This window comes from Lepidochelys kempii, chromosome 24, assembly GCF_965140285.1.
Source record: "Lepidochelys kempii isolate rLepKem1 chromosome 24, rLepKem1.hap1, whole genome shotgun sequence".
Classification (NCBI taxonomy): Eukaryota; Metazoa; Chordata; order Testudines; family Cheloniidae; genus Lepidochelys; species Lepidochelys kempii.
In genome coordinates this window covers 12,969,563-13,036,716 of record NC_136403.1, presented here as the reverse complement: position 1 = coordinate 13,036,716, position 67,154 = coordinate 12,969,563, and the positions used below count along the sequence as shown (strand labels likewise).

The 67,154-nt window shown below is 58.7% G+C and overlaps 5 protein-coding genes across 12 annotated transcripts in view; 4 read left to right on the top strand and 1 right to left on the bottom strand.

Annotated features, from left to right (window-relative positions):
• Positions 1-22,047: 22,047 nt before the first annotated feature.
• Positions 22,048-25,480, top strand: PSENEN (presenilin enhancer, gamma-secretase subunit). 2 transcript variants are annotated; one of them, XM_073322831.2, is made up of 4 exons: positions 22,048-22,133; positions 23,029-23,112; positions 24,632-24,736; positions 25,137-25,480. In XM_073322831.2, the coding sequence occupies exons 2-4, from the start codon at positions 23,052-23,054 to the stop codon at positions 25,274-25,276; spliced, it is 306 nt and encodes a 101-aa protein (XP_073178932.1). In that variant the 5' UTR covers positions 22,048-22,133; positions 23,029-23,051; the 3' UTR covers positions 25,277-25,480. The 2 variants fall into 2 exon arrangements, with proteins under 2 accessions (XP_073178932.1, XP_073178933.1); XM_073322832.1 differs by having other exon boundaries at positions 22,130-22,145.
• A 96-nt stretch (positions 25,481-25,576) lies between these two features.
• On the top strand, positions 25,577-36,615 carry HSPB6 (heat shock protein family B (small) member 6). Of its 3 annotated transcripts, none has more exons than XM_073322828.2 (3): positions 25,577-26,873; positions 35,932-36,054; positions 36,133-36,615. In XM_073322828.2, the coding sequence occupies exons 1-3, from the start codon at positions 26,751-26,753 to the stop codon at positions 36,328-36,330; spliced, it is 444 nt and encodes a 147-aa protein (XP_073178929.1). In that variant the 5' UTR covers positions 25,577-26,750; the 3' UTR covers positions 36,331-36,615. The 3 variants fall into 3 exon arrangements, with proteins under 3 accessions (XP_073178929.1, XP_073178931.1, XP_073178928.1); XM_073322830.2 differs by having other exon boundaries at positions 25,577-31,235; XM_073322827.2 differs by lacking the exon at positions 25,577-26,873 and adding an exon at positions 33,709-34,432.
• A 967-nt stretch (positions 36,616-37,582) lies between these two features.
• LIN37 (lin-37 DREAM MuvB core complex component) lies at positions 37,583-49,266 on the bottom strand. 4 transcript variants are annotated; one of them, XM_078850516.1, is made up of 10 exons: positions 48,998-49,258; positions 45,160-45,214; positions 41,196-41,271; positions 40,761-40,811; positions 40,342-40,371; positions 39,586-39,671; positions 39,175-39,341; positions 38,844-38,990; positions 38,142-38,215; positions 37,583-38,005 (listed from the first exon to the last, which is right to left on the bottom strand). In XM_078850516.1, the coding sequence occupies exons 1-10, from the start codon at positions 49,076-49,078 to the stop codon at positions 37,924-37,926; spliced, it is 849 nt and encodes a 282-aa protein (XP_078706642.1). In that variant the 5' UTR covers positions 49,079-49,258; the 3' UTR covers positions 37,583-37,923. The 4 variants fall into 4 exon arrangements, with proteins under 4 accessions (XP_078706642.1, XP_078706643.1, XP_078706644.1 ...); XM_078850517.1 differs by lacking the exon at positions 48,998-49,258 and adding an exon at positions 45,935-46,447; XM_078850518.1 differs by lacking the exon at positions 48,998-49,258 and adding an exon at positions 44,419-44,482.
• Positions 49,267-49,661: 395 nt separating this feature from the next.
• Positions 49,662-62,536, top strand: PROSER3 (proline and serine rich 3). 2 transcript variants are annotated; one of them, XM_078850513.1, is made up of 12 exons: positions 49,662-49,739; positions 51,668-51,791; positions 52,146-52,423; positions 52,716-52,858; positions 53,027-53,070; positions 53,504-53,592; positions 53,834-53,964; positions 54,243-54,424; positions 60,476-61,123; positions 61,338-61,515; positions 61,848-61,929; positions 62,076-62,232. In XM_078850513.1, exons 1-12 carry the CDS (start codon positions 49,729-49,731, stop codon positions 62,143-62,145), a joined length of 1,980 nt encoding a protein of 659 aa, XP_078706639.1. In that variant the 5' UTR covers positions 49,662-49,728; the 3' UTR covers positions 62,146-62,232. The 2 variants fall into 2 exon arrangements, with proteins under 2 accessions (XP_078706639.1, XP_078706640.1); XM_078850514.1 differs by lacking the exon at positions 61,338-61,515 and having other exon boundaries at positions 62,076-62,536.
• Positions 62,537-64,643: 2,107 nt separating this feature from the next.
• The window catches only part of ARHGAP33 (Rho GTPase activating protein 33), a 58,038-nt gene continuing 55,527 nt past the window's right edge, over positions 64,644-67,154 (top strand). Inside the window, exon 1 of the mRNA XM_078850391.1 lies at positions 64,644-64,776. Coding sequence (XP_078706517.1) covers positions 64,651-64,776 — 126 coding nt within the window. The 5' untranslated portion in view covers positions 64,644-64,650. The remainder of the gene's footprint in view (positions 64,777-67,154) is intronic.

The following is a 67,154-nucleotide window of genomic DNA, read 5'->3' as shown; positions in this document are numbered from 1 at the left end:
TCTTACCTGAAGCTCTGAACAATGGACTGAATGACCCATCCCAGCTGAGACTTGATTTGAAGCTGCAGTTAATTCCATTGTTGGGCTGTGACTGCCCTGCGCTAAGCAATTTGTTCTATATTGGTACTCTTAGTAGTGTCCCCCCAGAGGCAGCATCATTACACCTATGGTTCCCCCTGTCCTGGTGCCAGGCTGACTGTGACCCACAGCTCCCACCCCATACTGGTGCGGGGCTGACCCATGGATTTCCCCCCCCCCCATCCTGGTGCACGGCTGGGTGTGACCCACAGCTCCCCCTGTCCTCATGCAGGGCTGACTGTCACTCACAGCTACCCCCACCCCCATCTTCGTGCTGGGCTGGCTGTGACCCACAGCTCCCTCTGCCCAGGTGTGGGGCTAGCTGTGACCCATGGCTCCCCCCATCCTTCCTGCTGCTATTTGGCTGTGACCACTGGCTCCACCTCCCCAGTTCTGGTGCTGGCGTGGCTGTGACCCATACCTCCCCCTCGTCCTGGTATGGGGCTGGCTGTGACCCATGGCCTCCCCACTTCCTCCCCTCATCCTGGTGCGGGGCTGGCTGTGACCCATGGCTATACCCCACTCCGTCCCAGTGCTAAGCTGTCTGTGACTCACAGCTACCCCTGTCCTGGTGCGGGGCTGGTTATGACCCACTGCTACCCCCATGTATCATGGACTCACAGGTCATGCCCACTCTTGGCCCTGTATGGTCCCTGGGGGGAACCCCCTTCAGTGAGACAGCCCTTCTCGGGGGTCCACTCTCTCTCGGGGTTAAGACCTCTACCTCCTAGAACTACACCTCTGTGAGCCTTAGCACACCTGTCTCTCATTATGGGCCCCCCTCAGGGAGTCCACTTGCTCTGAACCCCTGGGGCCTCCACTTCCAGAGGGAAGAATGCACCCCTGTTCTCTAGACCGGAGCAATTCTCAGCCAGCATAAAACAGGAGAGTTTATTGAGCATCTGAACCTGGCATAGGAAACTCTCAAGACCCTCAGGCCTGGCCTCCCTCAGCACCGTACATCTAAGCCTCCCCTGCATCCATGTGGGCTCGGCCTGCTCTCCCTCTCTAGGCCAGAGACCCTGCGCTTCCCAGCTGGGCATCTGATATCACCGGCCCCAATAGCTCCTCCCCTGTCCTTTGTCTTCGTACCAGGTAAACAAGTCACCATAGTTTGCCCACCTCTGAGCTATAACATTTGCGCTCCTCTTAATATGGACCACCCCCATAAGAAAGAAGATCAGACTCCACACTAAGAATTTGGTATTGGCCCCTTTCATCTGGTGCAGCCATGTCAGGGCAAGTGGTCAGTGTACACCATAAAGCGCCCTACAAATAGATACGGCTGCAGCTTTTTAAGAGCCCATCCCTGGGCCAGGTATTCCTTCCCTCTGGCCACGTAGTTCTACTCCCGGAGGAGCAGCTTCTTGCTCAGGTACACAATGGGGTGTCTCTTCCCCTTCGGCTTGGCCTGCGTCAGCACCGCACCCAGCCCTGCATCTGAGGTGTGCTGGTGAACACCCTAAAGGGTTTGTCCAAGTCTGGGTTTTACCAGCCCCTGGGTTAGAGCCTCCTTCAGCACAAAGAGCGCTCCCCTGGCACTGCTCACTCCAGACCCCCTTGTCTGGCTTGTCCAATTTAGCAATCTTTGTAATGGGGCTAAGGTGGGGTACAAACCTTCAGTGGTACCCGGCCATCCCATTAGAGGCCTGAGCTTGCGTCTTGGTTTGAGGAATGGGCCAATCTCTGGGTACCTTCACCTTGGCTGGCTCTGGCTTTAGGCAGCCGCTTCCCACCTTGTGGCCCAGGTACGACACCTCTGCCATCCTCATCTTACCCTTTCCAGCCTCTATCATCTGTCCTGCATCCTGGAGGCGTACCAGCCCCCTCTTTACTAAGACACACGGTTCTCCCAGGTCGGGCTGTAGCCACGGATATCATGAATCTATGCCAGACACAGTCCTCCACCCTCCTCGGTAACTGATCCCCTGGCACTGGGGGCTGTCAGGCGCCCCTTTGAGGCTGAAAGGAAGGACCAGGAACTCAGAGCCCTATAGGGGTGATGGGAACAGATTTCAACTGGCAACTGGGTCCAAAGGCACCTGCCAGTATCCCCTGGTTAGATTCACAATAGTGAGGTATCATAGAATATCAGGGTTGGAAGGGACCTCAGGAGGTCATCTAGTCCAACCCCCTGCTCAAAGCAGGACCAATCCCCAATTTTTGCCCCAGATCCCTAAATGGCCCCCTCAAGGATTGAACTCACAACCCTGGGTTTAGCAGGCCAATGCTCAAACCACTGAGCTATCCCTCCCCCCCCACGGAATCACCGGAATCACTGGGTGATGCTCTGGAACTACTCCCTATAAAGCCAGTCAGGACTCTGGGGGAGCCTCCTCTCTGTGCCCTACACTGTCTCCAGGGCAAGAAGCTTACACAGCTTTGACCTTCCTGGATCTGACCTCGGAGCATTCAGCATCCCCTTCCACACGGTGCGCTTTTCCCAAAGTGAGTCCGCTCAGGCAGGGCTCCTGGGGAAGCCAGAGGGCCCTGCACCCCAGCTCCGCAGTCAGATATGACTCTCAGCCAGTCGGTAAAACAGAATGTTTGTTAGTCGACAGAAACACAGCGTAGAACAGAACTTGTTAGCACAGAAATCAGTGACTTTCAGCCAAGTCCATCTTGGGGGGAGGGGAGCCCAGAGCCAGGGTTCTGGTTGTCCCCCTGAGCCCCAAGCCAGCTGAGACTGACTTGCTTCCAGCTGCCTGGCCCCTGCCCTGCCCATTGCTCCTCCTCCAACCTTTGTCTTGCTTCCTGGGCCAGAGTCACCTGGTCGCATCCCCCTCCTGGCTCTCAGGTTACGAAGGGGCAGCCATAGCATCCATGCAGGCAGCTGGAGCAGCTTCCGCAAAAGTCACACACAGCATCCATACAGAACAGCAGGACACACACAACATAGCAAGTGAAAATCCCCACTTCGTCACATGAGGTAACGCCACCCCCCCCCCCCCCGCCCCCGTCTAGGATTTTGTTAGTCCTGGGCATGGGGCAGGCATCAAACACGGTGACGGCATTGAGCTTCCAATAGTGCACACTGGATCTGATTGACCCGTCTTACTTGGGGTCCAGCCCCAAGGGTGAGTCCCAGGGGCTGGAGGGTGGCTAGATCACCCTAACACCAGCATATCACTGCCCTCTCATTCCAGATCCCATGCTGTTTTCCTGATGCCTGTGAATGGAGAACACCTCCTCTCCCCCTAGGGACAGCTAGATTAGTGAGCCCAGGCCAGCTGGCGCCAGGCTGCGGGTACAAACCCCCTCTGAACTCAGCCAGTGGGGAGGGGTTAGCTGGTCAGAGGGGGAAGTTATTCCAGCAGGAGGTCAGCTCCTGAGTTAAGAGAGAGATTCCCTTTCCCCTTCTATTTTCCCTGTCCACACACACAGCCACTCCAACAGTCTCCGTGTCAAAGTACAGCTTCATTACGGTGACATGGTACAACTGCCCAATTGGGCATCTTCAGCACATGCATCACCTCCCTCAGCTGGTTGCTGATTTCACAGGGCTCTCCCAAGGCGCTCTCCACACTGAGCTGAGACCCCTCTTCTGGTCCCCGATCAGGCACATTGTCGTACCAGCCCTGTCAGGGTTCCCCCGCCCCACACACACTCTGAACTCTGAGGTACAGATGTGGGGACCCGCATGAAAAAACCCCTAAACTTATATTCTACCAGCTTAAGAACATAAAAATGGCTATACTGGGTCAGACCAAAGGTCCATCTAGCCCAGTATCCTGCCTGCCGACAGTGGCCAGCTTAGGTTAAAAACTTCCCCAAGGTACAAATTCCTTTCCTAGTCCTTGGACGGTATTGCTGCCACCACCAAGTGATTTACACAAAATTTCAGGGAAGGGTCACTTGGAATCCCTATCCCCCCAAAACCTCCCCCCAAGCCCCTTCATCCTCTTTCCTGTGAAGCTGAGCCAGAGGGGAATCCTCTGTATTTTAAATCATTTTATTTACCCTGTAAAGTAATCTTCCATCCTGATTTTGCAGGTGTGATTCTTTTAATTTTTCTTTATAAATAAAGTTCTTCTTTTAAGAACCTGATTGACTTTCAGTGTCCTGAAGACAAAGGGTCTGGTCTGTGCTCACATTACTAACCAATTGGTTGGTATATTATTCTCTATATTTAGGACAAGCCCTTTTGCAATTCCTGGGCCCTAGCTAGGTTCTTCCTGGCCAAACTCCTGAGCTCAGTGAGCTTTCCCCAGAACGATAGTTCAGAATCCACCACCGATTCCCCATTTGTTTCTCATCAAGTCCAGGAGTCCCCTCCTTCTCCTTCCACACCCCAACTCAAAAGGGTGGACCCCTGTGAATTTCCAGAGCAGTAAACATTCTGCAGCAGCTCTTGCCAGGTGCACTGAACCTCCTGATGTTTAGAAGACAGGACATCCCCCCGGTGGTACTTCTGGGGGACCACCAGACACCCTCTGATCCCCCAAGTTCAGTTTTCCCTCAGGGAGCCCTTTCTTGGTACCAGATTGCTTCTCTCACCTGGATCCTTCCCCAGGATCTCGCAACACCAGGGTCCACAAGGCCCCTGCTTCTTCCAGGAAGGATCCTTCTGCAGCTAGGTCTAGAATTCAGCTGCTGGGTTTGGGGTCCAGCCCTCATTGCTGTGCCTTAGTTTTTCCATCTCGGGACAAGGCCTTGGTCTCAGCCCTGTTAAGCCCTGTCCCTGGCAACTCACTTCCCCGCACTGGAGGTTCCACGCCCCCCTGCAGGGTGGATTGCTGGTGCCAAGCCAAGTGGCTCTCCCTGACCTCAGCCACAGGCAAGGACCAGGGCACTGTCTGGCCAGTTCTTCAGTCCATCCCCCACCTACACCTCTGCAGGTATCTGATCATGCACCCCAACCTCTTTGGGGCCCCCATTCAGATGTGTCCTCGCTACAGGATCTTAACTGGGGGTCCGACCACCCCCAGCACCCGTGTCCCAGTGAGGGTAGGGAGCAAGCCCACTGCTTTGGTTGCCGCATCAGAGCCAGTGTGAGCCACCTCTCCCCTGTGCAGGGCTGTTGTCCCACTCAGCTCCAGGGCCTGGCTACAGACAGGCAGGAAACCAGAGCTTCTCAGTTCTTCCCTTGTACTACTTGCCAGGGGGAAAAGTACCCCCGACCCTGCCAGCGGGCCATTTATGGGCCATTCACATGCTCACTGGCTCCTGCCCTCTGCACCTTCCGATCTCTGGGTTCAGCTCTTTGGCCATTCTTGGCACGGGGTCCAGATCCTGTCTTAAAGAGACGCAGTCACTTCCCAAGAGTACATCTTTCAGGAAGGGATAGCTCAGTGGTTTGAGCATTGGCTTGCTAAACCCAGGGTTGTGAGTTCAATCCTTGAGGGGGCCATTTAGGGATCTGGGGCAAAAATTGGGGATTGGTCCTGCTTTGAGCAGGGGGTTGGACTAGATGACCTCCTGAGGTCCCTTCCAACCCTGATAGTCTATGATTCTATGACAGGTTTCAGAGTAACAGCCGTGTTAGTCTGTATTCGCAAAAAGAAAAGGAGTACTTGTGGCACCTTAGAGACTAACCAATTTATTTGAGCATAAGCTTTTGTGAGCTACAGCTCACTTCATTGGATGCAACTATGAGTACATCAAAGCTGATGTGCTGAAGGACCCTAGCTAACAGCCCTGCACCCCGATCCTTCCTGTGTCTGCACACGAACCCTGGATGAATGGCTGCCATCTGAGAGCCTTTCCCCAAGTTATACAGCCCCATAGCAGCTGGTGAGGTTGCATCACACCCACAAGAGTCTCATCCCAGAATCGCTTCCCTCCGTGAATGTTTCCCCACTGACTTGGGGCCTGAGCCCAGGGGTCACAAGCAGACATATCTGCTGGGCTTGGAGGAGAAGCCTGTCTGCCTTCCCCCTTCCTCTGGCCAGCTCTGCCCCAGGGGCCGGCTGGGTGACAGGTTCCCACTCTCTCAGCCTCTGTTACAGGCTGTCTCCCCTTCGCCCGTTAACCCTTTGAGGGTTCTCTTGGGCAAAAATTTCCTGTGTCTTTGGGCATGACACCACCTTGGGTCCTTTTCAGCCACAGTAATTACATTTCAGGTCCCTCAAGTCCCATGATGGGGGTCGGCCCACCCCAGCCTTCATGGGCACCCCTGAGTTGGGCTTCCTGGAGTCCCACCTTTAAGAGGTCTCTGGGTGACTCCCCTTCTGAGTCCCCAATGTGGGTCTCCCTCCTGCCCCCAGTCTGCTGTCCACAACTCATCTTCCAGTGCCCCCGCACAGTGCAGATCTTTAGGCTTCCAGTCCACTAACCACATCTTAAGGTCTGGAGGGCAGATGTCATACAGCTGCTCCAACCCTACCAGGTTATACATGTCTTTGACGGTAGTGGCTCCTGTGCCCTTTCCCCACTTGCAGAGAGATGTTCCCCCAGCAGGTTGGCGACCTAATTGTAGGTGATGCCTGAGGTCTTGCGTACACCCCGGAATCGTTTCCTGTACGCCTCGGGGGTCAGTTAGAACTTCAGCACCAAAGCCTGTTTGAATACCCTCCATTTGGCTGACGGCATCTGTGGCCTTGGGATCCAGCAGGGGGGTCAGACAGTGGAACCTGTCTGCGGGGTCAGTCTGGTTCAGATCACAAGTCTTCTCAAAGGATGTGAGGTAGACATCAAAATCCCCCCCCTTAAATGCGGGTAGCAGTTTGATGTCTAGATTCCCTGCAGAACTGGTGTCTCGGGGCCCTTCCCCACTTACCCCCCGGCAGGTCCTCTTGGTCCGCCGCTCCTAAAACTCCAGCTCATGTTGTCTCTGCTCCGAGCGGCCAGCTAGCCTCTGCTCCTCCAGCTCCTTCACTTCCAACTCCAGTTCCCATCTCTTCACACGCACTGGTGGGAAGCCCCGATCCTGGCTGGAGAACTCGGTCCAGTGGACCCCCTGCCACTACCCCAACTGCCCCCCTGCTACTCCCAGGCTTTCCAGGCATCCCGGAAGCCCTGCTGGGATCTGGAAGTTGGCCCTTGGACTGGTCAATCTCTACCAGCCAGGCAATCACTGCTCCTGGGTGAGCCTCCCAATGCTCAGCCCTCTCTCCCTGCACAGACGTGCCAGATCCCTCTTACAGAGCTGGTTATAGGCCATTTCCGCGCTGGTTCCTTTAATCCCCTCGTTTTATTGCGGGCAGCCACTCACTGCAGAGCGCCTCCACTCGCAGTCAAAGTGTCTACAGGGTGCATCCACAAACCATCCTCTGCTACCACGTTGTCACGGACTCCCAGGTCATGCCCACTCCTGGCCCCATAGGGTCTCTGGGGGGAACCCCATTCAGTGAGACAGCCCTTCTCAGGGGTCCACTCTCCTCCTGGAACTGCACCTCTCTGAGCCTCAGCACACCTGTCTCCCGCTGTGGGCCCCCTCAGGGAGTCCACTCGCTCTGGATCCCCGGGGCCTCCACTCCCAGAGGGAATAATATCCCCTGTTCTCTAGACCGGAGCGACTCTCAGCTAGCCTAAAACAGGAGAGTTTATTGAGTGTCTGAACCCAGCATAGGAAGCTCTCAAGACCCTCAGGCCTGGCCTCCCACAGCACCGTACATCTAAGCCTCCCTTGCATCTGGGTGGGCTCTGCCTGCTCTCCCTCTCCAATCCAAAGACCCTGCACTTCCCAGCTGAGTGTCTGATATCACCAGCCCCAACAGCTCCTCCCCTGTCTTTTGTCTTCGTACCAGGTAAACAGGTTGCTGGGGTCCTCTCTCCTCAGCCCTTTGTCCTCCCACTGGCCAGAACAAGTTGACAGCCAAGCTGGGGTGGGCCTCTTAGTCAGCAGGTCACCAGTTGTTAGGGTTCCCCATCTCCAGCTTGTTGTCCGGGGGTCCCAGCTGCTAGGCGAGGTCATACCTGGTCCTCTGCAACAACAAACCCTCTCCCACCACCTTGTTAAACATGCAGCACACAGGGAAACTGAGGCGCGCACATGCTATTTATGTAAAACACTACAAAAATCCTCAGCTTCGTCACACCCCGTCCTGATGCTGGGCTGGAGGTGACCCATGGCTCCCCACCATCTCACTGTGGGGCTTACTGTGACCCATGGATTCCTCCTACACACACACATCCTGGTGCTGAGCTGGCTGTGACCCATGGCTATCCCTGTCCTGGTGTGGGGCTGGCTGTGACCCACAGCATCCCCCATCCTGGTGCAGGGCTTGCTGTGACCCACATCTCACCCCTATCCTGGTGCGGGGCTGGCTGTGACCCACGGCTCCCCCCTGTCCTGGTGTGGGGGTGGCTGTGACCCACGGCTCCCCCCTATCCTGGTGCGGGGGTGGCTGTGACCCACGGCTCCCCCCTATCCTGGTGCGGGGGTGGCTGTGACCCATGGCATCCCCCATCCTGGTGCGGGGCTGGCTGTGACCCACGTCTGGTCCCATAGCCCACCCCCACCCCCCCCGACTGACTCAGCCCCAGTGGCTGGGCGGTTTAGGGACCGTCCCGAGGGCAGGAGCCGGGTGAGTCACCTGCAGGGCCCAGCAGACATTGCCGCCCATCTTCCCCCCTCCCCGCCGCCCGCGGTACCCATCAAGGAGGAGGGGGAGCCCCAGGGCCTCACAGCTGGGGGAGGGGGGACTGCTGCATCCCCCCTGGTGGATTCTCTCTGGGGCAGGCCACTAACCCCCTCGCAGGCCTGGGGTTCCCAGCCAAGGGGCTGAACAGCATCAGGCTCGGCTGTGGGCAGAGGGGAGGAATGGGATGATATGGGGTCTTTCCCCTCCGGGGGGAGCCAGCTCTCATCTGGCCCCAGGGTGGGGACAGGGAGTAGGGAATGGGGCTGGGTGGCTGGGCAATTGAACCTGTCTGCCTTAGATGTCAAGACAATTTCAGACCGGGTTTGGCCTGGGGCTACGACCCCCCACCCCCAAGTCTCCTCAACCAGCCCCTCCGGGAACACCCTCAGCACCCCCTGGAGTACCCCTTCCTGCCCCGCCAGCAAGGGGGTTTCTAGCCACAGCTGCTTCAAGGGAGGTGGCTGCAGAGCCATCGCTATGGTGATGACAACCCCCCTGCTCCTGCACGGCCCCCATCCCACCCTGCTGTCATGGGACTAGGGGCCATCAAAGGGCCCTGGGCAGCCACACACAGGAGGGGTCAGGAGCTGGATGGGAGACTGAGCAGCAAACTCCAAACTGAGGGGCTCAGCAGGGGGTGCTGGGCCGCAGGGAGCGGGGCAGGGGCCCAGCGTGGGGTGGGGGGGGCTGGGATGCAGGGAGCAGGGCGGGGGCCCAGCAAGGGGTGGGGGGGGGCTGGGCTGCAGGGAGCGGGGCGGGCTGTGAATAGCGGTCGCTCTCCTCACACAGTCAGTGCCCATACTGCACTGCAGCACTAGGGGGCGCTTTGCTCCCACATCTGCACCCAAGACCCTTTTCCCCAGGGATCCCGCTGTCCCAGCTCAGGGGATTTCAACCTTTTTTTGTTTGCAGATCCCTAAAAATTCTGATCTGGTCCCGAGATTTGGGGGGGGTTACAGCTGGCTTAGGAGGACTGGGAATGGGCCACAGGGTCTTACCCCTCTAGGGGGCACCAGCCCCATCTTGCCGGGGTGGGGAAAAGCGGCTGGCACAAGCGGGGGAGGAGCTTGGTTACCAAGGGGGGCTGCGTGCTGCGCCCTCCAGCAGGGGGGGCTGAGATTCGAGTGGGGGCAGGTCAGCAAAATGGCTCTTGTGGGGTTTCGTTTCCTGGAAATGGGCCCTTCGCCTGGGCGATGATTCAGCCTGTCAGTGACGCCCGGGGGGGGGCCGAGCGCCGGGGCGGGGGCAGGAAATGCTGCCGGGGCCTTGGTGATGACGGTGCCTGGCCTCACCAGCTCCTGGAAATGCCCCGTCCGCCACCACTCACCTAACGGCACGGGCACCGAGCGCAGCACATCAGCCAAAGCATGGGGGCTGCGGGTCGGGAGTGAGGGGCACCGGCAGAGCTTGGGGGGCAGGGCTGGGCTAGCCAGGGGCTGCGGGTCGGGAGAGAGGGGCACCGGCAGAGCTTGGGGGCCAAGGCTGGGCTAGCCGGGGGCTGCGGGTCGGGAGTGAGGGGCACCGGCAGAGCTTGGGGGGCAGGGCTGGGCTAGCCAGGGGCTGCGGGTCGGGAGAGAGGGGCACCGGCAGAGCTTGGGGGCCAAGGCTGGGCTAGCCGGGGGCTGCGGGTCGGGAGAGAGGGGCACCGGCAGAGCTTGGGGGCCAAGGCTGGGCTAGCCGGGGGCTGCGGGTCGGGAGAGAGGGGCACTGGCCGCCCTGCGGGATGAAACACTCGCTCCCTTGGGACAGGGCTGAACCTGTGGCGCTGGAGCTCTGGCTTCCCCTTGTGGACAGTTTTGGGAACCACAACCGGCTCCAGCTGCCATGTTAAATCCACCCACCCAGGTGCGGACTCAGAGCCCAGCCAGGCCCAGCGCGCTCCCTTCCGGCCCTGCAGAGCCCCTGCCCAGCCCGAGCCCCATCCCCGGGGCCTGGCTGCAGCCTGTGCTCCTCCCGCCGACCAGCCGGGCTGGCCCCTCCAGCATGTTCCTGCCACCAACTAAAATGCCTGCCCGGTGCCTGTTTGTACCTGGCAGGCACCAGCCTGCGGTTTCTGGCCAGCTTTTCCCCCTGAGCCCTCATTGCCTGGTTCGTGACCCTCTTGGTTCCTTTGGAGGAGCGAAGCCAAGTTTGCTCGCGCTGCCGGGCACGGTTCTTCCATCCCCGGATCCCTTCTGGGCCTGGCCCTGCACCCGCCCCTGATCTTTTGCTTTAATCTCCTTCTGCAGCATGCTGGGGCTGGTGCCTTGTCCCCCAGGAATCCTGCTCCCAGGGTGGGGGGCCTCTGGGACAACTATCTCCCCTCCTCCCCTGCACCTGCCAAGTCTCTACCATGTCCAGGCCCGAGATCCATTTGCCCCCAGATGTGGGAGCTGCTCTTGACTTTGGTGTCACAGACTCACAGGACTCATGCTCTCTCTCGGCTCCGTACGGTCCCTGGGGGAAACCCCCTTCAGTGCGACAGCGCTTCTCGGGGGTCCACTCTTGGGCTTAAGGCGTAGGCCCCTTCGCCTCCTGGAATCACACCCCTCTGAGCCCTCAGCACGTCTCTCACTGCGGGCCCCCTCAGGGAGTCCACTCACTCTGGACCCCCTGGGCCTCCACTCCTAGAGGGAGCAAAGCAACCCTGGTCTCTAGCCTGCAGTGTCTCTCAGACAGTGTCACACAGGAGGTCTGCCTGCTCTCTCCTCCCAGCCCCTGCTTTCTCCTCTTCCCCTCCTTCCAGCTGGGCATCTGATATCACTGTCCCCCAAGTCCTGCCTCTGTCCTTTGTCTTCTCTCCCAGGTAAACAGGTCGCCTGGGCTTCCTCTCCTCTCAGCCTCTTCTCTCATCCGTCCTTTGTTTCCCCTCTGGCTGGAACCGGCTGGTCAGGTCACCGGGGTCCTCTCTCCGCAGCCCATTGTCCTCCCACTGGCCAGAACCAGCTGTGACTCCTGAGCTGGGCCTCCTGGTGACCAGTCTTTGGGGTGTCCATCCTCCAGGCCGTTTGCTGGTCCTCTGTAACCAGAAACTCCCTCCCCCACCACCTTGTTAAACCAGTAACACCCAGGGAAACTGAGTCCCACCCCCTCTGCATGCAAACCATTGAAAACAACAAAAAACCCACCTGCTTCATCACACTTGGCCAGCCCCTGCCAGGGGACCAGAAGCCATTCCCGGTGCTGCCCAGCAGTGCCAGCTGTGGCCAGTACATTTCCATGCCCCAGGCTGGCTGAGTGCCACCATTCCCTGTAGGGCTGCAGCTGTGAGACTGCCCTGTGGTTCCTGCTGCCAGCCCCTGGGTTTTTGTCTCTCTCAGGCTCTGGCAGCAGGGGCAGGGTCCATCTGGATCGTGACTGCGGACTGTCAATAACTCTCAGCGCAGTGGGCAAGGACAGGACGGAAGCGAATCTTGTGCCAATGTCTCAGAAGGGTAAATGGGACCCTGGGGTAATTCTAGACCAGCCAGTCTGACACTGATCCCAGCAAAGTAATAGGACGGCCAACAAAGGCCTGGGCTCTCCAGCGCTAAGGGGATGACGCAATGAATCTTGCCAAGCTTTCTGGATACCTTCTTTGCCAAGTTTGGCCGATAAAGACCCGAGTGCTGAGGTGCGGGAACTTTAACAGGCCTTCACCTTGGTGCCACGTGGCATTTTGATTGAGAAGCTGGAACGATGCACAATTAACGTGGTCTACAGTAAATGGGTTAGAAACAGGCAGACAGGCATCAAGGTAAAACTGTAACCAGAGAATAGTCACCGAGTGGGTGTGTTTCCAACAGGTCCTGTGGGGGGCGGTTCTGGGCCCTGCTAGGTCACATCTTTAGCAGTGACCTGGACAGTTTGCAGCTGACACAAATTTGGGGGAGTGGGAAATATTGAAGAGGGCAGCCAGACGCAGACTCACCGGCAGCGCCTCCTGCTGGTCGTCTTGGGGAATTAGCATTCCAGCCTCTGGAGCACCCTCTTCAGGCTGGTATCTCGCCTTGCTGCTGGCTCCTGTGTCCCCCCCCAGGACCCTGGTGCCCCTTTCACGGGGTGCTGTCCCCTGGCAGTACACCACAGTTCTGGGTCTCTCCCTTCCAGGGGAACCCCCCACCCACTATCCCTACCTTTGCCTCAGTCATAGGCTCCTGCCAGTCACCAGCTAGCCCCTGCGCCCTGGGGCAGACTGCAGTATGAGCCACTCATCACAGGCGAGGGGGTTTGGACCTGCTGCCTCTGCTTACCCATGGCTGCCCCTGCAACCCCCGTACCTAATAGGCCCTCAGCCTGGGGCTTTCCTAGGCTGGAGCTCCCAGGCTCCATTGGCCTTTCCCCAGCCCTGCTCCAAACTAGGTGTCCGGCTTGGCATCTTACAGCCAGGCCCTTCTCCCTCTACAGTCAGAAAGAGAGTCTCCCTGGGCTTCTGGCTCACAGCCTTTATAGAGCCAGCTGGACCCTGATTGGGGCGTGGCCCCAGCTGAGGCTGCTTCCCCAATCAGCCCCGCTGCTTTCTACAACAGCCCTCTCCCAGGGCTGTTCTAAACCCCTCTGAGCCCGAGCGGGTGTCCACCCTGCTACAGCAGGGCACTGACACAGAGCAATCCGGGCGCAAGCGAACGATACGTGTTTTAACATGGCTAAAGGTCAATGTATCCATCTAGGAATGTGGGACATCGGCCGGAGTTACGGAATTGGGGAGCCGAGCCCCTGGAAGAGATGTGGGGTAGTGGTGGAGAATCAGCTGCACATGAGCTCCAGTGCGATGCTGCAGCCCAAAAAGCTAGTACGGAGCAGAGGTGGTTTGACCTCTGGATTTGGCTCTGGTGCAACCACAACTGGGATCCTGGGTCCTGTTGTGGGGCCCAGCATCCAAGGAGGATGTGGGTAAATCAGAGCTGGGTCAGAGAAGAGCCATAAGAATGATTCAAAGCTTAGAAAATCTGCCCGAGAGGGACAGACCAAGGAGCTCACCCTCGCGTAACACAGAGATGGTTCGGGGTGGTCTGATCCCCAACTATCAGAACCTGGGGGACAGATCTTAAATAACAGGCTCTTCCAGCCAGCAGGGGACGGTCAAACACCATCTGGTGTTGTTGGAAATTGAAACTAGACAGATTCAGACGGGAAATAAGGTGCCACATGCAGCACATGGGGGAAACTGATGCACATACGATTCTCACCCAAAGCACTAGGAGAAATTCCCACTTCATCACAGCCCACAGCTTCCCCAAAGTGTGGCGCCCAGAACTGGACACAATACGCCAGCAGAGGCCTAATCAGCGAGGAGGAGAGCTTAAGAATTACTTCTCGTGTCTAGCATCAGAGGGGTAGCCGTATTAGTCTGGATCTGTAAAAGCGGCAAAGAGTCCTGGGGCACCTTATAGACTAACAGACGTATTGGAGCATAAGCTTTCATGGGAGAATACCCATTTCGTCGGATGCATGTAGTGGAAATTTCCAGAGGCAGGTATAAATATGCAAGCCAGAATCAGGCTAGGGATAACGAGGTTAGTTCAGTCAGGGAGGATGAGGCCCTCTCCTAGCAGATGAGGTGCGAGCACTAAGGGAGGAGAAACTGCTTTTGTCCTTGGCGAGCCATTCACAGTCTGTGTTTAATCCTGAGCTGATGGTGTCCAATTTGCAAATGAACTGAAGCTCAGCAGTTTCTCTTTGAAGTCTGGTCCTGACGTTTGTTTGCTGCAGGATGGCTACCTTTACATCTGCTATTGTGTGTCCAGTGAAGTGTTCTCCTACAGGTTTTTATATATTGCCATTCCTAATATCTGATTTGTGTCCATTTATCCTTTTACGTAGGGACTGTCCGGTTTGGCCAATGTACATGGCAGAGGGGCATTGCTGGCACATGATGGCATATATCACATTGGTGGATGTGCAGGTGAACGAGCCTCTGATAGTGTGACTGATCTGGTTAGGTCCTGTGATGGTGTGGCTGGTGTAAATATGTGGGCAGAGTTGGCATTGAGGTTTGTTGCATGGATTGGGTCCTGAGTTAGAGTTACTATGGTGCGGTGTGTCGTTGCTGGTGAGAATATGCTTCAGGTTGGCGGGTTGTCCATGGGCGAGGACTGGCCTGCCTCCCAAGGCCTGTGAAAGTGAGGGATTGTTGTCCAGGATGGGTTGTAGATCTCGTCTCTTGTCTTGCTCACAACACTCCTGCTAATACATCCCAGAATGGTGTTAGCTTTTTTTTGCAACAATGTAACACTGTTGACTCATATTTAGCTTGTGATCCACTATGACCCCCAGATCCCTTTCCCCAGTACTCCTTCCTAGTCTGGCCTCGCCCGGCTGGGATTTAATTGATTGCTCCTTCCTCAGTGTCATACTTTCCACTTCCCCTTCTTGAATTTCATCCTAGGTATTGCAGACCATTGCTCCGCTTTGTCCAGGTCATGCTGAATTTGAATCCAAAGTGCTTCCAACTCCTCATAGCTTGGCATCATCTGCAGACTTTATATGTGGGCTCTCTGTACCACTATCCAAATTTGTGAAGCTATTGAACAGAACCAGAACCAGAACCAGGACCGATCCCTGCGGGACCCCACTGGCTATGCCTTTCCAGCTTGACTGGGAACCACTGAGAACTACTCCCTGAGGAGCTTTTCCAACCAGTTATTCACCCACCTCACAGTAGCTCCATTTTAGGTTGTATTTCGCTAGTTTGTCTATGAGAAGGTCATGTGAGACACTATCAAAAGCTTTACTAAAGTCAAGTTATACCACATCTACTCTCACTGGTGCAAAGTTACGCCTTATTGCCAGTCCGTATTTGTCTAGCTTCAACTTCCAGCTACTGCATCATATTCAACCTTCCTCTGCTAGACTGACAAGCCTGTTACTAAATAGCTGTTCCCCAACTTATAGACCGAGATCAAGTCACCCCTGAATCTTCTTTTTGTTTAGCTAAATAGATGGAGCTCCTGGAGTCTCTCACTCTAAGGGAGGTTTTTAACTCATTAATCGTTCTTGGCTCTTCTCTGACCCAACTCCAATTTATCAACATCCTTCTTGAGTTGTGGCACCAGAGATGGACACAGGATCCCAGCCGCAGTTGCACCAGGGCCAAATCCAGAAGTCAAATAACCTCTCTGCTCCTATTCAAAATTCCTCCATGTCTACATCCCAGGATCACATTTGCTTCTTTGCCCACGGCGTCACACTGGGAGCTTGTGTTCAGCTGATTATCCACCATGACCCCAAATCTTTTTCAGAGTCACTGCTTCCCAGGAGAGCATCCCCCTTTCTTTAAGTCCGGCCAACGTCCCATATTGCGAGATGGCTACATTGACCTTTAGCCTTATTAAAACACATATCGTTTGCTTGCGACCCATTTACCAAGAGATCCAGATTGCTCTGTATCAGTGCCCTGCCCTCTGCAGTATTTCCCACTCCGCCAAACTGTATCAGGGATGATTTTATGTTTCCTTCCAGGTCATTGATAAAGATAGAAAGTAGTGCAGGGCCCAGAACTGCTCCCTGCGGGACCCACTGGATACACACCCACTCAGTGAGGATTCCCCAGTTACAGTTACATGAAAGAGCCTGTTTACGTGGATCTGATACCTGGAGCATCAGCACCATGAAACAAAAGTACAAGCTGATTAAACTCTTGGAAAGCTGAAACCACCTGTTTTAAAAATAAGTGAAAATACTGTCTTGACTGAACGTTAAGTAGAGAGACAAGGGGGGTGAGGTAAATATCTTTTATTGGACCAACTTCTGCTGATGAAGAAGACAAGCTTTTGAGCTGTGTGGAGCTCTTCTTCATGTCAATATCGCTTCTGCAGCTCCGTGTAGCTCGAAAGCAAGTTGGTCTAATAAAAGCTATTCCCTCACTCACCTTGTCTGTCTAATATCCTGGGACCAATATGGCTACAACAACCCTGCAATAAACACTTTCATGCATGCAAGTTAAGCGCACACTTTAATGCTGTACTATTTCAAGAAGCTTTGCTGGATGGGGCCGGTTGATTTTATTAGGTCCCCTATTATGACACGTTTCCTTATTTGCCATTCAGAGCTTGTTCCACAGAGTTTGAGCCAAGAACTCCACTTTCAGTCCAGGCATCTGCGACCCCTTAAGTGTGCTGTGCTGGCCGAGTAGGGTTGGAAACTCCATTGAGACGTGGAGGCCTGTGAATCACAGACTAAGCCACTCTCTGTGTTCTGGAGTAGCCCATCCTAGTTCTATCAGTTTACAGCCCATGGCCAGTATGGGTCAGACCAATGGTCCACCTAGCCCCATATCCTGTCTTCCAACAGTGGCCGGTGCCAGATGCTTTGGAGGGAACAGAACAGGCCAATCATCGAGTGATCCATCCCATTGTCCAGTCCCAGCTTCTGCATCCTCAACACTTAGAACCACCATCCACTGCACAAGCACTGAGGACCCATTTGCATCTCCTCGCAACAGAACCGAGGGTGTCTAGCTCATGGGAAGGGGCTTGAATGATTGGCAGGTCTCCAGTGGCAGCTGATTCTGGGCCCGTTCTCATGTGCGATTGGCTGAGATGTGTCCTTCCGCCTCATTCAGAGGTTTAGTGATAAAGGCTGTAGCAGAAGCTCCTACGGACTCAGAGCGCCATGCTTTGCAAACAGCTTTAGCTTTGCCATTGGCCAGCACAACAGTGTCGGCTGCCTCCAGGCATATACTGAGTGTGCTGTTGGATGGTGGCTTTAGGTCTTTCAGGACACGCCCCCCTTTGGCAAGCAGCGACCAGGGCTGCACGGACCGGGTCTCTGCCCTCCAGAGAAGCATCGTTGATGTCGATAGCATCGGCCGCATAGCAAACAAACTTCTGTCAAGGTTCCTTCCCCACTCTGAACTCTAGGGTACAGATCTGGGGACCTGCATGAAAGACCCCCTAAGCTTATTCTTACCAGCTTAGGTTAAAACTTCCCCAAGGTACAAACTATTTTAACTTTTGCCCTTGGACTTTTTTGCTGCCACCATCAAGCATCTAACAAATATATAACAGGAAAAGAGCCCACTTGGAAACATCTTTTCCCCCCCCCAAAATCCTCCCAAACCCTACACCCCCTTTCCTGGGGAAGGCTTGATAAAAATCCTCACCAATTTGCATAGGTGAACACAGACCCAAACCCTTGGATCTTAAGAACAATGAAAAAGCAATCAGGTTCTTAAAAGAAGAATTTTAATTAAAGAAAAAGTAAAAGAATCACCTCTGTAAAATCAGGATGGCAAATACCTTACAGGGTAATCAGATTCAAAACACAAAGAATCCCTCCAGGCAAAACCTTAAGTTACAAAAAGACACAAAAACAGGACTATACATTCCATCCAGCACAGCTTATTTTATCAGCCATTTAAACAAAACAGAATCTAATGCATATCTAACTAGATTGCCCTTTACAGGAGTTAACCTGCATTCCTGCTCTGGTCCTGGCAAAAACAACACACAGACCGAGAGACAGCCTTTGTTTCTCCCCCCCCTCCAGCTTTGAAAGTATCTTGTCTCCTCATTGGTCATTTTGGTCAGGTGCCAGCGAGGTTATCCTAGCTTCTTAGCCCTTTACAGGTGAAAGGGTTCTGCCTCTGGCCAGGAGGGATTTAAAGGTGGTTAGCTTTCCCTTTATATTTATGACAACTTCCATGCTGGGAAACAGGCTGGGAGGGGTGGCAGCACTGTGGCAGCAGCTTCCGAACTGTGCAGAGCTTCCTCTGCGAGGGCTGCACCCACCTTTGGGATTCCTTTGTCACAAGCACGTGGCCAGCCTGGCAAAGCTGAACACGTTGCTCTGACCTCATTGCCTGGCAGAGGGTGCGCCCAGAAGCAAAGGCTTTGGGTCCATTGCTTTCCACCACTCCCACACATGCCATGTCTTGAGCTACACATGGCACCTTGACTTTCACTGACTCTTGTTTCAGGTTCTCTTCACCAGCACCACCCTCCAGATGAGATTCTCGCCGCCAGCGGAGGAACATGTGCAGGCTCCCAACCGCCAGCAGTTCCAGTGTTCCCACTGACATTGAGACCGTTATGACAAAGTATCTCCTGGAATGTTCAATCCCACATGTCCCAGTGACAGAAATACGTCCTAACTGGGCTGGGGAACAGGGCTGGCCGTCTTGTCAGCTTGGCAAAAATCCCTCACACAAGCGATGGAAGGAACTGAACTGAAGCCCTGCTAGGAGCCTAGAATTTTCTCCTTGAGTGACGACCTACGACTGATGCAGGCACGTGGAACGGCAATGCCAGTTTCCTGCTGTAACTGTGCCAAGCCTCAGCTAGCTCCAAGCCTCACCCGTCAGTGGCTGCCTGCCTGAGTGCACTTGGAAGCCGAAGCACGGCTGTGTCAGGGATTTTTGGTGCCCTCCCTCTTTTTCTTCACAGGCCTCGCAAACGGGATGTAACAAGTCAGGTGGCTCTGCCCTTCAGCAGTTATGTGGTAATTCACACCAGCAAAACAAACACTTGTTCTGTGGTCAAAGGCGGCTGCCTTTGTTCTCTGTCGTTGATCTCAAAGGCAATTGCAGAGTCTCTGCTTAGGGAGCATTTCTGGACAAAACCACACAGCATCCCTAGGCCATCGGTGTCACAGAACCAGACTGTCTAGTAGGGCAGACACTGGTGTCTTTTACTGGGATCGCTGCACTCACCACACGTGTTCCATCAGTTGCAGACGCACTTGCTTTCTGTAACCAGTGGATTTTGCCTTTGTCAGCGGGTTGGGCACAACGATTTCTGTGCCACGCAACTGGTACTATCTGTTCTGAATGGAAGACGGACTCTGTTCTGTGAATGGTCTCACTGCATTTGACATCATGCAGTTTCTTTCTACTGGCTATTGCCTCCTTATTCTATGCAATCACACACGTCTTCTTTACTCAAGAAATAAAATAATGGTAAATAATGCAGTGACTGCAGGAAACTGGCATGGCTCTCTTGAGATTTACAACTGGTGCCATGGTTTACCTTCAACTGGACCCAATCTGAGTGGCATAAACCACCACCTCATCTAATTCCATCCCCATCACATCTATGTTAATTCTAGTCTAACTACAAAGCCTCGTGTACAATAAAACAAACACTAAGCATGTGAGAAAATGAGAAAATGATTTCACATATTACAGGAAAAAGAACTTTTTTCTGTGTCATGATTAACATAGTTCGAATGTTCCGAGAGGCAGATGACTAAACACTGTGAGAAGTTGCAATCAGGGTCCAATAGGTGTTAAGACCATGGTGCGTGTCATCTCATTTCTGGTCTGAATAGATTGAGCAGGAGTTATGCCAAACCCTTTGATTTTGCTGACAAGTTCCCGCACGCAGGGTTGACAAATCAGCCATTGCTGGTGAATGTTGGTGACCATATGTATATGCATGGGCCTAAACACCAAACATTTGTCTTGGTAACAGCCGGGTTTGAAACCAGGAGGGTCAAATGATGTTGGAAAAAGTTACCACCAAACTTTTAACAAAAACTACTTCTGGAGCCCTGGGACCCGTATTCCCACCCTACACACTACTGTAATAATCAAACCCCTTAGAGAGGTCAATTCTGAGGTTTCTGTCTAATCTATTCATAGTTAAAATTGTTCAGGGTGAAGTTTGACTCTCCTGCAAGGGTTGAGCCAAACTGATGAGCCAAAGAGGTTGACAGGCGCTTGGGGCTCTCTTGCAAACCAGCGGGGCTGCTATGTCCACAGTGGGGTGACTCAAGGTGACATGCTTTGGCCATTGAACTTGAACAGCACTCGCATGGCATGAGTTTGAGCCTGGCCCTGTGCAGTGTCCAGAGAACGTGTCTTGGGTGTAACCCTTGCATTCCGCAGGAGCGCCTTCAGGAAACTTTGCCCTTTGACCCGAGTTTCTGGAGTAAAAGGCGATATTTCAACGGCTCCAAAATCCACCTCGGACCCTGATTCTGCTTCACAAACACTGACTAAGAAAGCACCCAGGAGCCAGCAAAGAGAAGATGAAAGACTTGGGAAGCAGTCTGGTCACAGTTCCGGTCGCCCTGTCTCAACAAAGCTACAGAAGAATTGGAAACATTGCAGAGAAAGGCAATGAAAATGATGAGGGGGATGAAACAGCTTCCATAGGAGGCAAAATTAAAAAGACTGGGACTGTTTAGCTTAGAAAAGAGACAACTCAGGGGGGATATGATAGAGGTCTACTAAGCATAAGTGTGGAGAAAGTGACTAGGGAGGTGTTGTTTATCCCTTCACAGATCACAAGAACTAGGGGTCCCCTGATGAGATTGACAGGCAGCAGATTTAAAACAAACAAAAGAAAGTAGTTCACACAAAATACAGTCAACTTTTGGAACTCACTGCCAGGGGATGTTGTATGTACATGAAACAGCTATTAGGTAAAGAGGGTAAAGGCCTAAGTGCATTTAACGTGTTGTATATAAACAATTGACTTGTTGGCATAGTGGTTAGTGTGGTTGATAAGACCTTTGATGACCCTTTCAGGAGAGAGCGCAAAGGCAGCCTTCTTGGTGTGCTAAAGATCCTGCTACTGTGTTTTTGGGATGACCCTGACTTGAGGACAGGGCACTGAAAGCACAAGCAGGGCAAACTAGGGAAGCGCTTGTCCAGTGATAAGATTAGTAGCTTTGTTGTTGCTAATAGGCAGAGAGACATGTTCCCTGCTCCAGCGTGTAATGGGGAATTTGGTCATGACTATTGCTCTGTGACGAATCGGAGGAGGGGATGGGGATAAACACAGGACATCGCTCAAGGTAGGGAAAGAAAGACTCCAGGCTTGACGTAATACAGCCTTTGGCTTGCGAAGGTGTTGCCGCCCCGTGGGTCGGGCCCCACAACGAGGCCTGCCAACAGCCCCTTCTTACAAGGGACGTCCCTTGTTTCTTCCTCGCTGTACAAGAAGGTCGGAGCAGCCTGGAATCCCCCGGGCGAACGTGTTAATTAATAACAATGCTGATTTTGGGAGGGGGTGGGGGAAACAAGCCCCTGTTTTTAAATGCAATGTTGGCAGCCCCACGCCGATGGACAAGGCAGCCGGGACCTGGCCTGGGCCTGTGATTTGAAATTGGAATTAGCTGCGGATTTTGTTTCCTCCCAAACCGGGGATAGAATCCAGGAGTCCGGGCTCCCAGCCCCGCCCTGCTCTAACCACTAGACCCCCCCTCAAAAAAAAAAAAGTCGGGAAAGGAACCCAGGAGTCCGGCTCCCAGCTGAGGTCCAGCTGACCTCTAACCCGTTGCCAGCCTTGACCCTCGCCCCGGGGCATGCTGGGAGTTGTAGTCCCCACCCCTAGTAGCGAAAACCAGTTCTGGCCGGGATCCCCGCCTGGCGCCATCCTGAGCCTCGCGCTCGTGGGGACCGACGAGACCAGAGGGACAGCGGGGAGCGCGCCCTGCCCAGTCCCGCCAGAGAACGAGACTACAGCTCCCAGAATGCACCGCGGCAGGATGGCGGCTCGCCCTATTGTATCGTGAAGGAGGACTACGGCCCCCAACATGCACCGCGGGCCGGAACCGATCTCGGGACTACAACGCCCGGCATGCAGCAAGGCAGGCGCATGCGCTAGGCCGGGCTCAGGTGATCGAGTAAGTGCTTCGGTGGGGGCAGGCAGGCCTCTTGTCCCCAGTGCGGGGGGCTTCACGCGGGGGCGCGCTAGGCTCCCGGTCCCCAATGCGGGGGGGGCTCCCTGGGCTCCCGTCCCCAGTGCGGGGGGGGCTTCACACGGGGGCGCGCTAGGCTCCCGTCCCCAGTGCGGGGGGGCTTCACACGGGGGCGCGCTAGGCTCCCGGTCCCCAGTGCGGGGGGGGGGCTCCCTGGGCTCCCGTCCCCAGTGCGGGGGGGGGCTTCACACGGGGGCGCGCTAGGCTCCCGGTCCCCAGTGCGGGGGGGCTCCCTGGGCTCCCGGTCCCCAGTGCGGGGGGGCTCCCTGGGCTCCCGTCCCCAGTGCGGTGGGGGGGGCTTCACACGGGGGCGCGCTAGGCTCCCGGTCCCCAGTGCGGGGGGGGGGGCTCCCTGGGCTCCCGGTCCCCAGTGCGGGGGGGCTCCCTGGGCTCCCGTCCCCAGTGCGGGGGGGGGGGCTTCACACGGGGGCGCGCTAGGCTCCCGGTCCCCAGTGCGGGGGGGGGGGCTCCCTGGGCTCCCGGTCCCCAGTGCGGGGGGGCTCCCTGGGCTCCCGTCCCCAGTGCGGGGGGGCTCCCTGGGCTCCCGTCCCCAGTGCGGTGGGGGGGGCTTCACACGGGGGCACGCTAGGCTCCCGGTCCCCAGTGCGGGGGGGGGGGGGCTCCCTGGGCTCCCGGTCCCCAGTGCGGGGGGGCTCCCTGGGCTCCCGTCCCCAGTGCGGTGGGGGGGGCTTCACACGGGGGCGCGCTAGGCTCCCGGTCCCCAGAAGTGGGGGCTGCACGGGAGGGGGGTGCTTTGGGCTCCTCAGTGGGGCGAGGGGTGTGTGGACCCCTAGGCTGACCCCATTGTTCCTCCCCCCAGCTGCCCGTGGGGCCGGAGCTGGCATGAACCTGGAGCGGGTCCCTAACGAGGAGAAACTCAACCTGTGCCGGAAATACTACCTGGGTGAGTCGGGGGGGCCCCGGCATGGGGCGGTGGGCAGCGCCCACGACGCCAGCCTGCAGGGGGAGATGGTGCGTGGGGGCCCCTGTAGTTGGGGGGGCAGATGGGGTACTGGGTTGGGGAGTTGTGGGGGGAAGGAGGAGGAGGAGGAGAGGGGACACCAGGCAGGGAGGGTGGGGAGGAGATAGGGCATTGTGGGTGCCCAGGTACTGGGATAGGGGGTAGAGGAGGGGGCACTGGGCAGGCACGGTGGGAGGAGAGGGGGCGTGGTGGGTGCGCAGGTACTGGGGTGGGAGGGAGAGGAGGGCAGGCAGGGTGGGAGGAAAGGGGGCGTGGTGGTTACGCAGGGACTGGATGTGGGGGAGAGGAGGGCAGGCAGAGTGGGAGGAGAGGGGGCGTGGTGGTTGCGCAGGTACTGGGGTGGGGGGAGAGGAGGGCAGGCAGGCTGGGCAGAGGGGGGCGTGGTGGTTGCGCAGGTACTGGGATGTGGGGGAGAGGAGGGCAGGGTGGGCGGAAAGGGGGCGTGGTGGGTGCGCAGGTACTGGGATGGGGGGGAGAGGAGGGCAGGGTGGGCGGAAAGGGAGCGTGGTGGTTGCGCAGGGACTGGGGTGGGGGGGAGAGGAGGCCAGGCAGGGTGGGCGGAGAGGGGGCGTGGTGGGTGCGCAGGTACTGGGGTGGGGGGGAGAGGAGGGCAGGCAGGGTGGGGAGGAGACGGGGCGTGGTGGTTACGCAGGTACTGGGATGGGGGGGAGAGGAGGGCAGGCAGAGTGGGAGGAGAGGGGGCGTGGTGGTTACGCAGGGACTGGGATGTGGGGGAGAGGAGGGCAGGCAGGGTGGGAGGAGAGGGGGCGTGGTGGTTATGCAGGTACTGGGGTGGGGGGGAGAGGAGGGCAGGCAGGGTGGGGAGGAGAGGGGGCGTGGTGGTTACGCAGGTACTGGGGTGGGGGGGAGAGGAGGGCAGGCAGGGTGGGCGGAGAGGGGGCGTGGTGGTTGCGCAGGTACTGGGGTGGGGGGGAGAGGAGGGCAGGCAGGGTGGGAGGAAAGGGGGTGTGGTGGTTACGCAGGGACTGGGATGTGGGGGAGAGGAGGGCAGGCAGGGTGGGAGGAGAGGGGGCGTGGTGGTTACGCAGGTACTGGGGTGGGGGGGAGAGGAGGGCAGGCAGGGTAGGTGGAGAGGGAGCGTGGTGGTTGCGCAGATACTGGGGTGGGGGGGAGAGGAGGGCAGGCAGGGTGGGGAGGAGGGGGGATGTGGCAAGTGCCCGAGTGCTGGAGTGGGGATTGTAGGTTGGGGAGCAGGGTTAGGGGGGCAGGGGGTAGAGGAGCAGCGGGTGTAGATGGCAGCCACCCAGTGGGCCATGTTTTTCCGCCAGCCTTGGGGCTGCCTGCCATGTGACCCCTATGCTGGTGCCTGGAGTGCTGTGAGCTCCTAGTGGCAGTGCTCTGACTGGCAGCCTTCCAGAGCAGGATGGGGTGGGGGTCAACTTCCCCTGGGCCTGACCCCTCTCTGCTGCCCTCTCCCCAGGCGGCTTTGCCCTTCTGCCCTTTCTCTGGCTGGTCAACGTGCTGTGGTTCTGCCGCGAGGCCTTCCTGGCACCCGCCTACACCGAGCAGCCGCAGATCAAGAGTTGTGAGTGGGGCAGAGCCTGCTGAGAGGTGGGGGGGGCTGGGGCTGGGCACAGAGCTACAGTGGGCTGGGGTGGGTACGGCTCTGTGATGGGAGCAGTGCCAAGGGTATCGGGGGCAAGGAAAGGGTAGTGAGAGCTGAGCTTGGGGGCAGGCACCAGGGGCATGACAGGTGGTTCCTGGGAGGGCAGGAGGGCGTATTGAGTGTAGACCATGGGGACAAGAGGAGGGCATTGGGGGTGCAGCTAGCGGGTATGGAAGATAGTGCCCAGTTGACTGGGAGAGGGTATTGGGACCTGAGCTAGGGGACAGGGCCCTGGGGGGCTATTGGGGCAGGAGGGAGCGGCCATCAGGGCAGGACCTACATGTGGCGGGCACCGCACTCAGCCCTCCGTCTCTTTCAGATGTCCAGCGCTCAGCTGTGGGGCTGCTGTTCTGGGTGATCGTGCTGACCACATGGGTCACCATCTTCCAGACACACCGGGCCCGGTGGGGCGAGCTGGGCGACTACCTGTCCTTCACCATCCCACTGGGCATCCCCTGATGGCACCCGGCGTGCTCAGAGGGCATCCAGGGGGCGCCCTCCAGCTGGGACCAGCGGGGGTCAAGTCGCTGCCCCTCCTGCTAGAGCTGCCGTTCCTGGCTGGGGGTGCTGGTCCTCCGTGTACCCAGTTCTGCCCCGTGATCCCACCTGGGCTGTGCCCCCCACTCCAGGAGAATCAATAAAGCTGAGGCCCGTTTCACCCTGTCCCGCTGGCTCTGCAGCTGTGTGTGGAGTGAGTTCCTGGGGGAGAGGTGTGTAGGGGCCCAGAGAGGCAGCGGGGACAAGGAAGGACACTTCAGTGATTCAAGCCACCTGAAGTGGTGGGGAGAGCAGCATGTGAGGAAAGGGGGCACCCCCAACGCGATAGTCTTGGCTCCTGCCTTTCCTGGGGGGACGTGCACATTCCCTGCGGGGGTGGAGAGCAGAGAGGTGCCATGTAACTACGCCTGGGCGAGAACCAGAGCTACTGCTGCACAGCTATGTGGTGGAATGGACCAGGGGTGGGGGCAGCGAGTGCTGGGACACAGTCACACCTGGGGAAGTTTAGCTGTGGAACAACCATACATAACGCCACACGGGAACGACTCCCTTAGTGCTGAGATGCAGCCACATCTGCAGGGCAGCTGGGGAACAGCCACATAGGGACGGCTCAGCCAGCCCTGAGATACAGCCACCTCTGGGGAGTAGTCGTACAGTGACATTCCAAAGGCAGCTGAGCACACTCTGTACAATCATAACTGCAGGGGGCAGGAAAGAACCCTCGGCTTGCTCGTGATAATGAAGGATCCCTCCGCCATCAAGCCTCTTATGAAAGGCAGGGCTGTAAGCTAGGAGAGGAGGGGGCAGATGCTCCTGTCATCTCCACGCCTGGCTTCAATAGGAGGAAAATGATTATTTATGGCAGCTTGGAGCCCTGGGCATGGAGCGGGGGGGCAGGGAGAGAGAGTGAGGATAGGATGTGGTCAGGAATGGGCGGGCAGGGAGAAACAACTGAGATGTTGGCACATTACTGCCATGCTGAAGCCTGGGAACTGGGAGAGCTGCCAGAAGGGAACTGGGGCAGGCCGTGACGCTGGATATAGACTGGCAGGGGTTTGATTATCTGAGGTAAACGTGGATTTCACTATGGCTGGCGCCCAAGTGTCTCCATCCTTGAGAATTGCCTGCTACAGCTCGGCAGCATAATGAAAATGCAAGTGGCTCAAGTGGAGCTCAGGTGACATACGGGTGTGTTTTGGCTGGGGATGTTCCCCGGGGTGTTGGAACGGGGTTAAAGCTGGCGCTGTCATTAAACAATAGTCTGATCCTCCCATTGTGTGACATCCCCCCCCCAATTTCTCACAACTGTGACTATTTAAATCAATAGAAATGGGTGGGGAGGCTTAAACCCCATAATTTTGTGCCACTGTGAAAATTTAAGTTGCTAAAAATCTTTAAAAATGCTTAAAACTAAACCCTAATATTATCTGCCAAAATGATCAAAAATCAGAATCTGATTCTTCCGGCTTGCTTAGGACCAGCAGAACCCCAGGGCCCAGCCCTCGTGACAGAACAGGAGTTGAAGGGTACAGGGTGTTCAGAAATGATGGAAGTAAAGGTAAGCGTTGGGGGTAGCATTGTACCCGCACTTGATAGGAGTTTATTTTTGTTTTATGATTTTGATGGATAAGATCAGTTTCTTTTAAGCTTTTTTTAATTCAGATTTTTGATTTACATTTTTCCGGTTGCATGAGCTTAGGGGTTTCACCATTCTCTATGTTCATCAATTTAAATTTCCAATTTGTCCCTGTTTTCACTATTCAGGGATAGTCTGCCTGTAAACTGATTATCGTGGATGGAAATATTTTTTGTCAGTGTGTCTGCAGTGACACCCCCGTTTACCGATAATAATCTAATCCTGCCAAGCCTAGTTGTACAGCAGTAATAGGGAGACTGTAGAGGAATCAGAAGTGGCAGCGTGGATAAAACAGAAGCGATGTGAGTCAGAGATCACATTGGGGAAGGATCACAAGAGAGAGAGTCTAGCGGGGTAGTGTCAGGGGTCTGCTATAGACACACACACCTTCCCCCTATGGTCAGATATTTATGTGGATTGAGATCCCTAATATTAGAGAGAAATACATCTGTGTATGGTGTCATTATGGGAAGCTCCAGTCCCCCCCCCGCCCCCTCCGGCTTGGCGAATAAAGTGCAAAGTACTTCACTTAGGAAGGAGAAATCACACCTCCAAACCAGGCAGTAACTGATGAGCGGGACATACTGTGGAACAGGCTGCTGGGGGGAGCATATCACTAATGTAAGGGGGCAGCAGGGGGATGCAGCTGCAAAGCAGGCCAAGCTCGTTCTGGGCTGTGTTAATGGGTATGTCGGATGTGAGACACAGGAGGTCGCTGGCCCACACTGCTTGGCCCTGGTGAGGCCTTGGCAGGAGTTCTAGGTCCAGGTCTGGGTGTGGCACTTTGGGAAAGATGGGGACACGTTGCGGTGAGTCCAGACAGCAGCAGCAAAACTGATCTAAGGGTTAGAAAACCTGACCTGGGAGAAAAGGTTAAAAGCCTGGGCATGTTTAGTCTTGAGACAAGACAACTGAGCGGGGACCTGAGAACAGTTCAGCCGCATGCAGGGCTGCCACAGAGAGGCTGGGGATAGTTGTTCTCTGTGGCCGGAGGCAGGAGAAGCAGCACTGGGCTTAACCTGCAGCCAGGGAGAGGAAGGATAGATATTAGTAACCACTTGCTAGCTCCCAGGGGAGTTCAGCTCTGGACTCTGCGTCCAAGGGAGGTTGTGGGATCCCCGCCACTGGAGATTTCTAAGCCCAGGCTAGACAAACCCCTATCAGGGCTGCTCTAGGGTTACTTGGTCCCACCTCAGCGCAGGGGGCTGGACTAGCTGCCCTCCAAGGTCCCTCCCAGCCCTGCATCTCTCTGATTCCCAGTCAGGCCGGTGACGGAATCCTTCTAACCGTAGGGCCCAGGATTTCCTGGCTGTGGCAGCCAGCAGATTTCCTCAGCAAAACCCCCCTGGATGGATCCATGGCACCCAAGTCCTGCAGGCAGGGGCCCCCAAGATCTTCACATTCCCTCTTGAGTCTTGATGCTGCAGAGCTGCCAGGAAAGGAGCTCTGGGATTCACAAACTAGGTGTAACCTGGCTGGCTGGGCTGGGCCTGAGCCCACAAAGAGGGGCTGGGGGTTTGACCGCTTGGCCTGATTTGGAGCCGGGATTGGCCTCTGTCTTTCCCCTCCATGGGGAACTCCTAATATTCTGGCCCATGTCCCTGCTGCTCCATGTTGGTTATAGAGCCATTGGGCTGGAGGGAGAAGGACTCTGTGTCTGGGCTTGCAAGGAGCTGGGTTTTATCAGTACATGTCATTTGTGCGGGATGCACACGAGCCAACCCGGTGAGATCTCCCTTGCCCATCAGCACACGGAGAGGCAGCGCCAGCAGACCGCAGCCTGGGACCAGTGCTGCCGCTGAAGGCTCCTTACGTGTCTCTTTAGACGGGATGAGACCAGTTTGTGTTTAACGCTTTAACCAGCTTTAGCCTTTCCAATCTCAACAGTGCCTGTTGTTGACTATTGGCTGACCCTGCATGCTGTTGTCTGATCTCCCCCCCCACCCCTCGCAATTTCCTGCCATGCTCACAGTGCCCCCGGATACACCTTGCAAAGATGACACTGAGCGCTGTAATTGTGCACAGCTGGGACCGTGCCCACTGCTGCAAATGCTGCAAAACGCAACATTGCTCTTGTCTCTGATGGATTTGGCCAGGGCTGGCTCTGCCCCAGGGAAGCAGCTGCTCTGGGTTAGGGAGCGCAGCACTGCCCCCACCCCGCTCGCCGGAGCTAGTAGCTCTAGGGGGCAAGGGTCTCGCACCAGCCGCTGGGTGAAAGAGGCCGAGTTGCCCTAGGGAAGCGTGGCAGGTTGGCAACCAGGGGTGTTGCCCTGGCTCCGAGCAGGGCGGGGTGTTGTGCCCCAGGGCTCTGGCTGGAGTCTCATTTATTTAATCTCTTCATTAATGAGCTTGACCCAGCATGGGCAGGTGAAACCTGCTGATGGTGGGAGGGGGAAATTGGGCAACCGGGAGCAGGATCAGCCCTGGGTGACCTTGCCCACGGGAGGGGCAGACAGGGGATTTGACATCGTGAAAAAGCAAGGGCATGGCATAGGGCCCCTGGTAGGATTGACGGTGGCTTGTCAGTCGGAGGGAACAGGCACACAAAGCCCACAGCCAGCCCCTGGTGCTGTGCCAACAGCCAGCATGCTGCCTGCGCGCATTAGGCTTGGCATTTCCAGCAGCGGTAGAGCCGGGTTAGTGCTGCTGGCCAAGGGGCGGCTCAGAGCCCAGCTCTGCTCTGTTACCCGCCTGTTCTGGACCCGGGGGTTCACACTGAACTCGGGTACAGCGAGGGGCTGAGCCCAGGCGCAGAGAGACCGTCTCATGGGGCTTGTTCGGCTGGGCACACAGAGACCTCTCATAGAATATCAGGGTTGGAAGGGACCTTAGGAAGTCATCTACTCCAACCCCCTGATCAAAGCAGGACCAACCCCAACTAAATCATCCCAGCCAGGGCTTTGTCAAACCGGGCCTTAAAAACCTCAAAGGAAGGAGATTCCCCCACCTCCCTAGGTAACGCATTCCAGTGCTTCACCACCCTCCTAGTGAAAAAGTTTTTTGTAAAAACTCTCCCCCCACAATGCACAGGTGTCCTTGGCAACAATCTGCTCACACGCTCCCTGATGGCACCTTCTCCCCGCGCACACGCTACACACAACAATACGCACACGTGTCCATGCCATTAACCCACCCACCCATTCCCCAATGGCACCTTCTCCCCACACACACGACAATACACACACATGTCCATGCCAACACACCCCCACACACGCTTCCCGATGGTATCTCCCCCCCCTCCGCACACAATATACCCCCCCAATACGCACACACATCTCCACGCAAACATACCAACCCCCTGGTGGTGCACACACACAGGCCCACACACCCTCTGGCTGATGCATGCACACGTGCCCCTGCACATGCATGGATCTGGTGGCAGTTGTCAATTTCCACTCGTCTATTTTGGGTGCTAATTATATCGCTGCCCAGCTGGGAGCCCAGCCTTGGCTCAGCCTCAGCCCCCTGCCTGGAACCAGCCAGCCGCGGGGAGGGCTTGGGATAGTCCCCCTTCACCGCCACCAGCCCAGGAAAGACCCTCCCACTCCAGGGAGTGGGCGTGAGCTTAGTCACTCCCCGCTGTGCCCTGTCTGCTGCGGGCCACCCCAATCTGCAGCGAGCACATTCCACGGCCACTGCCAGGCAGCAGCCAGGCTGACATGGCCTGCAGCCAGCACTGAGTCACGGGCCCCAGTTTACCTGCTGACGTCCCCAAAGCCCCTTCCAGGGGCCTCACCCAGCTCCCAGTCACAGGGCTGAACAGGCCCAGGCTGAGGCCCCCCCAGCCCTGGAGAGCTCAAGTACAGCCTGGCAACAGGACCCCCTGCTCTAACCACTAGCACCTGCCCCAGGGATAGAACCCAGGAATCCTGGCTCATAGCCCCCCCAAATCTAACCATTGGACCCCACTCCCTTCCCAGAGCTGGGGCTAGCACCCAGAGGCACCTAGTCTAGAGGACGAGCCCTGGCCCTAAGGGGACGCGACGGGTGGGGTGTTTCTGGGGCAAGAGGCACCAGGACCCAGCCTGCTCCCCAGGCCCAGCTGCTCAGACAGGTCCTGGGCGTCAGGCCAGCACTAATTACAGGGCCCCACTGGCTCCTGCGTTCAGAACAGGTGAGACAATCAGCCCAGCCCTGGCACATCAAAGTGGGAACAGGGTGTAACATCCTGCTCCTCACTGAAAGCAGTCTCACTGCTCCCCGGGCCAGAGTTCTCTGCCCTACGCAGCCCGCACGGCTGAGTCCCGGCTGCTCTGCCTACAGCGGGCAGCGTGTCAGCACCAGGTGAGCCATCCCCATGCGGTGTTATGTGCGGCTGTTCCCCAACTGCTCCAGCCCAGGGGTGGCTACATCTCCACACCCATCGAGCTGTCCCTGAGCAGTGTTGCTATGCAGCTGTTCCCCAGCTGCCCTGGCCCAGAGGTGGCTACGTCGCCGTCCCCAGGTGGCATTATGTGCAGCTGTCCCCCTCTCCCCCCACAGATGTCGGTGTCTGAGCACCAGGCCCCTGCTCTGAGGGGGTTAAACCCCATGAGACAGACATTGCAACACTGATATTTTAAGTGAAACTTCCCAGCCCCTGGGTCAATTTTTATGGTCCAGGTTTGAGCTGAGTTAGTTCAGCTGTTTTGCATTAGGGAGATAAACACCCTTTCCTTGCCAGAATGTAATGCTAGAAAGGCGGAGCCAGGACGCCTGGGTTCTCCCCCTGGCTAGGGGAGGGAAGTCTGGGCAGTTAGAACAATGAGGGGTGGGAGCCAGGACACCTGGGTTCTCTCCCTGACTCTGGGAGGGGAGTGGGGTCTGGTGGGTTAGAGCAGCAGGAGCTGGGAGTCCAGTCAGGATGCCTGGGTTCTCTCCCCAGCTCTCGTCTCCTGTGCCCAGCCTGCACTCTCTCCCTGCTCACAGGATCAGCCTGTCACTGAACGGCCTTTGTGTGTCAGCCGCTGACGCCTCCTGTGCCCATGACCAGGGGGCAAGGCAGCAGGATGGAGCTTTTTGGTGGTTATTGCGCTGCTATGGGGGGCTGGCTGCAGGGGGCCAGGGGGAGGGAAATCCACCCAGGCCTGGGGGGCTCCAGAGGCTGGGCTGGGGGATCACTGCAGCTGGTGTTTTCAATTCTGCTGTGACTCCTTGCCTGCGGCTTGGCTGTGCATGTATCTGGCTGTCTGGGTTTGCAGCTGTTTCAGGGCTCAGGCTGTGGCTGTTCTGTATCTCACTGCGTTTGCTGCTGTGTGTGTCTGGATGTGTCTGCATCTGTTGTGGGGCGTGGGCTGTGGCTGTTCTGTGTCTTGTGTTTGTGGCTGTGTGTATTTGTGGCTTTGTGTTTCTGGGTGTGGGTGTCTGGCTGTGTCTGTGGGCTGTGGCAGTTCTGTCTCGTGCTTGCAGCTGTGTGAGTCTGGCTGGGGGGATAGTTGTGTGTCTGGCTGTGTTTGCGGCTATGCATGTGTTTGTGGCTGTTTGCGGTTGTTGTGGGGCTCAGGCTGTGGCTGGGTTGGTGTTTGGTGTGTCTCTAGCCGTGTCTGGGCTGCGAGCCAGGTGGCATCCATGTCTGGCTGTGGCTCTGTAGCTGGGTTCATTTCTTCGGCAGGCGCCCTGCCGGGGGCATCGGGCAGTGTGCAGGATTTGTCGTGGTGTGCCCCTGCATGTTGTTTAGTGGCTGCCTTTGCTGGGCTGTTCCCTCCAGGGGGTGGGGGTTTGTGCTGCGGAGAATGTTGTGTGTGTCACCAGGTGAGTGTTCGTGTCTCTGAAGTCCAATACAGTCAAACCACAGTATTCAGGCCGGGCTCAGACCCACAACACTCATTACACAGAGACCACCAGCTGGGCAGGGACCAGAGCTTGCACTCCTTAGACAGGCCCTATTCCCTGTCCCCCTTAGCCAGCCAGTCCCCTGCCCTGGGCTAGATTGAACTGGTGCCCCTAGAGGGGAAAGGCCCCAATCCCCATCCCCCTGAGCCAGCCAGGCCCCCCACCCCCCTCCCTATGTGCGGCAGGCGTGCACTTTAGCCACAGTCCCTTGGCGGATGCTTGACACATGGGCTAATCCCTGATATAGTAACATGAGCACATTTGGCCTCAGGCTTTGGGCACCAAATCCCTGGGACAGAGAGACTTAAAGAGACCCCCTGCTTTAACCCCCAGCCCCCACTGCCCTCTCAGAACTGGGGAGAGGACCCAGGATCCTGGCTCCCAGCCCCCTGCACCTCCCCCGCTCCAAGCACTACACACAATATTTTTGCTTATCCAACCCAGCTAGGGACACTGCTGCTCTGAGCTTCCCCACAGCAGTGCCCAGCTGAGTACCCTGCCACTGTGAGCTTCCCTGCAACAGTGTTCGGCCTGACAGGACCTCAGCGCTGTGAGCTTCCCTGTGGCAGTGCCCAGCTCTACAAGCTTCCCCATGGCAGCATCCAGCCAGGCAGGACCCCGCGGGGTAGGGCAATCTTCTGGGCAATGCTCCTTTGTTCTGTGCCCAGCTGGCCCAGCCTGGCTCCATGTCTTGGGCGCAGCTCCCCGAATGGGATCGGACAGGATGGGAAACCAGTGCGCCCATGTGCCTGGGTTTGGGGCAGGGCGCATGTGCCAGATACGCACCCCATCCCACTGTCTGTCCGTCCGTCCCCATTCCCCTGCCCCTCCCCAGCACACACCGCATGCAGCGCCCTCCCCGGGCAGTGGCCCACAAACGTGTGGGGTGAGTGCTCGCAGGGCTGGGAGGAGGGGAGCCGAGTCCTGGTGGGGTGGGGGTCGGGGGGCACAGTCTGTGTAGTGTCTGGCAGCTGGCCTCTCAGAGGGGCTGACATGTGGGTGGGGGTGCACAGAGTAGGGCTCAGCCCCTCCAGCAGGGACAGAGGGACACACACACACGTGCACGGTTTGTGTGTGTGTGTGTGTGGTGTCTATCCATCCCCCAGCTGGAGGGGCTGAACTGTCTGTCTGTCCTCACAGCTTCTCCCCCCCCCCCCCCCCGTGGAACTCCTCCTCCCCCCGGGATCCAGGCCTGCGACCTGCCCCAGACTCGGTCTGTCTCTGGTGTCAGTCGGCTGGGGACGGGGGGGTTGCCCACCCTATCCGTCTGTCCACATCAGTGTAGGTCGGTCCGTCCGTCTGTGCTGGTCTCGCCTGGCCCTGCAGGCCTGGCAGGCAGCCCGGCCCTCCCCTTGGCCCGGTGCCCGGCCATCCCTCCTCACCCAGGCTTCTAGCGCCTTCCACGCCCGTGGGATATAAGGCCCCGACGGAGGGCGGGTGCAGACGGACGCCCCGACCCAGCTGCCATGGACGTCGCCATCCAGCATCCTTGGCTGCGCCGGCCTCTGGGCCCTGGCTTTGGCCCCTTCCTTGCCAACCGCCTCTTCGACCAGCGCTTCGGCGAGGGGCTGCTGGAGAGCGACCTGGCAGCCCTCTGCCCCGCCGCCGGCCACGGCCCCCTCTGCGCCCGCCCCCCTGGCGTGGTCCTGCCCGACACAGGCCTCTCCGAGGTGGGTCAGGGGTGGGTGCCCCTCATTGCCCCCAACCCCTGCTCCCCCTCCCTGCTCCCAGTCCCCGCACCCCCTCACTGCCCCAAATCACTGCTCCCCCAATCCCTGCATCCCTCGCTGCACCCCAAATCCCTGCACCCCCACTGCCTCAAATCCCTGCACCCCCTCACTGCACCAATCCCTTCCCCCACTCCTTGCCCCACCCTCACTGCACCCAAAAACTCCTGTCCCTTCACTGCCCCCCAAATCCCAGCATCACCCTCATTGTGCCCAATCCCTGTATCCCCAATCTCTGCACCCCCTGACTGTCCCAAAAATCTCTGCATCACCCTCACTGCTCCCCACATCCCTGCTCCCCCCCCTTGCTTCACCCCCTGGATCTGTGCATGGTCTCCACCCTTCCTGTAGTCACACCCAGGCCCCACCCACTGCTGGCCCCCCAGAGCCACGTGGGTCCCCCCACCCATCCATCTATTAATGTCCACCACTCTCTCTGCTCCCCTAACTCCATAATCCACACCCCTTCTGTACCTCCCTGCATCCCCATTCCCTGCTGCCCCCTCTCTCTGCACCCTTAAATCCAGGTGTTGCCTGTGCTCACTGTACCCCCAGATCCATGCATGGCCCACATCCTCTCTGCACCCCTGAATTCTGCTCTGCCAGGCCCATACCCCAAATACCAGAGAGTCTCACCCCAGTGGCACGAGCTTCCCCAGGGCTGTGCTGGGAGTGGGGGGCTGCGGGGACTAATGCTGTACACAGCCATATTGGGGTGTGAGTGCCTCCCACCCCTTGGGGCACCGGTGAGCAGGAGAGGGGTAACGGGGGGTGGCACGGAAGCAGAGGCTGCCCTATTATGGTAACATTCCTGTGCTGTGCGGCGCCTGCTGCCAGCTGGTTGGGCTGCCAGCCATGGGGACGGGGGAATGGGGGGGGGAGCAGCTAGCTCCCCCCAACTTTGGACCCCGTTATTCCACCCTCCCCCAGGCTCTGCGTCCCTCACCGCACCAGCATCTGCAGGGCCCGGCAGGGGCAGCACTCACAGGGGTGGGACTCCAGCACTGCGAGTCCCCCTCCCCCGGCAGTGCCTAGCCCTGTAAGCTTCCCCCCCCACAGTGCCCAGACCTGGCCCCTGGCACTGTAAGTTTCCCCCAGCTCCCCAAGTCTGTGAGCTTCTCCCTGACAGTGCCCAGGACCGGTGCTGCAAGCTTCCCCCTGACAGTGCCCAGCCCCTGCAAGCTCTTCCCCTACCCCGCAGTGTCCAGCCCTGGAACCTGGTGCTGTGAGTTTCTCCGTCAGTGCCCAGCCCTGGAGCTGTGAGCTTCCCTCCAGTGGTGCCCAGCCCCAGGTGCTGCAAGCTTCCCTCTGGCAGTGCCCAGCCCCAAAAGCTTCTCGCTGGCAGTGCCTGGCCCCCAGCCCTGCAACCTTCCCTGTGACAGTGCCCAGCACCAGTGAGCTTCCCCCCAGCAGTGCCCTCACCCGCTGGTCTGCCCCCACAGATGACACTGGACAAGGACCGGTTCTCAGTGCTGCTGGATGTGAAGCATTTCTCGCCTGAGGAGCTGAGTGTGAAGGTGGTGGGTGACTACGTGGAGGTGCACGCCAAGCATGAGGAGCGTCCGGTACGGCCCCCCCCCAGCCCAGAGTGCCCCCCTCAGCCCTCCTCCCCCCCCCACTGACACCTTCTCTCTTGCCCCCAGGACGAGCACGGCTACATCTCCCGTGAGTTCCACCGGCGCTACGGGCTGCCCCGGGGTGTGGACCCCGCCACTGTCACCTCAGCCCTCTCGCCCGACGGCATCCTCTCCATCACGGCGCCCACCAAACCAGAAGGCAAGGCCCAGGAGCGCACCGTCCCCATCACCTGCCAGCAGAGCCCTGCCATCACTGGGAAATAGCGGGGGCAAGGATCCGCCTCTACACCCCTCCCACCAGAGCCAGGGGGTCCCCCTCTCACCACTAGGGACACCCCCTGCCTGGTGGGCATCACCCTCCCCCAGTGCCTTGGGACAGCAGAATTTCAGGGGGTCCCCCTTTCCAGGCCTGGGGGAGCAGAGAGCTGGGAGTTGCTCCTTCCCCTTCTCCCCTCCCCCGACCAGCTGCTTTGCAGGATTTTTTCTTATCTATGGCTGGTGCTGTATGAAGCCAGGAGCTCGGCCAATAAACTCCACCCGCCTGCTGGACTGGTGCCTCCCTGTGGTTGTTTTTGGGGGTCACTGCTGCGGGGGGGGGGGATTTCATCCAGGGGTGCTGCCTGGGAGGAGGTGGGGGTAAGTTACAGTGCATGGTGGGAGTTGTGTGCAGTGGCTGGTCTGTGCTTGTCAGGGAAGGGGAGGATAAACAGGGTTGTTTAGCGGTGGGGGCAGGTGGTACGAAGCAGAGAGGATGTGTTGGGGTGCACCTGTTTGAGGTTATAGGGCAGAATGCCCCTGGTGCCCAGGGCTGGGCGTGGCGGGCGGAAGCCCCTGGTGCCCAGGGCTGGGCGTGGCAGGCGGAAGCCCCTGGTGCCCAGGGCTGGGCATGGCAGGCAGCTGTTTGGAGTTGTGTGTCAGAGCATAACAGGTGTCTGGTGCTGTGTAAGGAAGCACCTGTTGCATAGGGCTGAGAGAGACAGCCAAGGGGGCCCTGGGCCAGCTGTTGGGACCTATGGCTGCGTATGTGGGGTGAGGGGAGCTGCAGGAGGGACACATGTACCCATACTCCAGGGCATGGGTTACAGTAACATCCCACCCTGCTCTCTCACCTCATGCTCCCCCCAGGTCCCACACACTGCACCCCCTCACTAGAGCCCCTGGGGCCCTGCCGCGACACCCAGACACGGGCCAGCCCGGCCACCAAAGTGTGGCCAGTGCAAACTCCCTGCTCTGCCCCAGTGCAGCAGCATGACATCACTGCGACACACCCCTCTGTTCCTGAGGGGAGGGGGGCAGCTCAAGGCTGATTAACCCCTTGTGGAACAGCTCAGGTGGGGTTTACAGAGGTCTGGCCTCACCAGAGCCCCCTTTACCCACAGGGGTGAGGCAGGACCCCACTTCCCAGCCACCCCTATCTCCCCGCCCCTGCTGCATTGCCTCCAGCTGTGAATTCTCCCCAAAGGGGGCTTCTCCCTGGGCCACTCCAGGGTGTCATCTCCCCATGACACAGGTGAACCAGGTGGCAGGGACTCAGTTTATTGGCTGTATTGGAACTTGGGGGGGGGGCAGGAGAGGAGACTAGGCCCAACCTGGGAGACTAGGCCCCCATACATGCACTAGCCGCTGCCTCCACTGAGGGGCAGCCCCACCCCACACAGAGCCCAGCCAGGGGACAGAAGGGGGGCATGAGTGGCACCCCCAACCTAGACCACTCTCCCCCACACCAAGCCCAGGGTTTTCAGCTGCTTTCTACTACGAGTGGCCTCCCCAGAGGCGGGGCGCCCAAGTGGCCCCATTCCCAGTGTCTGGGCCTCAGTACAGCCCCACCCCCAAGAGAAAGGGCCTGGGCAGGGCCCCTCACTGCCGCTCGTACATCTCCTTGAGGATCTTCATGCTCTCAGCATAGCGCAGCTGGTTCCGGTGCGATGCCTCCTTCCACCTGCGGGGGCAGCAGAGATCAGAGATGGGGCAGGGGGACAAGAACCCCCCTCCCCGAGGCTGAAGTGCCCCCAGCCCTTCCCCCAGGCGGAGTATGAACACCCTCCCTCCATCCCCCACCACTCTGGCACACCCACCGCTGGCGGATCTTCTTCCAGCGCTCCATGTTCTTATAGATGAGAGATGACATCGAGGGCCGTGGGTCAGGGGTCTACATGGGGGGGCGGGAGAGAAGAGAGAGAGAGAACGAACACACATCAGGTTGGGGGGGAACCTGAGAGAGCAGGAGCCTACAGGGGGTGGATCCCCTGGAAGGGAGGGGCAGTGTCATGGTAGGAGCATAGTGGGGGGGTGGGATAGCTCAGTGGTTTGAGCATTGGCCTGCTAAACCCAGGGTTGTGAGCTCAATCCTTGAGGGGGCTGTTAAGTTGATCTGGGGCAATAAGTGGGGATTGGTCCTGCTTTGAGCCCGGGGTTGGACTAGATGATCTCCTGAGGTCCCTTCCAACCCTGAGAGTCTGTGATTCTGTGTGGGGGGAGATGGGTAGTTGGGGGGTGGACCCCAGGGGAAGTGGGTAGGAAAAGAGCAGGGAACCAGGTGGGAGATAGGGGGCAGGCAGCCTGCAAGGCTGGGACAAAGTATCGGGGACCCCATGGGACCCATGGAAAATGGCGGGGCAGCAGTCCAGGCTGTGAGAGCAGAGCAGTGGATGGGGGACAGACTGAGGGGAGCTGCAGCACCCCCTGCAGGTGGAGGAGGGAAGAGGCCAGAGCTCAGCGGGCATGAGGCCCTGGGTGGGGCAGCAGGTGGACACAGCAGCCCGGGGCCCCACCCTCACCATGTCAGGGGGCAGCCCCCCATCCTCAGGTGGCAGCGGGGAGGGTATTCTGGTGCTCACAGACTCCCCACCAGCACTCTCCAGGCCAGCACACGGCGGGGGCAGCTTGTACACATCCTGGCTCTTCCCGTTCAGCCCCTCAGCCCCCTGGGAACACAGAGCAGGTCACAGCAAGGGGTGGGGAGACCCCGCACAGCCCCTCCCCAATCCCTGCCCCTCAGCCCCCTGGGAACACAGAGCAGGGGGAGGGGACACCCGACAGCCCCATCCCCATCCCTGCACCATGGGGGGATAGGACCCCATACAGCCCCTCCCTCCACATACCCCCCACCTCCTCATCCTCAGGCAGGGTGGGCAGCGGGGGGCTGGGCGAGCGCTCCCTCTCGCGCACAGCGGGGCTGTTCCTCATCCAGGCCCGGCAGATGGGGTACAGCGGGGTGCTCTCCGCAAACTGCGCCAGGTCCACACTCCGGTCAAACAGCTTGATGATGTAGGTGTCTGGGGGTGAAAGCAGAAAAACCATCAGACGGGAACCCCCACTAACCAGCCCGCCGCTTGGGATGTGAGCCAGCACCCCCTGGGGGGGGGGGAAGGCCCCATGCCCCATTCCCCCTGCCCCCCAACCCAGCCATGTTCCAGCCCCCCCCCCCCCCCAACCCCGAACCAGTCAGTCCCCTGCCCTGGGCCAGATAGGAGCCAGCACCACCTAGAGGGGAAGGCCCTGTGCCCCACCCCCACTTACTCTGTCTCTGCTGGCCACCCTCAGTCAATCCATCATCTGTCTCCTTCCTCTTCTTGCGCCGGTGATGGGAGAACCGTGCTGAGGGCCTGCCGTGGGGGTGGGGACAGATCAATGGTGGACTGCCAAGCCCCAACACCTCCAGGGACTGAGGCCAGGCCATAGAAGGGACTCCCCGCCATAGGGCTGAATGGGGGCCCAGACACATGGAGCCTCAGGCATGATCCTGGGAGAGGAGCCAGCCCTTCCCCACACAGATATCCCCATCCTAGCACCGTCCTGCCACCCCCTCCCCACAAGGGCTCCTTGCACAGGAAGGCTCGCCCAGCACGGAGATGCAGCCAGCTCTGGGGTGGGGCAGCTGGGAAACAGCCACACAGTGACTATTGCTGGAGAATCTCTAAGCCCTTTAATAACAAAACTTCAGCTTCATAATGCCCTTCCAAGAGCTGGGGGTGTCACCTCTACTTCACAGACAGAACTGAGGTGCTGACTGCAAAGGGACTTGCATCAGGTCAAATGGCTAAAGAGGGAGAGAACCCAGGAGTCCTGACTCCCCCTCCCTCCCAACCCACCAGATCCCACTACTCACCCACGGCTGAGGGAGAACCCAGGCATCTCTGGTTCCCAGCCGCCCTGCTCTAACCCACTAGACCCCAGGGCCTCCCCTGTCTACTCGTCCATCTCCCGTCAGGGTGGAGTCTGGGCCTGACAGCCCTATGGTGCACAGCGAGGCACAATGCCACTGGAAGTACCCACCTCTTCCCAGTCGCAGAGGGGGAGGAGTCCCTGCAAAGACAAGAGGAGAGGGGAGGTGAGGCCCGAGGTGCAAGGCCCCCCAACCCTTCCCAGGGGCAGCAGGCCCCCGCTGCTAGACATGGTGCCCCCTGCTCCAATCCTGCCCACACCCCTGACGCAGGAGAAGGAGGGGGGTCTGAGGAGCACGGGTGGTGATTGGAGGAGGTCAGCATGGGGGTGGGGGAAGAACCAAGGGCTGGGAGCTGAACCCGGCTGGAGTAACGCGGGGCTCTGAGTGAAAGGGACAATCCTGCCATCCCACAGCTCAGTACTGGAATGTTATGGGCCCTCCCAGCTCTGACCTGGCTTCCCAAGGGGCCACAGGAGAAAGGCTCCCCCCACACAGCCCCCCCAACAGCTCCTGGTCAGAGGCTCCTTACTTGCTGAGCGGGTCACTGGACGTCTTCCCGGCATCCTCGTCCATCTGCTCCCTGCAAGGAGCATGTCAGTCCGAATCAGAGCCAGCCCGATCCCATCCCCCATGGCATGCAACCCAGGGGGCCCAGCCCCCGAGCCAGCTGACCCACTGCCGTGGGGCTGGAGGGACCCATCACTCCCCAGAGGGAAAAGGCCCCATTGCCATTCCCCACACCCGAGCCAGCCAGTCCCATGCCCAGGGGTGCCCCCTAAAAGGGAAAGGACCTGTGTCTCTTTTCCTGCTGCCCCAAACAGCCCGCTTGACCCCTGCCCTGGGGGTGGATTAGAACTGGTGCCCCCTAGAAGTGAAAGGCCCCATATTCCCCCAGCTCTGTTCCAAGCCCAACTCCCAGCCTATGCTCTCATCCCCCCACCGGTCCGTATGTATCTCCACCTACCGGTCCACATCACTTTTCTCCAGCAGACACTGCAGCACAGCATCAAGGCGGCTCCGGGCGTTGGCCATCTCCAGATCTGCAGTGGGAAGTGTAACTCAGACACCTGGAGCCCTGAGCGTGATAGTGGGAGAGGAACTTGCGCCTTCCCCTCACAGCCAGCCTCTCCACAGCCCCGCCCAGCTCTGCACATCCCAAAGGGCTCCACCCACAGGGATGGCCTGTCTGGCACTGGAATGCAGCCATCTCCAGGGCGGGGCAGCTGAGGAAGAGCTAAACACAAGCTACAACTGGCCAGAGCGAAGGGGTTAGCACCTTGTCTCTTGGGGCTCTTGCAGGGTTAGAATAGAACCCAGGAGTCCTGACTCCAAGCCCCCCCTTGCCATAATCACTAAACCCCACTCTCCTCCCTGAGCCAGGACAGAACACAGGAGGTCCAAAAACTGCTTTGGGACAGGAACTGAAGAAACCTGAACACAGGGGGAGGCAAAATAGAACCGGTCATGTTGTGGGGTGCAATCCAGACAGGGAAAGAGTTGTGTCTCCCCTTACCCACACGGGTCTCACAACACCTTATTACTGCAGCTGTCTGCCTGGGACACTCCCAGTCAGGACTGAGCATGCGCTCTATGGCCAGCCCTCATCCAACGCTTTCGCTCCAGGAGTCGGCCTGTGATACCCAGCCTTGGTTATCAATGGGTCAAGTGAGTCCACACTCCAGCCAGCCCGGAATCTCCCCAAACCATGTTTTCTGAGATGTCCAGCCCTGTCCTGGGACAATCAGAGGGAAGTTTGGGTCTGTAGCTTCTTTACAGAGTCAATAGCTCACAGTTTGTTACGTGAACTGAAGTTCCCCAACAGCTGAATTCAGACACAGCCTGGGATGGGTCGAGATTCAACATAAACCATGTTCATGTAATTTCAAAAAGCTTTGCAATGAGCTTAAGTGGCAGGAACGGTTACAAGAGAAAGGGAAAGAAAACGCGGTCCAGTGACTGAAACTTAACAAGGCAGACATGGTGGAAGGTAAAACCTCCCCACATCTCCGCCAAGCCAGCTGACCGAACCCCAGGGGCCAGATTGATCCCCCAAAGTCAAAGGGGGATAGATCCTCTCTCATCTTAGGGGTCGGCCAGATCACTTGGGGTCTCCTGGCCTCTCAAAAATGTCAAAGACAAAAGCCTATTTCTAGCTGTGAGGTGGCACCGTGAGGTCTGTCCCCCACCACCCAGTTGGAGTTGTCTGCAAAGATGGAAATCATTTAGTCCTGCCTCTGCCGGTGTAACCGAATGAACATGAGACATGTGATTGGCTATCTCCCTCCCCTCCAACGTGGTAGTGCGCCATTCGCCTCCCCGCTTTGTGAGTGTGGTGGGCCTGTTTACACGACATTCTCACGGTCTTTCAGAGCACTGCGGGAGTGGAAAACTCACCCTTCTGGCTACAGTGGGGTAGTTCCTGCTTGGCTGGCAACCAACTTGTCTATTATCATTTCAGTTCACATCCATAACTTTGCAGCAGTTGCCTGCAGCCATGTTACACGATGATATTAATACCCAGTGAGTCATGAGCTTTCCGCTAGCACCTCCCAAGGCATATTTTGTACAAAGGGTGTGAATCCAGGCATGCTTCGGGTCACCTGCCCCTCTTACAATGTTGCAGGAGGGTTACCCACTGGCCGACCCAAAGGCCCTGTTTCCTGGACCAGGGTCTCTGTTCCCTTTCTGTGTATAATTTCCATCTCATATTCTTAGAGCGGCATGCTCCATCAGAGTAGTTTGGGACTGGAGCCATCATGCTAATGCAGAGTGATCTGTTAGGCCCCAGAATTTCTGTTGCACTGCCCACGCTCCGGCCGAGCATTCTCTTTCTATGACAGAGTAATTCTGTTCAGCGGGTGTCAGATTCTCGCTTCATAAAGCATTGGGGGAGTTATTACTGTCCCAATTGCATTAGTGCAGCCCCTAACCCAGCGTGTGAGGTGTCTGTGCACAGCTCAAGTCTGGACTAGCCAGAACAGGCTTCTCAGCCCTCAACAAGCTTTCAACCACACACCATTGTCTGGCTTTTTGCCCACATCTGTGATTGCAACTACAATGTCACTGAACCCACATGCCCAGAGAAAATTGGTCAGACTTCTACTGTCCAAAGCAAACATTGCAAAGGTTGATTGGGCTATAAAGACAGGGTGGGGGGGCTGAACCTCAATCATAAGCAATTGACTCAACGGGTTGCATACGATATTATGTATTATCAGAGGATATCAAGTGAGGTCTTTTCTGAAAGCTAATGACACTTGGTGATGAATATCTGGGGAGATGTCTGTATTAATGCTATGGGGAGAAATACTGACACTTAGTGAGGTTACACTTTACAGCCTGTGTCCACACACAGGGAGAAACAGCTCACTCCCAGCCAGTCAGCTCCCTGCCTCCCAAGAGATTAAGCAAGATGTGATCAGAACTGATGACAGGCCCATTTACACAGAAACCATATAGAGCATGGGAAGCCCATGGGAACGGCAAACAGTCTGAGGTCAACCTGCTGCTTAGAACAAGTTCTCTGAAGGTATAAGGCAAGGACAGAAACCACCTTTGGCACCTGTCACTAGACACAAGAGATCAGAGCTACTGCAAGCTAAGAAAAATGGGTTCTTCCACCACAGGGGTGTTGAAGTCTCTAGAACGGAACACAGGTGAGAAATCTGCTTAGGTAAAGATCTTGCACCTAAAAGGACAAGGGAAGCCAGCATGTTGTGCTTTTGTGAAGGTCCTGATTGAGGCTGGGAAGAGCAAGCAGGCAGACAGACCATCTTGACCACCACCTGTATCTTGATAGATTGTTTTAGATGTATGTTTTCACTTGTGTTTTCCCTGTACCCCTTTCTAACTTGATTGTTTTTACTTGGCATCACTTATCGTGTCCTCAAAAAGAAAAGGAGGACTTGTGGCACCTTAGAGACTAATACATTTATTTGAGCATAAGCTTTTGCGAGCTAAACTTACCGCATCGGATGCATTCAGTGGCTGAATCCCACGGCATGCATCCGATGAAGTGAGCTGTAGCTCACGAAAGCTTATGCTCAAATAAATGTGTTAGTCTCTAAGGTGCCACAAGTACTCCTTTTCTTTTTGCGAGTACAGACTAATACGGTTGCTACTCTGAAACCTGTCATTATTGTGTCCTATTGTTCATAAACGGGTCTTATTCTTACAAGCCAACTCACCTCTGTGTTTGAAAGGCGGGTGCATTCATCCCAGTGAGATTAATAAGCTGTGATGCGTGGGTGTCTTTCGAGGAGGAAAGGAACCGCATTATTTCTCTGAACTGGCCAGGAGAGGGCTGGACATGGCAGAGCATACTCTGGGGGAAATTCGGGAATTGGAACATGTTGGGGTCAGCTTGCTGGTGGGGCTGCAGACAGGCTGCTGGGCCAGGGCTGTCTAGCACACACTCAAGGGGTGACCTGCATGCTGGTAGATTGGCTGTGAGCCTCCCAGCAGCAAAGCACTGGAAGGCACTCCAGGCTACCGGGCAAGTGGAGACAACCCCTCACTGGGCTGGATTGCACCCTGAACCCTGACTGGACCATCATAAAACTTGTCCCTTTGAATGGGCGTGGATGCTGGGTGTGCACCCCAAAGATCCTGATGGCAAGCAATTGGGACCCTCCACTCGCCAAAGTATTTTGAGGATCAAAACATGCCCAGGGTGGGTAGAGCCCATGCAGAGACAGGCATGTAACCCCCAACTGCCCCCATGATGACCCTCCCCCAGGGGGTGTAAGTTCTGTGGCCTCCTTAGAATGGATCAGCTGCTGGGCACATAGCAGCTGTGGGGTGGGAATGTCTTTCAGTGCCTGGCTGGGGGGCAGCTGGAATCCCAGACTAGGTAGCTGGAGGTGCCCACCCTGCCATCTGGTACCACCAGGGCTCTTCAGGCAGATCCACAGAGGTACAGAACCTACCCTGCTTCTCAATTTCCACCTTCGTAGGCAGCATGGTAACCTGGGGCCAGGAACCCTGCAAAGAAAGACCTGGAGTCAGAGAACGTGCTATGGGGACATAGACATGGAGAGCAGGATGGTGGGTTACAGCCGGGGGGGGGCATTGGGAGTCAGAACTCCTGGGTTCTATCCTGGCTCAGAAGGGGGATGGGGCAGAGGGAAATAGAACCCAGGAGTCCTGACCCTTTCCATGCTGAATCTGGTTCCAGATTTTTCAACAACAAGCTCTATTGGCCCTCAGAAGCCCAAAATAAGTCACCAACCAGCTTTTAAAGAGAACCGGAGTGCTCAGCGCTACAGGATCACAACACAGCAGCAACGAAGGGACCGACTGCCCAAAGCAACATGGTACAAAGCTTTTGCTTGGCCTGTTTTTCTAGCAGTTGGGCAAAGCCGCACAGACAGAAACCAGGGTCATTTCCCTTCTCTTTGTAGCTTAGCTGACCGATATGATGGGCTGAAATGGGTCAAGTCCATAGCCAAGTTCTCCAGCCACACTCAGCTCCAGCTGACAGACTGAAGGGGACGCAGACCTAAGGGGAAATGTGCTAGCCCGAAAGCCCCCACAAGGGCAGGGGGAGAAATGGAGCAGCATTTCACAGATGCTTTTCCGGCTCAGGACGCTGCACAAAACCTGCACAATCTTCACGTCTGCAGCCAGCCAAAATGGCATCCCCTAAGAAGGGGACAAGCTGGGATTTCAGGGCTTTTGTCTCCTTGCCATTGGCTGCGGTACCTTTTTCCATTCTGGGCCCATTTCCTCAGGGATGGTGGATTGGGAACTGTAAGCCATCCATCTACCAAAAGTAGCAGCAAAACCAGAACCGGCCAAGCTTGCAGCAGGGGACACACCTCCTCGATTTCCAGACCATTCTGCTTTGACAAAGCCGCACACCCAGCTAGAGGCAGAAACTCCCAGGGGCCCCTCAGGGACCACTCTGCTCTGACAATGCGGGATAGAGGCAGTAATGCCCAGGTGGCACTGGCTAGTTTTTGTGCCACTCAGGAACAAGATGGTACCTGGGGCAGGGCTGTGCTGGGAAACAGTTGGATTTTGAATTTCAAGCACAGTTCCATGGGTACTCTGGGGGCAATGAGGCAGCTAGTGGGCCTGCCGTTCCCCAGCCCACACGCAGCCCCCGTACCTGGCCAACCTACTACCATGGGCCTGCGCCCCCCACCCAATGCAGACCTGGCTCAGCCCTGGTACGACGCATACACCACCCCATACACACCAATGCGGACCAGGCAAGAGCCCAGTAACATACACCCCCTCACCGCACATACCCCACCACTCAAACGGGCCACGCCCAGCCCTGGTATCACCGCCACACACCTCATACTCTCCCCCAGAGGTATCTCCCCCACCCCCAGCATACACCTCTCAACCCTGCCCCCACATACCCCACACATTCCTTCCATTCCCACATCCCCAACTCTCCCCCCCACATAGCTCTACCCCCAACCCCACCCCATACGAACTACCCCACCCCCTGAACTCTCCCCCCCACAGCACTACCCCACCTCCAACCTCACGTTCCCCATACATCCCCTACGCTTCCCCCCTTCCAACAGACACCGCTCCAACATCCCATCCACCCTCCCACCCAGATCTCCAGCCACATCCACCCCACCGCCGAACTCTCCTCCCCATATAGCTCCACCTCAAACCCCACATTCCCTATACAACCCCTACGGCCGCTTCCTCCCAAGCACCCCTCCGAGCTACCCCACACATCTCCACCTGCTCTTACCGACACCACTCCCACATTGCATGCACCTCCGCACGCCCTACATCCCCCTACCCCCAAACTTCCCCCCCCAGCACCACTCTCATTTCCAACCCCACATTCCACATACACCCCACACTTCCCCCCACCTACCGACACCACTCCCACAACCCACACACCTCCCCACCCCCTAAATCCCCCCACCCCCCTAGCTCCACCCTGATCTCCACCCCACGTTCCCCATACACGTCCTACGCTCCCCCCACCCCCTCCTACCAACACCGCTCCCACAACCCACACACCTCCCCACCCCCTACATCCCCCCACCCCCCTAGCTCCACCCTGATCTCCACCCCACGTTCCCCATACACGTCCTACGCTCCCCCCACCCCTCCTACCGACACCGCTCCCACATCCCACACACCTCCGCACCCCCTACATCCCCCCACCCCCCCTAGCTCCACCCCACCTCCCACCCCACGTTCCCCATACACGTCCTACGCTCCCCCCACCCCTCCTACCGACACCGCTCCCACATCCCACACACCTCCGCACCCCCTACATCCCCCCAACCCCCTAGCTCCACCCTGATCTCCACCCCACGTTCCCCATACACGTCCTACGCTCCCCCCACCCCCTCCTACCAACACCGCTCCCACAACCCACACACCTCCGCACCCCCTACATCCCCCCACCCCCCCAGCTCCACCCCACCTCCCACCCCACGTTCCCCATACACGTCCTACGCTCCCCCCACCCCTCCTACCGACACCGCTCCCACATCCCACACACCTCCGCACCCCCTACATCCCCCCAACCCCCTAGCTCCACCCTGATCTCCACCCCACGTTCCCCATACACGTCCTACGCTCCCCCCACCCCCTCCTACCAACACCGCTCCCACAACCCACACACCTCCGCACCCCCTACATCCCCCCACCCCCCCAGCTCCACCCCACCTCCCACCCCACGTTCCCCATACACGTCCTACGCTCCCCCCACCCCCTCCTACCAACACCGCTCCCACAACCCACACACCTCCGCACCCCCTACATCCCCCCACCCCCCTAGCTCCACCCCACCTCCCACCCCACGTTCCCCATACACGTCCTACGCTCCCCCCACCCCTCCTACCGACACCGCTCCCACAACCCACACACCTCCCCACCCCCTACATCCCCCCACCCCCCCTAGCTCCACCCCACCTCCCACCCCACGTTCCCCATACACGTCCTACGCTCCCCCCACCCCCTCCTACCAACACCGCTCCCACAACCCACACACCTCCCCACCCCCTACATCCCCCCAACCCCCTAGCTCCACCCTGATCTCCACCCCACGTTCCCCATACACGTCCTACGCTCCCCCCACCCCTCCTACCGACACCGCTCCCACATCCCACACACCTCCCCACCCCCTACATCCCCCCACCCCCCCTAGCTCCACCCCACCTCCCACCCCACGTTCCCCATACACGTCCTACGCTCCCCCCACCCCCTCCTACCAACACCGCTCCCACAACCCACACACCTCCGCACCCCCTACATCCCCCCACCCCCCCAGCTCCACCTTGATCTCCACCCCACGTTCCCCATACACGTCCTACGCTCCCCCCACCCCTCCTACCGACACCGCTCCCACAACCCACACACCTCCGCACCCCCTACATCCCCCCACCCCCCCAGCTCCACCCCACCTCCCACCCCACGTTCCCCATACACGTCCTACGCTCCCCCCACCCCCTCCTACCGACACCGCTCCCACATCCCACACACCTCCGCACCCCTACATCCCCCCACCCCCCCTAGCTCCACCCCACCTCCCACCCCACGTTCCCCATACACGTCCTACGCTCCCCCCACCCCCTCCTACCGACACCGCTCCCACATCCCACACACCTCCGCACCCCCTACATCCCCCCACCCCCCTAGCTCCACCCTGATCTCCACCCCACGTTCCCCATACACGTCCTACGCTCCCCCCACCCCTCCTACCAACACCGCTCCCACAACCCACACACCCCCGCCCCCCGCCCCAGGGCCCAGACACCCCTCCCCCCGCTGTCTCACCTCCCTCCAGCCGACACCAGCAGCAACGACTCGGTGCTGCCCGAGCGCGCCCAGGGGCCCGGCCGTCTGCACCCCTCCCATTGGCGAGCATCGCCGCCAATCAGCGCCCAAGACCCAATCGCCACCCGGCCTCTCTGGCTAGGCACGCTGGGTGCTGTAGTCCGCGTCGTGTCTGCCGACCGGCTCGTTGCCTCCTGGGAAGGGTAGCGCGAGAGCGCCCGGCGGTCATTTTGAAGGGGTGGAAGTAGACGGGAGCAGTAGTCACAGCGCGCTATGACTCATAGGATATGTCGTCATAGGACGCACAGACCTGCCCGGCGGCCATTTTTATCGAGTGGCCAGTGGCGCGCTGCGCTGCCCCATGGAAGTTGTAGTCAGTGGCGAAATGACTCACGGTAGTTGTAGGCAAAGAGGCGCGGGGCACCATGGGAGTGTAGTCAGGAGGCGCTGTGCCTTATGGGAAGTGTAGGACCCGCCGACAGGCGCCTGGGCTGCCATTTTCAGCGGCGGGGCCGGGGGAAATCCCGGACAGCGTGGTGCATTATGGGACACAAGCCCACCCCCATCCTCTGCCGGCTTTTCCCGACATGCCTGGCGGTCGTTGCTAGGTGATGGCCTGGGCGGCAAGTTCGGTTGGGGGAGGGTCCTGGGGGTTGCTGGGACAGGGGGTGGAGCCCGGACGCCTGGGTTCCCATAACCCCCACGGTCCCGCACTTGCGGGGCTGGGAAGGATGGAGTCCAGGTAGGGTCCTTCCGAGATTGGGTCCTCCCGCTTCCCCAACCTTCCCTCCGGTTCCCCCAGAGCTGGCTGCACACTAGCGTGCTCAGGCCGTGGGGTGGCGATGCCGTCTGGTCCCTGGGGACGGGGGCGCGATGGTGTCTGGTCCCGGGGTGTGTGTGGGGACGGGGGGGCGATGCTGGCGGGGATTGGGGGGAACTGGGGGGGCGATGGTGTCTGGTCCCGGGGTGTGTGTGGGGATGGGGGGGCGATGCTGGCGGGGATTGGGGGGAACTGGGGGGGCGATGGTGTCTGGTCCCGGGGTGTGTGTGGGGATGGGGGGGCGATGCTGTCGGGGATTAGGGGGGAACTGGGGGGGCGATGGTGTCTGGTCCCGGGGTGTGTGTGGGGACGGGGGGGGCGATGCTGGCGGGGATTAGGGGGGAACTGGGGGGGCGATGGTGTCTGGTCCCGGGGTGTGTGTGGGGATGGGGGGGCGATGCTGGCGGGGATTGGGGGGAACTGGGGGGGCGATGGTGTCTGGTCCCGGGGTGTGTGTGGGGATGGGGGGGGCGATGCTGTCGGGGATTAGGGGGGAACTGGGGGGGCGATGGTGTCTGGTCCCGGGGTGTGTGTGGGGATGGGGGGGCGATGCTGTCGGGGATTAGGGGGGAACTGGGGGGGCGATGGTGTCTGGTCCCGGGGTGTGTGTGGGGACGGGGGGGCGATGCTGGCGGGGATTGGGGGGAACTGGGGGGCGATGGTGTCTGGTCCCGGGGTGTGTGTGTGGGGATGGGGGGGGCGATGCTGTCGGGGATTAGGGGGGAACTGGGGGGGCGATGGTGTCTGGTCCCGGGGTGTGTGTGGGGACGGGGGGGCGATGCTGTCGGGGATTAGGGGGGAACTGGGGGGGCGATGGTGTCTGGTCCCGGGGTGTGTGTGGGGACGGGGGGGCGATGCTGGCGGGGATTGGGGGGAACTGGGGGGGCGATGGTGTCTGGTCCCGGGGTGTGTGTGGGGATGGGGGGGGCGATGCTGTCGGGGATTAGGGGGGAACTGGGGGGGCGATGGTGTCTGGTCCCGGGGTGTGTGTGGGGACGGGGGGGGCGATGCTGGCGGGGATTAGGGGGGAACTGGGGGGGCGATGGTGTCCGGTCCCGGGGTGTGTGTGGGGATGGGGGGGCGATGCTGTCGGGGATTAGGGGGGAACTGGGGGGGCGATGGTGTCCGGTCCTGGGGTGTGTGTGGGGATGGGGGGGGCGATGCTGGCGGGGATTGGGGGGAACTGGGGGGGCGATGGTGTCTGGTCCCGGGGTGTGTGTGGGGACGGGGGGGCGATGCTGGCGGGGATTGGGGGGAACTGGGGGGGCGATGGTGTCTGGTCCCGGGGTGTGTGTGGGGATGGGGGGGGCGATGCTGTCGGGGATTAGGGGGGAACTGGGGGGGCGATGGTGTCTGGTCCCGGGGTGTGTGTGGGGACGGGGGGGGCGATGCTGGCGGGGATTAGGGGGGAACTGGGGGGGCGATGGTGTCCGGTCCCGGGGTGTGTGTGGGGATGGGGGGGCGATGCTGTCGGGGATTAGGGGGGAACTGGGGGGGCGATGGTGTCCGGTCCTGGGGTGTGTGTGGGGATGGGGGGGGCGATGCTGGCGGGGATTGGGGGGAACTGGGGGGGCGATGGTGTCTGGTCCCGGGGTGTGTGTGGGGACAAGGGGGGCGATGCTGTCGGGGATTGGGGGAGAACTGGGGGGGCGATGGTGTCTGGTCCTGGGGTGTGTGGAGGACTGGGGGGGTGATGCTGTTTGGTCCCGGGGTGTGGGAGGGAGTGGGGGGCGCGATGGTGTCTGGTCCCGGGGGCGGGGGGGGGCGATGCTGTCTGGTTCTAGGGGTTGGGTTGGCGGGGGGTGCCCGGCCCTGCCCCTGAGCCCTGCTAATTCCCCTTTTGCCTGCAGCACAGCTCTGTTCTCTGTCCAGGGGAGTCCCTTTGCCTTGGGGAGCCCAGCCCGGAGCCACTACCACCCTTCGCCTGCCCGCCTGCCTGGCCCACAGCACCAGTGCACGGTCCGGTGGGGGAGGGTATGAGAAGGCATTGGGGGGCTGGAGAGGGGAGCTGGGTCATGCTGTGTTGTGGAGTTTGGGGGGAAGCTGAGTCAGGGTGGGGGCTGCAGAGAGGCATTGGGGGTCCTGGGAAAGGCTATGTTTGGTGAGTTAGGGGAAGCCGGGTTGGGCTGTGTGGGGGAGTGCTGCAGAGGGGAGCTGGGTCATGTTAGGGGGCTGCAGGGGTGGAGCTGGGTCAGGCAGGGGCTGTTACGGGGAAACCAGTTGGGCTGTGGAGGTCTGTGGGGGCTGCATCCTGGGAGAGATGGGGGTGCAGTCTCTGCCCAGGCTGGCCCCCATCACACTCCTGAGCTTTCTCCATTTCCCCCCTAGGCCCTGAGCCCAGCCCACCTGCTGCCCAGTGTCCCTGCCATCGCCCTGCACCGACAGTGCCCCCCTGAGCCCACAGCCTCCAGCCCCCAAGACCTCAGCTTCCTGCAGGGCCCCAGCTGCTGGGGGACAGCTCTGGACTCAGACTCCACCAATCCCATCCTGGAATCATGGCCCTCGACCGACTGCAGCTCCCCTAGCACCCCCGAGAAGACGCCAGACTTGAGGCAGCTGCTGGACCCCCTAGCCTCAGCCCGGGCTGGGGTGTCCATCATTGCCAAGTGAGCTGCTCCCAGGGCAGTGGAGCCTGGTGGTCAGAGTGTGGTGGGTGGGGGCTGGGAGCCAGGGCTCCTAGGTTCTATCCCAGCTCTGAGAGGGGAGTGGGGTCTAGTGGTTAGAGCAAGGGAGGGCAGATTGGGAGCCAAGACTCTTGGGTTCTCTCTAAGTTCTGGGAGGGGAGTGGGGTCTAGTGGTTAGAGCGGGGAAGTGGTGATTGGGAGCCAGGACTCTTTGGTCTTAGGCCTGGCTCTTGGCGGGGCAGGTGACCATTAACACCATCTCCTTTCCCCGCAGGTACATAGAGCGTTTCCGCCATGGGCAGCCAAGCAGCCGCAGCCAGCGCCAGGTGCCCCCCATCCCCACAGCCAGGGAGTTCTGGTGGCTCGAGCCAGCACCTCCCTCTGACAGCTCCACCCCGAAAGGGGGGGCAAAGCCAGGTACCCCCCTTGCTGGGCAGGGGTCCCCCATTCCCTATCTCAGGGTCCCTGCTTGCAGGAGGGCACTTAGACTAAAGGGTCCATACCCCTTCCCCGCTTGAGGTCCCTGCGGGTGGAGGGGCTGGTTGGTTCCCTGGAACCTCCTTTAACTGGGCCATCTCCTTACAGACTGCGCCAAGCTGGAAGAGGCCGGACCGCCGCTGCGCCCCATGGTCAGTATGTCGCTTGCAGGGACGCAGAGCTGGCGGGCACCGGGCAGTCACTTAACAAGGGAGAGGGCCAGGCTGGCTCTGGGGTGCCCCTGGAACCCTGTCTAGCCCCTCTCTCTCCACTCTGGGGATCCCTCTGCCCGCAGGTCCCTGCCTAGCCCCTCTCTATCCACTCTGGGGATCCCACCCCACCCCCAGGACCCTGCCCAGGCCTTCTCTATCTGCTTTGTGGATTCCCCCACAAGACCCTGCCCAGACCCTCTCTCTCTCTGCTCTGGGGATTCCTCTGCCCCCAGGACCCTGCCCAGCCCCTCTCTGGGGCAGCAGGGGGCCATGTACTCTGGCTGGCTCTGTGGGGGACAGTCCCTGGTGCTGCCAGCTCCCTGGGGCCTGTTTGTGGGGCTGTTGCCTGCACTGCACACTTGCTCTGTTTCAGGGGGTCCCCTCAGATACTTCCCTGCTGGAGTCGCCTGACCCCGACACCTGCAGCCTGCAGGAGAGAGCCACCCGGCTGCTGCTGAGAAGGTACTGTCCAGACACCCCCTCTCCCCCGCACTGGGTATTCCACCCCCCCGTTGGCACCCTCTTCCCTGCCGTGTACACATCCCCCACCCCTGCAACCGCCCCCCATCTCACCCCCTGTTGGACACACCCACACCCCCGCTGGGTATCCCCCCTCTGGCCCCTCCTGCACACTGGGGAGAGGAGGATGCCCTCCAACGGACAAACCCACTGCCCCCTCTAAGCTTGCCTGCTCTTCCTGCAGTGAGTCCTCCCTGAGCAGCACCATCCCCGTCAGCTCTGAGGGGCTGCGCTCCACACCTCCATCCAGCATCCCGGACTCGGACCAGGCGCTTCCCAGCCCCCCTCACCTCTCCCTGCTGGAGCCCTCCCCAGGTAGGAACGGGAGTACTGGGCCTTTCCCCTCTAGGGGGCACCAGCTCCGATCCAGCCCCTGGGTGGGGATGAGCTGGCTTAGGGAGAGGGGAATGGAACACAAGAGCTTCCCCTCTAGGGGGCACCGGCTCCCATCTCCCATCTGGGTGGGGAACTGGCTGGCTCTGGGGGCAGGGAATGGAACACAGAGCCTTTTCCTCTCCAGGGGGCGCCAGCTCCCATCCGGGCCCAGAGTGGGTTATTCCCAGTCTCTTGTTCCTCCCTTTGTCTCCCCCCAGGGTCCCTGCCCCCTGCCTGCTGGCCTCCTGCCCATATCCCACAAAGCTCCTCTTCCACTCGGCCGGAGGATGACATCCTTTTCCAGTGGCGCCTGCGTCGGAAGATGGAGCAGGCAAGCCAGGCTGGCAGGTCACTGCCCATGCTGGGCTGGAAGAGTCAGCTGGCCTGGGGCCCAAAGACGGTAGGAGCCCGGGGATGATTCTGGGAGACCTGCCTCTCCCAGCAGGGATCATGGGGGCACAGCCAGCTGTGGGGCTGTTCCCTGTCTGCCCTGCCCAAGAGCTGGCTACATCTCAGTGCTGGGCGAGCTGCCCCACTGCAATGTTATATGTGCCTGTTCCCTGCCTGCCCTGCCCCAGAGTGCTGGACAAGTCAAACTACCCTGGGGTCATGTCACGGACTCTCGTTTCCCCTGCACTCCCGGCTCTGTACGGTCCCTGGGAGGAGCTCCCGTCAGTGTGACAGCCCTTCTCGTGGGTCCACACGCTCTCTGGGGGTTAAACCCTGTGCTCTAGCGCCTCCTGGACCTGCACCCCTCTGAACCTTCCATGGGTCCCCTCAGAGTGTCCACTCACGCTGGACCCCGGGGCCTCTGTGCCTAGAGAGAGCAATGCAACCCCGATCTCTACCCTGCAGTGACTCCCAGCCAGTGTAACACAGGAGGGTTTAGTGAGCATCTGAACCCAGGACAGGCAGTTCTCAGGGCTCTTGAGCCTGGCCAGTCTCAGCACCATCCATGTGGGTCTGTCCCAGTCCTGCTGGGCTCAGGCTGCTCTTTGTCCCCAGCTCAGCAGCCTCCTCCTTCCAGCCGAGCACCCTATATCACCTTCCCTACAGCTCCTCCTCAGTTCACTGTTTTGGTCCCAGGTATACAGGCCACTGAGGCCCTCTCTCTTCCATCCTTTGTTCCCCCACTCGCTGGAACCCAGCCGCAGAGGTCCTTCCTCTCTCCTCAGCCCATTGTTCTGCCATGGGCCAGAATCGGCTGACTGCCAAACTGGGGGTCCTACTAGTCACTAGGGTACCCAATCTCCAGGCAGTTGTTGAGGTCCTGACTGCCAGGTGAGGTCACACCTGGTCCTCTCCAGCAACAAACTCCCTCCTACCACCTCGTTAAGCACGCAGCACACAGGGGAACTGAGCCACAGACCGCACTCATGCAAGACACCAAGAAAATCCCCCCCGCTTCATCATAGTTCACCTACCATTTCTGTGTAAATCCCCCCGCCCCACTCAGAGCACCCCCCACCAATTCTTGCACCAGTGATGCTCCCGGGTGAGCCTTTATGTGTGACAGGGCATCATACAGCTGCTGCCTTTCCTAGCCACAAACTGCTCAGAGCCTTTCTGGTCCAGCTCTATTGCCAGCTCTCGCCCTGTCTCAGTGCTGTCCAGTTCATAGCCCGCGTGCTGGACCTCACGATCCACCTCTGTGCTACTGCTCAAGGATAAGGATAAATAGGAGGGGGACCAGAGAAGGGTTCAAGGGTTAGAAAACCTGCCCAAGAGCGACAGATGTAGGCCTGGTCTGCACTACTCGGTTCGTTCGAGGTAGGCTGCGTTGGGTTGACCTAGTCGTGGAAGTGTCATCCCTAAGCCCTGGTCTACACTAGAGTTAGGGTGATGAAAGGTAGCCAACTTACGTGGGCACACAGTCACCGTTCAATAACTGCAGCAGCCACATGCCAATGTAAGTTAGATCGATGTCCTTTTGTAACATAGCCGCAGCCTGAGATTATAGCTTAACGAAGAAGGGAAGGTGAAGGGGTGATTTATCGTAGCCAGGTCAACCCTGTGACAAAGTGGGGATTTTCCCCTTGTTATGTTGTATGTGAGACTTATTGTTTTGCATGAGTGCTGTGTGTGCCTCAGTTTCCCCGTGTATCGCACCAATGTCTAGGTGGTGGGAATAAGGGTGTGTGACTTTTGCGGGGGCTGATCCAGCTGCCCACATGGATGCTATGGCCGCCCCTTCGTAAGCTGAGACCTAGGAGGGGGATGCGAACAGGAGACTCTTGGCCCAGGAAGTGAGACAAAGGCCGGAGGAGGAGCAACGGCAGGGCAGGGGCCAGGCAGCTGGAAGCATGTTGGTCTTGGCTGGTTTGGTACGCAGGGGGAGAACTAGAGCCCTGGCTCTGGGCTCCCCTCCCCCCCAAGATGGACTTGGCTGAAAATCACTGATTTCTGCCCTACGCTGTGTTCCTGTTGATGAATAAACCTTCTGTTTTACTGGCTGGCTGAGAGTCATGTCTGACTGCAGAGTTGGAGTGCAGGACCCTCTGGCTTCCCCGCCCAGGTGGTGTGGAAGGGGATGCTGAATGCTCTGAGGTCAGACCCAGGAAGGTCGAAGCTGTGTAAGCTTCTTGCCCTGGAGACAGTATAGCTCAGAGAGAGGAGGCTCTCCCAGAGTCCTAACTGGCTTCGTAGGGAGTAGTTACAGAGCATCGGCCCAGGGATTCTGTGACAACTGGTGGCAGTGGTGGGATAGATTGCCTTCTATGATGAGGTAACTGGCCCTGTGGATATAGGGAATACGGTAGATGTGATATGTCTTGACTTTAGCAAAGCTTTTGATATGGTCTCCCACAGTATTCTTGCCAGCAAGTTTAAAAAAGTATAGATTGGATGAATGGACTATAAGGTGGATAGAAAGCTGGCTAGATTGTCGGGCTCAACGGGTAGTGATAAACAGCTCGATGTCTAGTTGACCACTGGTATCAAGCGGAGTGCCCCAGGACTGACCCCTGGGGCACTCGTTTTGTTCAACATCTTTATTAATGATCTGAATGATGGTGTGGATTGCATCCTCAGCAAGTTTACACACTAAGCTGGGGGGAGAGGTAGATATGCTGGAGGGTAAGGATAGGGTCCAGAGTGACCTAGACAAATTGGAGGATTGGGCCAAAAGAAATCTGATGAGGTTCAACAAGGACAAGTGCGGAGTCCTGCACTTAGGAAGGAAGAATCCCGTGCACCGCTACAGGCTGGGGACCGACTGGCTAAGCAGCAGTTCTGCAGAAAAGGACCTGACCTGGGGATTACTGAGTACCAGAAGCTGGATACGAGTCAGCATGTGCCCTTGTTGCCAAGAAGGCCAACGGCATATTGGGCTGTATTAGTAGGAGTGTTGCCAGCAGATCAAGAAAAGTGATTATTCCCCTCTATTCGGCACTGGTGGGGCCACACCGGAGTATTGTCCAGTTTTGGTCCCCCCGCCACTACAGAAGGGATGTGGACAAATTAGACAGTCCAGTGGAGGGCAATGAAAATGATTAGGGGGCTGGGGCACATGACTTACGAGGAGAGGCTGAGGGAAGGTGAAGAGAGAGGCTTGGGGTTATTTAGTCTGCAGAAGAGAAGAGTGAGGGGGGATTTGAGAGCAGCCTTCAACTACCTGAAGAGGGGTTCCAAAGGGGATGGAGCTATGATGTTCTCAGTGATGACAGAAGAAGCAGCAATGGTCTCAAGTTGCAGTGGGCGAAGTCTAGGTTGGATATTAGGAAACACTATTTCACTAGGAGGGTGGTGAAGCACTGGAATGGGTTACCTAGGGAGGAGGTGGAATCTCCATCCTTAGAAATTTTTAAGGCCCTGCTTGACAAAGCCCTGGCTGGGATGATTTAGTTGGTTTTGGTCCCGCATTGAGCAGGCGATTGGACTACATGCCCTCCTGAGGTCTCTTCCAACCCTAAGATTCTATGATAAACTGCACCCTGTGGACAGAGCATCCTGCAGTAAGTGACTGGGGAGCAGTAGAACGAAAGGGGATTAGCGAGAGAGAGGCATGCTGAAGGCTCTGAGAGCTGAGGTTCCAGGAAGGTCAAAGCTGTGTAAGCTTCTTGCCCTGGAGACAGTGTAGCTCAGAGAGAGGAGGTTCCCCCAGAGTCCTGACTGGCTTCATAGGGAGTAGTTCCAGAGCATTGCCTGGTGACTCTGTGACAAACCCAGCCACATTGTAATGAACCCCACATTCTGACCCTGTCTGTCCGTCCATCCAACCTCCTTGGTCAGGTCCCGGGGAGAGCCCCCAGACCTCTCCAGCAGCCAAGGCTTTATTCCCCCCACCTTGCACTTTCCCTGTCTTCTGTTCCCCAGCTGGGGCTCTGCTCTGCTCCCTGTGGAGAGGCGGGGAAATCCGTCTCCTCTGGGACACTTCCACCTACAGGCAGCGTCCTGGTGACTGCTTGCCATTTCTTCTAGGCTTTTCTATTGATACAGGGCCTGCCTTGGCCAGTCGTTTTGAAGGACCCGGACACCCTTCATACCCTTGTCTCCTTTCCCAGCCCATCCTGAGAGCAAACAAACCTTTTCCCCTGTGATGGAGTCACAGTCTGGGTGCTCTGGAACTGCTCTGTGTGAGGCTCAGCCCAGATTCTGGTGTAGCAAGTCTCCTTGCAGGGGCCCTTCCACGAGAGCAAGAAGCATCTTCAGCTTCGGCACTTCCTGGGGCCAACCTCGGAGCGTTCAACCCCATGAGCTCCCCGCAGTGAATCCACCTGGAACAGAGTCCATTTTGGTGGGTGGGGTATGGAGCCCTGCACTCCACCTGCCCCCTGCTTCCCCCTCATCCCAAACCAGGAGACTGACCCTTTCAGCTGCCCACTGCCCCTCCTCCTTCCTTTGTCTCTTTCCTGGGCCAGCAGGTCCCCTGGTCTGCACCAGCACCTCCGGCTGGTTCTTGCAGAGGAGGGGGCCTGGACATCAGTTGCCAGGATACACCATGTGGGCCATTCTCTGCAGCCCACCGGCAGTCACACCTGCCCTCTGGGGGTCTCTGCAACAATCATCCCACCACCTAGATACTTGAGTAACATATAAGGCAGGGGTGGGCAAACTTTTTGGCCTGGGGGCCACATCTGGGTATTGAAATTATATGGCAGGCCATGAATACTAACGAAATTGGGGTTGGGGGTGAGGGCTCCGGTTGAGGGAGCGGGCTCTGGGGTGGGTCCAGAAATGAGGAGTTCAGGCTGCCGGAGGGGGCTCCAGGCTGGGGTTGGGATACAGGTCGGGGTGAAGGCTCTGGGGTGGAGCCAGGGGTGCAGGAGGGGGCTGGGGGTGGAACAGAGGGGTTTGGAGTATGGGAGGGGACTCCGGGCTGAGGCAGGGGGTTGGGGTGTGGGAGGGGTACAGGCTCTGGGCTAGGGACGAGTGGTTTGGGGTGTAGGAGGGTGCTCCAGGCTGGGACTGAGGGGTTCGGAGGGTGGGAGGGGGATCGGGGCTGGGGCGCGGGAGGTGGTATGGGGGTGGAGGCTCTGGGTGGTGCTTACCTCAGCCAGCTCCTGGAAGCAGCGGCATGTCCCCCCTCCGGCTCCTATGCAGAGGTGCAGTGCCAGCCAGGTAGCTCTGTATGCTGCCCCATCTGCAGGCGCCGCCCTTGCGGACAATGGGAGCTGCAGAGATGGCGCTTGGGGATGTGGTCAGCATGCAGAGTCCCCTTGGGGGGGACATGCTGCCGCTTCCGGGAGCCATGTGCGGAGCGGGGCAAGCTCCAGCTCCCCGGCAGGAGCTGGAGGGCCAATTAAAAGGTCTCACGGGCTGGACACGGCCCATGGGCTGTAGTTTGCCCACCCCTGATATAGGGGAAGCTGAGACACACACAGTATTCAGAGAAAACATTAAGAACATTCCCATTTCGTCCCATCCCCCCACCGGGTAACAATGCGTCATATAGGGGAAACTGAGGCACACATTGGCATCATAAAAAGATGACAGAAAATTCCCCCATTGCCAATCAGCTCAAGGAATTCTTCAGAACAGTTCTCAGGTTGTGTTACACAAGGGGCCAGACTAAGTAATCACTATGGTGCCTTCTGGCCTTGGGATCTAGGAATCTGTAGCAAGTCTTAGCTCCGCCTGAGCAACCCCATCCGCCTGTGAGTCTCCCTTGTCCAGCTTGGGCCCTTGGGCAGGGCTTCCTGTCGCAGGTGAGTAGTTGACAGCAGGTTTCCCCTTGGGCTGCTCTGGAGGGTTCCTTCCCCGCCACCCGAGCTTCTCCTAGGCACCCCGAGCTGGCGTTGGCTGGTCCATTGATTCGGAGAGTGCCTTGAAGTTTGTAGCATTTCCCAGGGTTGCCATCTGGTGTGTCTCCCAGCGAAGTCATGGACGATCCCGTGGTGATGCACAAATGTTTGTGTTTTTAATGCAGTGAGCTCCAGCGATACTTAATATTATTCCAGGATGTTGCAGGCAATGCCCCTTCATCGGCACACCTCTCCCCTTATTCCTGCAGGGTGATGGGGCGTGCATGACACGTCCTGGCCTTGGGCTGCTGCCAGGTGTGGCAGCATGGAAGAGCGGAGATGGCACTGCGTTCCCAGCACCTGCTGCTGAGCCAGAAGTGAGATCTGGCCTGGAGTGGGCACCAGGATCCTCTGTGCTTCACCAAGGAATGGGGCACCCCCTGGAGGTGCCCTTCCTGAGTGCTGAGCCAGCTGTGAGGCAGAACCCCATAGCAGTTCATGTCCTGGGGCAGGTGGCATCTGTTGCAACTCCCTCCAGCACACCACAGCCTGAGGGAGATGGAGGAGGAGCTGCAGAGAGGTGGAGCTCCCGGGATGCTCGGCGAGCAGCGGGACCGGGACCGGCGGAGCGGGCCGCCTCCCGGGATGCTCGGCGAGCAGCGGGACCGGGACCGGCGGAGCGGGCCGCCTCCCGGGATGCTCGGCGAGCAGCGGGACCGGGACCGGCGGAGCGGGCCGCCTCCCGGGATGCTCGGCGGGGAGTGTGGGCAGTGGGTGTGGCGCAGAACATACTTAAAGAGACCCAGCAGCCTTCCAAACCTCAGCCGTCGCAAGGCAGAGCTGCCCTGGAGCCAGAGACCACCACCAGCTGGAGGAGCGGGAAGGGGGAGTCCTCCATCCACAGTGCCCTGGGGCAGGTGCAGTACCCAGAGAGAGCCTGGCTGTGGGGAGTGAGGCAGGGTGTTAGTTGGGGGTGGGGTAGGGGAGCGGGGTGGGGCAGGGTGATGGCACAGTAGGGGCGCTGCCTCTGGGGAGCGGGGTGGGGCACTGGCTGCAGGGAGCAGGATAGGGGTGTGGGCTAGAGGTGCAGAGAGCAGGGCAAGTGACCTCCTGTATCTCTCTCTTTCCCAGGTGATCTCTGAGAGGCTGTTCTCCCCCCCGGCATCCCCCCACCCCACCAGGGGACACCAGTCAGGGCAGGGAGCAGTCTCTCCTTCAGAGCAGGGTGCAGCAGGGGAGCTCCCGGTCCCTGGCTCCCAGCACCCACAGCTGCTGCAGCTGGCGGCTCAGCTTCTAGAGGAGGCAGAGGGTGAGGGGGTGCAGGGGGTGGCTGGCAGCCCGGGTAGGGAGGAGAGGGCTGGGGGGGGGGGGGCACAGTGAGGAGTGGCATCAGGAAATGGGAGATCTGCTCAGGTCTCATTTCAGGGTGGAGGGGCTCTGAGCCGGGCTAGGGAGGGATCTAGCCAGGGTCCCCGTGGGGACTGGGGGGAACTGGATGGGATCTTGGGGGAGGGGGATCTTGTGGGGGTGTGAGTGGGGGCAAGTGGGATTTGGGGGGACCTGGCTGGGGTGTGAGCGGGGCAGGTGGGATTTGGGGGGACATGGCTGGGGTATGAGCCGGGCTCTCTCTGTCGCCCCCAGAATCAGATGGCACTGAGTTCGAGGAGGATCCACTGCTGGAGGTGCTGCGGGGCCAACGAGAGGATCTGCGCAGCCAGCTCCGGTAATTACCCTGGCGCAACACTAGAGGGTGCTGTGGGGCAGGGCAGGGGATGGCTGCCATCCCCATGGGGCAGCTGGCCTGCCCGGCTGGGAGATGCAGCTATTCAGGGCACACTCAGTGCTAATTTGAGCTCTCTCACCCCCCAGGGCCGTCGACATCGCAGTGTCCAGGCTCATGTCTCAGGGCTTGGCTGAGCCGCCCGGCCGCCCCTGCTGAGGGTCTCTGGGTCACCCTTTCTTCCAGCCCTGCTCTGTCTGGAATCAGCCTTGGGGGGCCGGTAACAATATCCTGAGCCAGGGCAACTGGCTATGAGTCCACGTACCCCCATCTCAGGGCCGAGTCAGCCCAGAGCCAGGGGTGGGCGAATCTGCCAGCTCCCCTTGGGCCAGATAGGCTACCTAGCGCTGCCTGCACCTCAGCCAGGGCCTCGTGCCCCTTGGGGTAGGGTCATTGGCCCAGCGGGAGGGCTGGCTGTGGGTGGAGCCCCCAGCCTGGTCCAGCGGGGGGCACTGTAGGGCACAGGTGTGCTGGGGGGAGCTGTTCCCTGGCCGGGTGTGTATGGTTTTTGCTGTTTTCTTAGGCAGTGTAATAAAAGTGTGTTTCCTAATTGGCATGGGATGGGCTTGTCTGCAGCCGGCTCTGAGATGTGGAAATGGGGTATAGGGGGTGCCAGCTCCTATCTGGCCCCATGACTGGGGGCTGGCTAGCTCAAGGGGGCAGGGAATGAGGCCGGAGGCCTTTCCTTTCTAGGGAGTTTGCCTCCCAGAAAGAGCTGGTGCTCCCTAGCGGCGAAGCCCCATGCCTCCTCCTGTACTGCCCCCCAGGTGAGGAAGCCTGGCCCTCTGCCCAGCCCCCTGTGCCCAACTCTGGCTCTCCCTGGCCTGGGGCTAGCACCTGTGTCAGGCCCACAAGTGCCAGCTCCTGGCTCCCCCAGCCCCTCATAATCAGCCCCTTGTGTGTCCAGTCCTCAATAGCCGTGTGTGTGCTGCCAACCCCATGGCCCCCACCCCACAGGGAACCACAAAGTCAGGGGCCCCGCTCCCTGCCTATGGCAACCACATCCTGCCAGGACAGCTCCCCTGGGGGGAACTGGGCAGTGGGGTGCTGAGTGAAGGGGCTGTGAGACACTGCCCCTGGCTGGGGGTGTATCCTGCTGCCCCGTGTTGAAGAGCGGGGTGTGTACACATACATACATCTCACTGCCTTCTGCTGGCTGGGATACCAGCTGCATCGCTGTGTGTGCTGCACCCTGTCCCGCTGGCAGCAGAGCGGGATTTTCCTCTGCTCCAGCTGCCTCTAGTCCAGCAGAGTGATCCCTTCCCCCCAGCGCTCTGGGGCTGGGCCCAGCTCGGTCCCATGCTCAGGAAGTGAGCACAAGCTGGAGGCTAAATTGGGCTCTCGGCGCTTTGGCCCCAGCCGCCTGCAAACAGGAAGTGGGAGCCAGCAGCACGGGGGCGGGGACAGTTCCCGTCCCCACAGCTACTGGGGGGAGAAGGGCGGGGGACCTAAAGTCCCCTGCTGTCCCAGCCTCCCTCACCCGCCAGCTCTGCCGGTGCCCCTCAATCCTGACCCGCAGCACCCATGGGTGTTCTAGTTGGCAGCCGGTATCAAGTGGAGTGCCCCAAGGGTTGGTCCCCAGGCCGGTTTTGTTCAATATCCTCATAAATGATCTGGAGGATGGTGTGGATTGCACCCTCAGCAAGTTTGCAGATGACACTAAACTGGGAGGAGAGGTAGATACGCTGGAGGGTAGGGATAGGATACAGAGGGCCCTAGACAAATCCATGCACCGCTACAGACTAGGGATCGAATGGCTCGGCAGCAGTTCAGCAGAAAAGGACCTAGGGGTTACAGTGGACGAGAAGCTGGATATGAGTCAACAGTGTGCCCTTGTTGCCAAGAAGGCCAATGGCATTTTGGGATGTATATGTAGGGACATTGCCAGCAGATCGAGGGGTGTGATCGTTCCCCTCTATTCGACATTGGTGAGGCCTCATCTGGAGTACTGTGTCCAGGTTTGGGCCTTACACTACAAGAAGGATGTGGAAAAATTGGAAAAAGTCCAACGGAGGGCAACAAAAATGATTAGGGGACTGGAACACATGACTTATGAGGAGAGGCTGAGGGAACTGGGATTGTTTAGTCTGCGGAAGAGAAGAATGAGGGGGGATTTGATAGCTGCTTTCAACTACCTGAGAGGTGGTTCCAAAGAGGATGGATCTAGACTGTCATCAGCTAACAAGGAGTAATGGTCTCAAGTTGCAGCGTGGGAGGTTTAGGTTGGCTATTCGGAAAAACTTTTTCACTAGGAGGGTGATGAAACACTGCAATGCGCTACCTAGGGAGGTGGTGGAATCTCCTTCCTTAGAAGTTTTTAAGGTCAGGCTTGACAAAACCCTGGCTGGGATGATTTAATTGGGGATCGGTCCTGCTTTGAGCAGGGGGTTGGATTAGATGACCTCCTGAGGTCCCTTCCAACCCTGATATTCTGTGATTCTAACTGGGGGGACTGGCTGGCTGCTGGGGTGGGGGTGGGGGCGGGGGCTTTCCCTCTAGAGACGCCAGCCCTATCTGGCCCCAGGGTAGGGGCTGGGAAGCTCAGTGCCATGTGCTGATGCTGCCTGTTGCCTCCAGCCCCCCCGTGGTGCCCAGGGCAGCTCCCTGCAGGCAGCCTGGGAGGAACGGATCAGCAACTCGACTTCCCCTCTAAGCAGCGCAACAATGTGGTTTAACCTGTGGGTTCCAGCTTCCTGCACTGGGCGGCCCGAGGCAGTGCAGAGTCACAGCTCCCCAGGCCCCACACTGGAGCCCCTGGTGCCCCTGGACACGGGCTCTGAGCCACCACAGGTAGGAGGGCCTGGGGGGATGCTACCAGTACCCTGGATGCCTGGGTCCCATGGGCTGGGCAGCACCAGCTGCAGAGTCCCGAGGGGGTGGAGACACCACCTGAGTCCGAGGGATCCTGGCCCGCTTGTTCAGTGAAGGCTTTCCTGCTCTGTCGCTTCCTGGCTCACGCCCCGCTCGCTTGGTCTGCTGCCTGCACCCATTTGCACTGGCTGCCCATCAGGGCAGTGCCTGGCTGGTCTCCTGCCCCTCCCCATACACCTTCTGCCAGGGGCCTCTGGCTGGCCTCCTCCCCATGCAGCCGTTCGCTCCCCTCCTGCACGTGCCCCTCCATCCACCCTGCCATCTACCCCTCCCAACGTGCCCTCTCCATCCATCCATCCATCCACCTGCCCCTCTCCACGCGTCCCCTCCATCCATCTACATGCCCACTCCACCTTTGCGAACTGGTGGGGGACAGGAGAGATCCCAAAGGCCTGGAAAGGGAAACATCGCACCTGTCTGTGCATAGGCACAATCTAGGAGCTCCTAGACCAGCCGGGGAGAGAGATTGGCCCTTAGCAGGTGGGGTAGTGAGACCTGACTGTTTGGGGCACATGGGTTTGTCCAGAACAAATCATGTCCATGACCCACTCTCCTCTGACAGGGCCTATCCTTGGGGAAGGGGGGGTGGTTGACATGAGCTATTGCCCCTTCAGTGAGGCTGTTGATATTGTCCCACGTGACCTACTGAACAAATCAGGGCCACGCAGCCTAGCCAAGTCTGCTTGGGGGCAGGTGCCCATTCCCAGGGGGTCGGGTCGGTGGTTGGCACCGAGTGGGGCCTGCCAGGATCAAGCCTGGCTCCGGTTTTGAGCACTATCTTCATCAGGGATTGGGCTAATGGCAGCTTGTAGCATCTGCAGACAGCACCCAGCCAGGCGGAGCACCAGTGCTTTGGGGGACAGGATTCGAAACCCAAGTGATCTGGAAAAACGGCCCAGGAGACACCTGCTGAAATTCACGGAGGCCACGTGCAAAACACAAGGCTAAGGCAGGTCGATGCAATGCTGCCTGGTGCCGCTGCACCACCTCCATGAGCGGGGTATGAATGTCCCCGGGAGCACTTTTGAGTCTCCAGGGCACTGTCTGTACTGGGGTTAGGCCAGTGCAGCTGCCTCGCTCGGGGGGATTTTCACACCCCCAGTGGTGTGGTTCTACTGCCGCACGATTTGAGTGTAGCCCTGGTTTGAGGGGGAGCCACTGCCCAGGTGCCAGCTCGTGCTGCCAGCCTAGGAGAGTCCTGCAGAGAAGGAGCTGGGGGAGAGCTGTAGCTCATGAAAGCTTATGCTCAAATAAATTTGTTAAGCTAGATATAGGTCACCAGAGTAACACTAGTGCCAAGCCAGCGCCCGTGGTTCCAGCTGGGCCAGCAGGGGCCTGGGGTCCAGACAGGAGCCACTCTGCAGCCGTGCCGAGGAGGCCTCGGTCAGTGTCCTGGGTCCGGTTCTGGGTGCTGCGCAACGGGGGTGAATGTGGCCGCTGGCAAAGCTGCAAGGAAAGCAGCAAAGGAGGAAAGGGCTGGACCCTTGGGCTGGGAGGAGAGACTGAAACCTGGGGCCGGGAAGCTGGAGCTGAGACACTGGCTCTGGCGTGTTGTGCAGACGGGCAGCCAGGCCTCTTGGCAGGGCCAGGCGCAAAGGGCAGCAGTGCTGTGAGGCCAGCTAAGGTTGGACATTGTATGTGGGGAGCTTGGCAGGTGCCCCGGGGCAGGACAGGAACCTAAGCAGGGAGTCCCGGCGCAGGAGGCTTCTAAAAGCAGGGCAGACAGAGCCCTGGCTGGGCTGGATGCCCTTTCCAGGTCCCTTTCAGCCCCACATTGCTATGGGTCTATGATCCCTCCATCTGCCCCACTCCACACATCCACCATCCTCCCACCAATCTACCCTGCCCCACATGCACCCTCCATCTGTCCTTCCCCACACCCACCCCTCCCTCCATTTGCCCCCCACGTGCACCCTCCACCCCCCATTCTTCCCCACACCCACCCCTTTCCCTGACACATATCCTCTACCTCTCAATCCATCCGTCCATCCTTCCCCACATCCACCCCTCCCTCCATCTGCCCTCCCACATGCACCCTCCACTCACCCACCCCTCCGCCCCTGCCCACACATATCCTTTACCCCTCCATCCATCCATCCATCCCTCCATCTGCCTGTCCATCCATGCCCACGTGCAGACGTCTGTCTATCCATCTGCACATGTACACCGCCCCCATTGGCCCTGCTCCCAGACATCTACCAGAGTCACTCTGGTTCCTGACGCAGCTTCTTCTTGCCTCCCCGGGCCACAGGGGCCCCTGCTCCACGGGACTGGGGTTTCCTTCCACCCCACGTCTG

What these genes read in the sequence shown, in the direction of transcription:
- PSENEN (XM_073322831.2), top strand. Translation starts at nt 23,052, where the DNA reads ATGAACCTGGAGCGGGTCCCTAACGAGGAGAAACTCAACCTGTGCCGG. An exon ending in GTGCCGGAAATACTACCTGG is followed by an intron (nt 23,113 to 24,631) that starts GTGAGTCGGGGG and finishes CCCTCTCCCCAG; the next exon opens with GCGGCTTTGCCCTTCTGCCC. An exon ending in GCAGCCGCAGATCAAGAGTT is followed by an intron (nt 24,737 to 25,136) that starts GTGAGTGGGGCA and finishes CGTCTCTTTCAG; the next exon opens with ATGTCCAGCGCTCAGCTGTG.
- HSPB6 (XM_073322827.2), top strand. Translation starts at nt 34,229, where the DNA reads ATGGACGTCGCCATCCAGCATCCTTGGCTGCGCCGGCCTCTGGGCCCT. An exon ending in CCGACACAGGCCTCTCCGAG is followed by an intron (nt 34,433 to 35,931) that starts GTGGGTCAGGGG and finishes CTGCCCCCACAG; the next exon opens with ATGACACTGGACAAGGACCG. An exon ending in CCAAGCATGAGGAGCGTCCG is followed by an intron (nt 36,055 to 36,132) that starts GTACGGCCCCCC and finishes TCTTGCCCCCAG; the next exon opens with GACGAGCACGGCTACATCTC.
- LIN37 (XM_078850516.1), bottom strand. Translation starts at nt 49,078, where the DNA reads ATGGGAGGGGTGCAGACGGCCGGGCCCCTGGGCGCGCTCGGGCAGCAC. An exon ending in TCCAGTGACCCGCTCAGCAA is followed by an intron (nt 40,372 to 40,760) that starts GTAAGGAGCCTC and finishes TTGTCTTTGCAG; the next exon opens with GGACTCCTCCCCCTCTGCGA. An exon ending in GGGTGGCCAGCAGAGACAGA is followed by an intron (nt 39,342 to 39,585) that starts GTAAGTGGGGGT and finishes TTTCACCCCCAG; the next exon opens with ACACCTACATCATCAAGCTG.
- PROSER3 (XM_078850513.1), top strand. An exon ending in CCTGCTGGAGCCCTCCCCAG is followed by an intron (nt 53,965 to 54,242) that starts GTAGGAACGGGA and finishes GTCTCCCCCCAG; the next exon opens with GGTCCCTGCCCCCTGCCTGC. An exon ending in GATCTGCGCAGCCAGCTCCG is followed by an intron (nt 61,930 to 62,075) that starts GTAATTACCCTG and finishes CTCACCCCCCAG; the next exon opens with GGCCGTCGACATCGCAGTGT.